The sequence below is a fragment of the Boleophthalmus pectinirostris genome, unplaced genomic scaffold (genome assembly GCF_026225935.1).
Source record: "Boleophthalmus pectinirostris isolate CB_2022bp ecotype Guang Dong unplaced genomic scaffold, ASM2622593v1 HiC_scaffold_6, whole genome shotgun sequence".
NCBI classification, from domain to species: Eukaryota; Metazoa; Chordata; class Actinopteri; order Gobiiformes; family Gobiidae; genus Boleophthalmus; species Boleophthalmus pectinirostris.
Window position 1 is genome coordinate 10,124,468 of NW_026571447.1, and position 60,948 is coordinate 10,185,415.

The 60,948-nt window shown below is 38.3% G+C and overlaps 2 protein-coding genes across 2 annotated transcripts; one reads left to right on the forward strand and one right to left on the reverse strand.

Annotated features, from left to right (window-relative positions):
- Nucleotides 1-1,466: 1,466 nt before the first annotated feature.
- Nucleotides 1,467-25,532, forward strand: gramd1a (GRAM domain containing 1A; the record flags this gene model as incomplete). Its single annotated transcript, XM_055163437.1, has 18 exons — nucleotides 1,467-1,751; nucleotides 1,908-1,928; nucleotides 2,009-2,093; nucleotides 2,542-2,645; nucleotides 2,927-3,022; nucleotides 4,820-4,900; nucleotides 5,815-5,933; nucleotides 7,689-7,989; nucleotides 9,633-9,786; nucleotides 12,166-12,312; nucleotides 13,565-13,686; nucleotides 14,388-14,530; nucleotides 15,369-15,472; nucleotides 17,093-17,323; nucleotides 18,220-18,301; nucleotides 20,133-20,240; nucleotides 21,472-21,592; nucleotides 23,080-25,532. Coding segments are annotated over 18 exons (2,391 nt in total), but the record flags the coding sequence as incomplete, so codon positions are not given.
- A 7,368-nt stretch (nucleotides 25,533-32,900) lies between these two features.
- Nucleotides 32,901-40,496, reverse strand: scn1ba (sodium channel, voltage-gated, type I, beta a; the record flags this gene model as incomplete). The annotated part of the gene is made up of 5 exons (XM_055163438.1): nucleotides 32,901-32,967; nucleotides 33,218-33,359; nucleotides 33,704-33,941; nucleotides 36,958-37,124; nucleotides 40,469-40,496. Coding segments are annotated over 5 exons (642 nt in total), but the record flags the coding sequence as incomplete, so codon positions are not given.
- Between the last annotated feature and the right edge of the window lie 20,452 nt (nucleotides 40,497-60,948).

The following is a 60,948-nucleotide window of genomic DNA, read 5'->3' on the forward strand; positions in this document are numbered from 1 at the left end:
GTCTTAGGGTCTGAACGCTGTCATACTGGTGAGAACAGCGTGTGCAGGTAAAATACAGCTGCAGATGACGTAAACAAAGCTCTAGTGGGCTGCAGAGAAGCATGGAGGTGAACTGGGGTAATGATGCATCTCTGACACATCTTCTGAACAAATCATCAACACACACAAGAGCCAGAAAAGCATTGTGATAGAAGCCATGGAGTTTAAACAAAGCAATGCTAAAATTAACAGCGGTTTCGGTTTGCTAATGTGATGTTTTGGAGTTTAAAGGTGTATTGTGTAACGTTTTTGGTGGATGGTCCGTTTCTATGGAGATGTTATTGCTTTGTCTGGAATGTTTCTCAGTATGCTTGTATCTTTCTGTCTTTATGGAGACCAAACCAGAGCAAGTTGCTGGTCAGACCTGGGGAAAGGTAACCCCACTCAGTCAGAATTCCTGCTTTTCTAAGTATTTTTGAGTTATTAAATCACCAGTAATTTAATAAATGTAAGGTAGAGCTGTCGTACTGTGGAATATTCCAGGCAGAGCAGTGACAAACAAGCAGGTGACAAATCCCCAAACACAAAAATACATACATAGTGCACCTTTTAAACGTACAAATGAAAAGATAGCGGTGTCCCAAATGTGTCCACAGTCCTCCTCTGTCCTTTGTATAGTAAGATCAGAATACAACCATTGCTCCATACAGTGTGCACTGTCCTTCATGAGCTTCGTATGAAGTTGAGCTGCACAGGGAGTTTGGAAATAATTTGGAACATCTTAAAATCGTAGGAAATTTCATAGTGTAACCCCAGCTTTAGTCAAATTACAACTTTCTTGTTTAACCCTTGAGAGAGTAAGAATGTACCAGTTCAGCTGAGTCGAACTTACTTAGCCTTTTTTTAGTCAGCAGTTTGAATGGAGATGCCCGTAGTCTCTTTTACGCTGTTACATTAAAGGGCTCCTATTAGGCTTTTGCAAGATCTATGTTATAATGTTGTTTCCTCATCACAAACATACCTGGAGTTGTGTTTTGTTTCATTCACATATGTTTAGCACACAAACCCTGCATATTTAGGCTGAGTTCTCCTCTCCAACAGAAAACACTCTGTTCCACGGTGTGATGTCATGTGGTAATACAGGGCATGCTCTACTGTATTTTTAAACTCCATTCACCTTCGCTAGAATTATTTGGATCATTTCTGCTCCTGAAGTGCCAGTCTCTAATGAACAAAAGGCGAAAGGTAGCCCTTGACATGGAAATTACCGCTTCATGACATCACAACGTGGAACGGAGCATTTTGAGCTTTGGAGATGCAGACAGACTAATAATAAAGGGTGACTCAGGCATGTGGGAATGAAACAAAACAACTCTAGGTATGCTTCTAATGCAAAAATATTATAACATAACTTAAACCTCACATGAGTCAATTTTGCGTAATAATATAGGACCTTTAAAGCCTGTACACTCAGCGTTTGACCCTGACACGTAAAAAACATTGTGCATTCCACCTGGAGGCTAACTTTTCTCTCTGTCTTCTCTTGTTTCTGTAGCACGGCCAGTAACTCTCCGCGCAGCACCCCCGGGAGCTCCCCTTCCTTGCGCAGAAGGGTCCTGGGGGGAGGCAGAGCGAGTGAGGGTGAAGGAGGAGGAGAGAGGACCAATGGAGGAGGAGGAGGTGCGGACAGTCCTTTGCCCTCCGCCGCATCTGCCTCTTCCCTCTCTTCTGCGTACCCCATTGCTTCAAGACATTTCTCACGCAATGCCAAGGTACCTACGCTACCTACAACGAACCAAAAGTTACACAGTGCACCTTTTAACTGTATTTCAACCTGCTCAACAGTTTTACAAATTAATGTTATTGTGTTAGGGAATGCACGCAGCAGTTTTTAATATTACATTATATTTTTACTTGTCCTTTTACAGAAAATGCAGAGCTGGTATAATGTAAGTATTTATTACCCAAAATATCTACATACTGTTTATTTAGCAGCTCACAACTTTTAACATGCCTTTCTTCCTCTTAGGTTTTAAGTCCCACATATAAACAAAGAAATGAAGATTTTCGCAAAATTTTCAAAAAGCTTCCTGATACTGAGCGGCTAATAGTGGGTAAGTTCTCCTCCCCGGTAGTTGATTTATTTATTTCACCTTTTCGTATTACATTTTTGCTCCAAATTTTTTGTTTTACATTTAGTAGTTTTAGATTTTGGGATAGATTAAAGGATAGATTTGATGTTTAATTAGTGATTCTGATCCAGTGAATAAAAACACTATTTATTTAGACAATAGAAAGTGATTTTAAACATTAAATAATAGTTACCACATGGTCTCACATTTGTGTGTTATCCCTCAGTCGTACAGGTAGGTTCCATAGTGGTCCATGGGTGTATACAGCTCAAAATCATTCTGTTCAGCTGTTCAGGACTTTTTTTTTCTGTATCGGTACCTGCTCAAATTAGTGTCTAGTTGCAATATTAGTTTTATTATTGATTACATTTTCGATACTTTGGATAATCCTACTCCAAGGTTACTATTTTTTTGTCTTTTTTTCTTTCAGACTATTCGTGCGCTTTGCAGAAGGACATTTTACTTCAGGGCCGTCTGTATTTGTCAGAGAACTGGCTGTGTTTCTACAGCAACATCTTCCGCTGGGAAACCACTGTAAGATGTGTCTGCTCTTTGTACACGCACATACACACACACTCTCACTCGCATATATGCATAGACAGACACACACTTTCACACACATGTGCTCAAAGAGACACACATACACACACTGTTCAAACATCCACCTGCTGCAAGGTGCTCAATGTCACGCCTCCAGTCCGATAAGGCTCAGTGCACAGTGTTTGCAGATCAATATAGATAAGAGCACAGACCCACACAGAGATAAGTCTGTTGAATTATGATAGAGTGACGCTGCTTTCTCCTTTTTTGCGCAGATCACTATCCTGCTGAAAGACGTCACCTCACTCACCAAGGAAAAGACTGCCAAGCTCATCCCCAACGCCATTCAGATCAGCACTGACAATGAGAAGGTCAGTTACTCCATTTTCCATCTAGGCCTGTCACAGTCATTACAATATTGACTTGTCGTTCAGTATATGAATGCTGTAACAATATATTTTGGGGTCAGTATTCATCATGTGTAGAATTTCTTTGCACTACTGGGAAATTTTGGGTTATTTTTTTATTTTTACATTTTTTTCATTCTGTTGTTTATATACTGCAGCTCATGATTTTTAACAATTACCAATAACAACAATTGTAGATAACAACAATAACAATAACAACAATATTGTATATTTAGATGAGTTTTTTGTGGTTTAAATCTGCTCTTGGTCAGCTTTATGTCAGTGACTTAAATTAGTTTCACTATTGTCGTTAATTGTTTTACTTCAGCAATATATTGTACTTCAAAATGTGTTATTATGACAGGCCTAGCTCCAGTAGTTACTTAGTTACTCCAATTACTTTAGGCCTGTTTGCTTTAAATCATGCACATCAGCTTCAAGGCCTTGGAGATAAATCAATGACATTGCAAACACTCCTGACATGCTATTGATTTTATGCTAATATCGTTTGTTGTGAAGTCGATCTATGAGTGGCAGTGGCTAATGGTCTTGTTGCTCAGACTACATTGGGACTAATAAATAAAACAACAGATGCAACTTTACCAATAAGTTGTATTCAAAACATTAGAGGATGAAGTCATAATTTCAAATGGAGGGCATTGGTTTATAAACAGTAACTCTATGGCCGATTCATTGTTTCTAAATGAGATGCCCAAAACCTTAAAATGTAAAACCTTATCAAGTTTGTGGACCTAATCCTTAAGAAATAAGTCATTTCACATTTTGAAGCTAATGTGAACAAAATCACCATAGTGACTGATGGAAAAGATATGGGACCCAGTAATTACCAATATATTACCCTTAAATCATGTTGTCAAAAAATCTGTGTTTTGACAGTTAAAAGACCATTTAATTTTTACTACAGACATTCTAGACAGTTATGTCAAATGAACCAAACCTTTTCTTTTGCCAGAATTCAGTCCATAAACACAATTTAAATGTACACATTTTGAAAAACAATCCTCGTTGACAATTAATCAGGTTGAATAAAAAAAATAAATTTTATTTATATCGCATTTTTCAAAACCCTCAAAGACGCAGTTCAGAATTCTGTTGTTTTGAGTGTGAAAAAGTCAAACCAAAGCTAATTTTTGCTCTCAAATTCTATTGCAGATCTCAGTACCTCAGATTTTGTCCAGTCAGTTCCTTAACACAAGTCCACAAACTTGCCATATTTATTCTGTGGCTTAGAGTCCTTTCACATTAAACAAACAAAACAAAAAAAAAGTGGAATTGTGGAAAAAGATCACCATAGATAATTTGTGCTGACAGAAAAGAAGTTGAACTTTGTCAATAGAGCCAGTAAATACAGATATATTAACTATAAATCAGGTCAAAACATCTGTATTTTGACAGTCAAAAAAAACAAAATCTAATTCTTACTATAGACATTCTAGCGTAAACTAGACATAAACCCTTTCTAAATTGACATCTTTTAAACATTCCTTGCTGACAGTTGAATTCAGTTTGTTTTGAGTGTGAGAAAGGCTAACCTAAGCAAATTTCAACACTCAAATCCTATTGCAGATCTCAGTAGCTCAGTTTTTGCCCAGTCAGTCCCTTAACATCCTCTGGGTTCTTGTATGGGGATAAAAACAAGCTGATTCACACTTTTTTTACCTTGACATTGGAAAGAAATTACATTGACCGGTCCAACTTTACTTATCTTCTGTCCTTCCTATTTTCCTCTCTCTCTCTCAGCACTTCTTCACCTCTTTTGGAGCCAGGGACCGAAGCTTCATGATGATTTTCAGACTGTGGCAAAACGCTTTGATGGACAAGGTAATGACTAAACCCCTGCGGATTTGCCCCTCTTTAGCAATGACACAGGCTAATATTTAAACTCCCAAGATTGGACTCAAAGATGGTTTTCAGTACAAGGCCACAAGAACATTGCAATAACTGTTATTTGTGTGTTTTAAATGCAGACAGTAATTTGGCTGTCAGTGGTACAGAGACGAAGCTGTTAGCAGAGCAGAGAATTGTGGGATTGCATGTTCAGTTAGATGATATTGATTTCTTGCTAGCGTCTCACTGTGTTTGTCAATTTTCATCAACGATTAGTCCACAATTTATTCTTTTGTTAACATGAATATGAGCCCACAGCTGTTAAGGGTGTGCTCACTAAGACTGTAGATCTGTAGTTGTTTAGTCGATTAATCGGTTTATGATGTCTTAGTTGACCAAAAAAGTTATTAGCAAAGTAATTTTTCTGGTGATTATTTCAATTTGGGAGTGAGTTGTGGGTTTGTTCTGCATTTTTTGTTTTGTTTTGTTTTTACTATTACTTTTCTGTATAAATTGTGATTTTATATGTGAAATTATGCATGTCTATGGGTTTTGGATAGGGATCCAACTTTTTCAGTTCAGTTCAGATGCCCATGTTGATACTATATTATCCGATATCCGATATTTTAAATGATACGAGTGAAGAGATTGAAAAATTATTCTCAAAACACTGTTAACTCATTACAAAATGTATCCAGTTGTGTTACATAACTGTTATTTATCCTGAAAGTGACTACAGCTTTATATGAATTAGTCTCATATAAAGCATTAGTAAATAGTCTCACTGCATCCAGTTAAATGACTAACCAGAATATCAACTGAACCAATATCACCGAGCCAATATTCATAGTGTAGCCATTTCAACATGTACCAAACATTTCTAAGCTGTTGTGTGTGCTGTTTTACAGTCTCTGTCGCCTAAGGAGCTCTGGCACATTGTACATCAGTGTTATGGTACAGAGCTGGGTCTCACAAGTGAAGATGATGACTATGTCTCCCCCACCGGTGAACACATGAATGGCCTACTGTAAGTACACATAGGAATGTAGAGCTTGACTGTTGCATTCTTGAAAACTTTGTGAATAGTTTGCTTATTTACTTTATGCATTTAGTGTATATAACAAACAATGAACTGTTCTCTAAAAAACACTTAATGGTGGATAATTATAATATTAAAATTTGCTGTTCCTAATTTGTACCATCATTTGAGAACAGTTTTTCCAAGTTATTCCTCACTTACCTTACGATTCTGAGCATCTGAATTATTCATCACAATGAACACATACACTTCTTAATTCTCCAACAACAAAAATTCTTTATTATTAGATGCGTATAGTACACAGCTGACTTATTTTGACTTCCAAAAGCTACTTATACAATAAATCTGTACCTGGGCAAATTTTGCTCAAATACATATAAAACAAATCTGATACAAGCCCTTTAAATGTGTGTGTTATGTAACTATTCTAGTGGAGTGCCTCCCACTGGAAAGGTTAAGGATAATGTTTAACCTGACTTTGTGGTAGTAATTATACAGTTGCAATGGTTATTAAGCTTTAAATACAACATTCACCGTTTTTAAGCCTTTGCTACTCTGATTCTCACCCATTGTGGAGACATATAGCTTTCACAAACTAACTGAAAGCACTACTCTGTTAGAAGTTTTAGACTTTAATCCGAGTCTTATTTTAACACTGTCTGACCATAAAGAACGGAATTGGCTGAAATTACAATAGTGAGATGATTTGTGCGCTTAAACAAGTCTCTGTTTTTCACTTAGTCACTCTCACCGGTTTGTTGAAAATCAAGCTCCTAAACAGGACCATAAATGCTCATAATGATCACAGGTTCCTGAAAATATGTTGTTTTTTCTTACACGTTTTTTTTTTTTTTTACTGTGTTTGCAATTGGTGCTTTGTGTCACCATGGTAACTTGTGAACATTATGCCATTAGAGATACATGTAGAACACCCCCAGTGTGATGTCACTGCAAAGTATCAATACATCCAATATTACATTGTGTTTTCAACTGAACCATGTGTATTAGGGCTGGTTATCATTGAGAAATTACCAATACAATACATACTTCAATACAAAAAACACGATACGATACATATCTTGATACAGTGCACTTTTGATACGATATATTTCAAATCGATTTGATACGGTTCAATAAAAAATAAAAGCTAAATCATGGCTGTGATACTAAAAGTCATTGTTAAATCACTTCTTGTGCAAAGTTAATATGAAACACGCATTTTAATAATCAAAACTCTGAAAATGTCAAATGTTCTGCATGAGTTTCCTTCCTATAAAACAAGCAAGAAAAGTGTAGCACTGTAACAAAATAATTTAGTAAAATATATCAAGGAATACTCTTGGTGATATATCGATACAGCAGGCCATGGTATCAATACTGTATCACATTAAACAATACAATATATTGATATTTCAATACTTTTGCACACTCCTAGTTAATACTGTAATATTCTTGTTTTATAAATGACCTATTACAAGTCAGAGCAAAGCAAGTTGTGTTCAGAAAATTGCATGCATTATTTGTGGTTGGTGGTGGATGCAGCATGATGCACATCCTCAACAAGTACGTGCTATTGGGCTTTTGTGCAGATTCGTTCATTTTTACCAGCATGAAAATCAATTATTACACTTAATTTGTTTAATGGTCCAGTCCTTTTTTCATTTGCCAAGGCTTACTGGAACACGCATTTCTGTCAGTATCCTTCACATTGTAGTCATTTCTTCTCCTCTCACACTTTTCTAGGCCAGGGGAAGAGTCTGTCTCCGTCACAGACTTGTTGGACCTGAGCTCTGTGACTTCTTCTGGCAGCTCTCCTCCTCTTCCTCCTCTGGTCTCTCCTCTCCTCTCTCCATCTTCCACCAGCCTGGGAGGATCTGCTTCTCCCTCCGCCACCTCCTGTCCGCCTATAGAGGTGCCTTCTTCGTCATCGGCACCCAGACTGAGCAGTGATCCACCTGACCCCAGCCCGCCCACGCCACAGAGCTCCACTACAGCCACCTCCACGCCCGCCACCTCTGCCCCAGCCTCGGCGACTACCTCGTTTGTGAGTTTTTGAGCTTGTGTTGACAGCTTTTCCCACACAAATACCGATCTGATGGCATTACAGGTGATTATGATTGTAAGCAGCTTAGAGTCTCTCACTTTCTGGTAAAATGCACTTGCTAAATTGAAAATGTGTAAACTTGAGAAATGTGTTCTCTAGTGTGTTGTAATATATATTTAAAAATGAGCTGTAGTAGGTCTGGTTCTTCAGCATTAAAGAAAATATTAAGGAAAGACATATATTTTCATGTCGTATATTGCTAACTATTAAATACTGACTATATTGTGCAAAATTGACTCTTTTGAGTCTTTAGTCATGTTATAATGTTGTTACCTCATCAAAAACATACCTGAAGTTGTGTTTTGTTGCATTCACACATGTTTGAGTAACCCTTTATTATTAGTCTGTCAAGATCTCCAGCGCTCAAAATGGTCTGTTCCACCTTGTGATGTTGGAAAGTGGTAGTTTACAAGTCAGCAGATAGTAGAGATGGGCAATTACAAGGTTGAAATTATCCAGATGATTCTACTGAAAGTGTATGGAGTTTAAAAATACTGTAGATCAATTTCTGTATTACTACATGACATCAGAAGTTGTAACTGGGTGTTTTCAGGTTCCGAGAAGAACACAGCGTAAATCTGCAGGATTTGTGTGTTAAACATGTATAGAGGTATGTTTTTGATGAGGAAACAACATTGTAACATAGATCAGAATGCAGCATAGCAGCAGTTTGGACCCTTTTAATGTGACTACCTCAAAAAAAATGTAAAAAAAAAAAAAATGAGAGTAAATATTTCTCTCTTGGGCAATACATGTTGGTGTAGTGGCTTAGGCATTACACATATTTACTTCTCACCCTTGACCGAATACCGAATGTTTCTACCCTCTCTCTCACCATTTCATGCTACAGCTGTCTAATAAAACCAGACCAGAAAAAAACCTGTAACACTTTGTAGCAACAAGGTAATTAAACAACAAGGTAATTAAGGGTTTCTGTTGCTCAAAAGTACACAGGAAAACATGCATTTTTACTGTGAGCGTGGTCACCTCTCCACAGAGCTGACCTATTCTTCTTGTTGGAGCATAACCCGCTTGTCTCCACAAAAATGTATACATTTAATGTTATACTGTGGAGCATTCCCAACAAAGCAATAACATCTCCATAGAAACACACAGGTGGCTAACCCTCCTCCAGAAAAGTTACGTAGTGCACCTTCTCTGTGAATTGAATTGAGATTTGAAGGCAGTGAGTTCTCCCATTAAACTTGAAATCACATAGTCTTTCGTAATTATGTTTCCTTTTAACTCAAACTGGGGGGAAATGAGAATTAGGCGCAAAAAAGTCAAATGATCTTGTCATGATTATTGAGTTATATTGGGTTACCAGCTGCTAAACCCATCTCAGTAGCTCCCTTCTCTATTAAAAACCAGATCAAATCCTGCAGTGAATGATGAGTCTGTGTGAGACTCTAGAGCAGGGTCACATTCACTTCACCGTGGCCACAGCGGTATGTCTGCTCACACTGCGTCAACATGAGGCCAGACTCAGCTCCACTCTACACAGTCATATGACAATGGTCTGATGCTCTAACTAGCCTCTTCTAACCGCCCTTGGGCTCTCTGTCTTTCTGTCTCTATCTCAGTATCTGGAGGAGGGTGGGGACAGTCTGTCAGAATCCACTAATCAGATGCAGCCCGCTCACACCACCAGCCTGGGAAACCTTTCCTCACTGGACATTACCAATGATGAAGACCTGCCCACAGACCCCAGCAACTCCTCTGACACACAGGAAGAGAGTAAGTACTTGTGTATGGGGACTGTGATAATTGGGGTTAGTCTACTATTTAAATGAGCAGAGATGTGTTTTGATTATCATTATCTGGACAATTATACAGACTGTAAAATGCTAAAAGACATTTTATTATAGCTGCATTATTTATGAAAATGTATTTAAATAAAATCAAATCTTCATGAGAAATTCACTGTTCCAGATTTTTCATTTCCAATACAGATACTATGGCTTTAATTATTTGTTGATATCTGCTATTAACCAATACCAGTGCAGGGACTACACATAGACTTTATTTTCCTAAAAACTAAAAATATTGTGTGACAGAATGGATTATGTAGCTCTTATGTATCTATCAAGTAACTTTTCAGTAGTAACTTACTGATGCACTCACTCTTAATTTGGTTAAAAGTGTATTTTTTAAAAATCTCTATCCTGGAATTTGATAAGGGTGCAAAAATATTACTAATGATATGATTTGTTTTATCAAGCTTTGCGGAGTATTTTGTTGACTTAGCAATCAGGTAGAACAGCAACAGAATAGCTGCAATTCCACATGTTATACTACTGATAAGTAGTTTTTTTTTTGTTTTGGTAACACTTTATATAACTACATCTTAAATTAGTCTTAATAAAGAATGAACAAAGACTTGATGCATAACTGACAAATAGTTTATAAAAACTGATTCAAGGTTAGTAACTACTTAATTAAGGTTCAGGGTTTAGAGTTAGGGTAATGATAAGTAGTTACTAAGACCTCATTATTTCTTAAAATATTTGTTATAAATTAAGTCTTTTCTTATGCATTATTTAATTTAGGCTGTAAATAGTGTTAGTCCAGTGAGGTTTGTTTTCATACCTGACAGTTTCGACTGCTCACTAGTGGTCTTCCTCCGAGTGGTCATGTGATGTTGCTGTGATGTGTGCGGTCAGCTGATATATACAGGTTTTGGCACTGACAGAGCCATCTGCAGTCCGACTTCCTCGGGACAGTATCCCAGGTGTGTGAGAGTAAAAAAGCCCCCTCGTCCCGGTTTATAGTCTTGTGGGCACATTTCCTGATTTTAATTGCCTCTTTAATCCAGCAAAGATATTTGTTGTTCTCTGTCCCAATGTTTGCTCCCTCCCAGTCCATAATGTGGTTCTCTCTCTCTCTGTTAACCAGAAAAACAAAAATAAATCTGAGCAGAAAAGGTGCTGAGGGCAATTAGAAAACACAGTATCAATACACCAGTGAAACCGTACCGAAAACTGAAAACCGAAACTAGCCGAAGATGTCGAAAAATGTCATTTTTTGCCAAGGCAATTACTCACTCACCCAAAAGATATTTTGCAATGTCATATACAAAATACCCTGCATGTCCTGCATTAAGACATTCATCAGAGAATTGTGGAAAGTTTTACACAAAAAAAGAAACATAGGACAGAATGCAGTAAGGAAACAGCGAGAAGGTGTGCACATGAGCAAAAAAACACAAAGCAGTACAGGAACAACTCAAATTGACCAGCTCTGACCACTGTAAAAGACAGAACCATATTATGGTCTGGGATGGAGCAAACATCATTGGGACTGAGGACAACAAACACTGTCGCTGAATTAAAGAGGCAATCGAGATACAGAAACGTGTCCACGGGACTGTAAACCGGGACGAGGTTTTTTTTTACTCTCACACAACTGGGATACTGTCCTGAGGAAGTCGGACTGCAGATGGGGCTATCATCCTGCCTCCACTAAAGGACCAACAGAACACTTGACACAGATGAGTCAGTCCAATATCCTGCTGGTGAAGGTGTTGATACAAAGAAGAAAGAAAAGGCCCTAACATGTCTAAAATGTATACATAGCCTTAAAATGTGTGTGTTAATTAGTATTGATATTTGCATAACAATATCGATACCCACTTTTGTACTTAATCTTTATCGATATATAAATACTTGTATACCGATACTCCCATCCATAGTCCATCCAGCAAGTGTAGCCTGTTCATTTAATTAATATAAGTCAGATTTCTTTCTCTAGCCATTCATAAGATAGAAACAGACTGGCTGGGCCTTTATTTGGATGTAATAAGACAGATAAGATAAGACAGATTTTGGCCTGGAACATCTCATATTGTTTGAACTTTTATTCATACAAAACTGTTTACTAGTGATTTGAAGGATAAATAGTTGCAGTTACAGAACACTATAGGGTCTCACGTGCAATAAATTAACTGTGCTTTAAGGAAATTAATGCCATTTTCTGTCCCTACAAAGGTATTGGTTAACAACAGTTATGGCAGTTGCTTAAAGTCAAAGTATTAATATTGGAACTGAAAAAGCTGGGTTGGTCCATCCCTAATCAAACACAAATATCCGTTCTTAGAAACTTGCTTATTTGTTGCAGGTGAAGTAGAGTCTTTCTGTGCCAACCTGGGCGGGCGGTTGCACATAAACTCTGTGGTTGGCATGAGCGTGGACAAACTTCACGATCTCCTCTTCTCTGCGGACACACATTTCATACAGCACCTCTTTTCCCAGAGGCACTTCACTGGTACGTCAACCATTAACTAGGCTAACTGACACTATAAAGTTCTATGGAGTATTTTTAGTGCTTTCTCTGACCTGCCCTTAATCTATTTACCTTCTATGATGCACTCTGAGAACTTGTATTAACTTGTTACAGCATGAAAGGAAGAACACAAGTTTTTCCTGTTAAGTAATGTGCAGTTATAGGTATGTTGTGAACTCCTTTTGAACTGACTGTGTTTTCAAGGCTATGTTGTATTGTCAAATGTACTAGTATAATATGTAATGTATACAGACAATGTGTGTGGCACACCAATGAAAATAGTCATCATATTGCAACCACCACCTTTATTTGGTTGACAATGTAATTAAGTTACCATCTGCAAGTTTATTTGTTTTCTTTTACCAGTTGATGACAGTTATCCTACTTGTAATGCGATGAGTGCTCGTGTACTCTTGTGGGCAGACTGCGTTGTGCCAGGCTGATCTCCGCTGTTGCACAGACATCGCTCATTTACTTCAGTTGCTGTTGACAGTGTTCTTTGGACCATAGCAATGAGGACAGACTGTCTCCATCCTATAGTTGGGGATAATTAATAAACACGGTGCTTCCTCGTTGGCTTTGGCAGTGTCATGGCTTCAGAAAACCACTTACATTAAGTGTCCAGTGAAATCTGTCTTCTCTAGTACCTCCTGTTTTGCCTCCTCATGACATCACAAGGAGAACTAATTATGCAGGGCTTGAGTATTAAACATGTGGGAAAGAAAAAACAAAAAATGACAACACAGCATACATACAATAGGTATGTGAAACACCATGATAACATAGATCAGAAAATAGTATAATATGGGCCCTTTTTTTGTTCAGTGGATCACCCATAATAATATAGGCCTCTCTTTGCATCCATCTTTTAAACTCTACCATGGAATATTCTAGACAAAGCAATAACATCTCCAGAAAAGTTGTGTAACGCACCTTTAAATCTATACATTTGTATGTCTGTCAGCTTCTGTATTTAGAAGTTGCCTGAATGGAAGTCTGGTGTGTGGGCTGTCCGTCCCCACAGAGAGGCCCTGCAAGGATGGGGACAATGTGTTTCTCTAATTAAGGAATTTTTTCACGCAGCAGACCCACACTTTCACTCTTCTCTCAGCTTCTGCTTCACTTCGCCATTTTTGCATGTAGATGTCTTTATACAGTGCAGTACTACTGTAATATTTCTACATTCTTCTTTTTTGTTTGTTGTCATGTGATATTTTTATTGATTTTTGTGCAGATTTAACAGTGGGTGAGTGGCAGCAGGATGGCACCACAGGGAACACCAGTCGAGTACTGAGCTACACCATCTCCCTGAACAACCCCCTTGGTCCCAAAACTGCCCCTGTGGTGGAGACGCAGGTCAGTACTGTCTACATATGTACACCAAGTTCAGCTTTTGTGCTAAGTGAGTATTATCACTGGATATGAATGTGATGGATAATCTTTTTACTAGATGTGACTCATTTGTACTTAGTCCTGTGATCAACTCCCTAAAATCTAATTGTTCAAAATGTTAGGTAACCTAAAATTTTTTTTTTTTTTTTTTTTTACAGTCTGTCTAAAAAAGAGAACTTGGATGTAGACAGTACCCAGCAGCCTTAATTTGACCTCAAGAGCTTCTTATACCATATATCTGAACTGGGCCATTTTGCTCAAACACATGAGAAAAAAATCTTTAATAAATTTTAGGCAATATATGATTACACTCTCTGTATTTTACTAGTGTCAGTGTTGCTGAAACAACTGAATACATGTACTGAGAATACTAATTTTGAGTACCTGTATTCAGGTACTCAAAGTTGAGTTACTTTTTCATTTGGTGATATTGAAAAAACTGTTTTAAATTCAAAGGAATATATGGTGGTATTTAATCATGTCATTTATGCTTCAAACTGTGAGAAAAATAGAAAACACTGCTATGTTGTTTGTGATTTTTCCTTCTTCAATTAGTGATGGACATGCAGAAGTCATGGTGAAACAAATATAAAGCTGTTTTCAAAGTATTTTTCCCATTACTGCATAGAACACTGATAACCTGTGTTTTTGTGTTGTGTTTTCAGACACTGCATAAGAGCAGTGTTCGAGGTGAGTGTTTTGTGGTGGACTCTGAAGTCATCACCTCAGGCATCCCGTACCAGGACTACTTCTACACTGTCCACCGCTACTGCCTCACCTCCGTCAGCAAACAGAAGAGTCGCCTACGGTAATAAAACCTCTTTAAATTATTTCAATCAGGCTACAAATAGTCACAGTCAGAATACCTGTTTTTCAAAGTATTTTTGAGCTATAAATCCACCTGTAATTGAATAAATGTAAGGTAAAGCTGTTTAATGTCATACTGTGGAACATTCCAGGCAGAGCAATGACATATCCATAGAAACGAAAAAGTTACACAGAGCACCTTTAACATCAATTTATTACAATCTGTCGAGACATATTCCATATTAGAGATGCACTGAGTCAACTACTCCAGTCAAATGAAGCTCATGAGGCTAGCAGTTATGGGAGCGAAGTTGGAGGCGATTTACATATTAGGAATAAGAATGTATTTATATACATAGTAGCAAAATAAAAACACCTGGATCTAATCGAGAGAGTTAATATGAACATTTTACAACCAAAATGAGGAGGCTCAATGTAGCAGTTATAGAGAGAGGAGTGACAAGTTTTAATATAAAATCAATTGGAAACAGGAAATGAAACTGGCGCTCCATTGACTATTTGGAACGCAACGGCAAGTTGGTTAGCTACATCCATTTATATACAGTTTATACAGTCTATGGTTTCAGCCTTTCAGTATTCATCATGTATTGTGCTATTTCAGCAAATCATGTGCTTATCTTGTTTATATTTATCAAACTTGATGAGATGCTTATTTTATTGCAATTTCAGGAAGAAATTAGAAAAAATAGCTGTTCACGTCAAACAAAACAATACATAATGAAAGAATAAAACAAGAATAATGTAACTTTAATATGAAGCATTTACAGTATTCAATTTCCTGTGTTTAAACTTGCTCTGTGTGCTTATCCGCTGCACAGGGTTTCCTCTGACATCTGCTACAGGAAGCAGCCGTGGAGCCTGGTCAAAGCCCTGATTGAAAAGAACACCTGGAGCGGCATTGAAGAGTATTATAGACACATGGGTAAGTCACATGACACCCCCGCTCACTGTACTGCTGCTGGCGTACAGGCTGTAAGTGGATTCGTTTTCTCAGACACACAATCTAGAACAATACAGGCAGCAGGGTTTAGCTTTCCTGCCTTTTGATGTGTTACAATGAGAAGTTCTGTTGTGGATCATTTGCATCTGTCACTGCTGGTGTTTGTAGGCCTGTTTTCAAGTATGTTGATGAAAATATACAAGATAATTGATTATATTGAAACCAAACCATAAAGCAAAATTATTATTCCCAAAACAGTATTCTAAATGTACAAAATTGTATAAATAAATAAATAAATAACAGAATGCAGCACTTAAGGGTGCATTGTTGGCATTACTGCTTCTTCTGGAAGGTTTCACAGTATGATATTAAAACTTTCTTCTTGGAGACCAAACCAGGCCAAATCAGAGCTGTGGAGAGGCGATCCTGCTCACAGTCAGAATGCCTGTTTTATTTGGTATTTATGAGCTATAAATATATAATCTGTAATTGAATAAATGTGAAGTGAAGCTGTTTAATGTCATACTGTGGAACATTCCAGGCAGAGCAATGACATATCCACAAAAACAAGCAGGTGACTGACTCTCTACCAGAAAAGTTACACAAAAGCTGGTCCATCTGCTCTTAAACTTCTAAAATGGAACTTAAAGGATGGATGTTATGCTATTTTCTGATCTATGTTATAAGTTTGTTTCCTCATTACAAATATACTTGGGAGTTTTGTTTTGTTTCATTCACATGTTTAACACAAATGCTGCATATGTAGGCTGAGCTCTTCTCTCAAACTGAAAACCCTCTGTTCCATCTGGTGATGTCATGTGGTTGTACAGGAAGTGCTCCACTGTGTTTTTAACTCCATACTCCTTCACTAGAATAATTTGGTTAATTTCACCCCTGGAATTGTGAATTTTTTTTGTTTAAAAGTTTTAGTTTTGCTAAACTACAAGTAGCAACAAAATGGCTGTTAACTTGAAAACTGCAACTACATCACAAGGTGGAACAGAGCTTTTTGAGCTTTGGAGATGATAACAGACGAGGGTTACTCAGCAAGTTTTTGATGTGGTAACAACATTATAATATGGCTTAGAGCTCACAAGAGTCAGTGTTGCATAATATATGACCTTAAAGTGTGTGTGCGTGTGTGTGTATGTTTACATTTATTACAGCTCAAGTTTTAACAATAGTGTATTGTTAGTCAATTGTTTACCAAGATTATTATGCTTTAGAGTTATTGTGTCAGTGTCAAAAAATAGCTACAATATTATCCTTTCTTTTTTTTCTTTATGTTTAGTGCTTTCTGCATTTAATATGCATAGAGAAGAAAGTAGTCAAAATAAAGAAAAAAAACACTGAATGTGTGAAAGTACGAAAAACACACACGAATACAGTGAAATCTGGCCTGTAACTTGGCCTGGAGGCATTGCAGGCTGTCTCCATGAAAATAGATAAACTTAATGCTATACGGTGGGACATTCTAGACAAAGCAATAACATTTCCCTGATGACGAAGGAGGTGGTGAAAGTTAGACTGTGCACCTTTTAAGTAACATGTTTTTACCTTTGTTTGCCTTCTATCCTCTTACTCATGCCTTTGTTTTTGTAGAGAGTGAGGTGTGTAAACTGGAGACTCTGCTCCAGTCTGAGGTGTCTGTGGTGACGACAGGTGAACCAGTGGGCCCTGACACCGCCAAGACTCCCCCATCTCTACGGCGACGGAAACGCACATGCTCCAGGCGGCAGGGCGACCGGGACAGAGAGAGGGAGGGAGTGGGCCTGGGGGCCGGAGGGGCGGGGGACAGGGGCGTGGGAGAGGACCGCGACAGGAGAGAAGCCAGTGAGTCTCATAACGTCATTTTACTAACCTTAATCCTCAAACCAGGAAGACATTATTTAGAAATGCATCACATGACAGAAATGTGCATCGGTAATGGAGCTCAACAGTGACGCCCGCTCCACAGATCCAAAACTAAATTTCACAGTCATTTTTCTCATAGACTTAGAAATAAATAAATAAATTAAAAACTGTCCCTTGGTCTGGGATAATCAGCTATGTGGTAACTAATGACCACAGGACCTATAATTTTATTTTATTCAGACATTTAGCAGAACCTTGCATTGTAAATGTGCTTTTTGGTGTGCTTAAAACTACCGCGTTAGTTGTGTGATGTCTACAGACAGACTCTTAGTATTTGAATTTTTAGAAAAGTTTATGGGGAAAAAATAATGGAAAATTTACTTCAGGAACTGGAGCATTCGGTCACTCCATAGGGAGGGGATAAGATAGAAGGTTTGGTCCATGAGATAACATAGCTTTTTTGTCCAATTTACATGGAAATAAAAATCATACAAGATCATTTTCCTCATGTCTGCACAATCTTGCACTTTTGCAACAGCAAAAATGTTTGTCGAAGTTCTCCCCTAATACTGGAGCTGCTTTCATACTTGCGCAAACAACCAAAATTGTCTGCAAACTGTTAATAATACTGGAACTATACCTGAACTAGATCTGTACTAAACCAGGACTGTGCAGGACCAATGCAAATCTGCATCAGAACTAAACTACAGTAACTCTTGACTCTTTTGAGAAACCTAATATCAGAATACACAAGTTTCAGAAAAAAATACTTTTTTTTTTTTTAAATATATGAAACAAATTCATGGAACAATCCAGAAGCTTTTTTCACTGTAATACCTTGATAACGCTAGATTTGAAATTCATTGTTTTTGCAGCTTCCCAATTTATGAAACTTGGAGAGCGGCCTCGAGGTGGAGGACAAAACATATCCACTATCCTCCTCATAGTCAGCTTCATGTAAGTTTACTATAAAACAACTTTCTATTTATTTATTTTATGCATTTATTTTTATGTTTTTGCTTTTTCGTTTTGAATATTCTCCACTAGTAGCCGCATACTCGCATGTTTGTGTTTCCGCATGCAGTACTGTCATCTATTTAGCGCACGTAGCATTTTGGTTCACTCACATCTTCCTTGTTAAAAACGCTTACTCCAGCCTGTGCCACTGGATATTTACTGCGCTCTGTATTTAGCTCTCAGTCCCCACGCCTAATTAACACAGTGAACCCTGTTGTGTTGATGTTAGCATTTAGCTCTGCACAACTGCTAGCATGGCGATATTGATCCCCGGGCTAAATGTTTTCCCATTGAGAGCTGCCGGTGTATTGATCCAGTCTGAACTAACAGCCTCACAATGCCTCTCTCGCTCTTCTCTTTCTCTCTGCTCTGCTATTCTTGTGCTTAGGATCTGTATCAGGTAAAGTATGAGAGGCCTTCTTTCCATAGTATAAAATAATGCTAAATGTGCACTAGTTTTAGGCTGTAGGGTTGTATTTTTCCATTGCCATAGAATCTGTTTGTCTGTGTGGGTGAAGTGTGATAGAGTGTTTTCTGACTTGTGTATGTGTAATTCACTGGAATGTTTGTTGACTTTAGTGCATTTACCATCTTAGAGTGTTCAGACGTCCCTATTTACCCAGAACAGTCCCAGTGTTGAGCCCTGTATCCCATGTCCCAGCAGATTTATCCAAAACCAGTGATTTTGTTCCGTTTTATACAAAAAAATGTTCCAGATGTCCCTGCCAATAGTAAAGAGAGGCATAAATTGTCATTTGTTTAGATAAAATACAGAAAAGCTGCGTAAAAAAATGACCAAAACACAAAGAAAATATGACTGTACTGACTCACATTAGTGCCGAGTGCATAATAATTCTTCTTAATTTGCACTGATTTCACAATTTTATTATTACCAACCAACCCAAACCAGGGATCTCCCAGTTTTTTTATTTTGAAAATCTGGTCACCCTGCCCTCATAGGCTCTTTAGTATTTTTTCTGGAGTTCTAAAAACTTATCATGCAGTATTTCCTATTGTCCCAAGTGTCTGTATTTTTTTACCAGTCTGATACCTGCCAACAATAAAGACAGACATACATTTGTTTAGGTAAAATACAGAAAATCTGCTTAAAAACGACCCAACCACAAAGAAAATATGACTATACTGACTCACATTAGTCATAAATGGTCTCTGCATTATTATTTTCCTCAATTACACACTTGTGTCACAGATATATTATTACCAACCACCAACAAAACGGGGAGTTCCCAGTTTTTTTTATTCTGGTCACCCTATACCATCAACATGGTCTATTTTTTTCTTGAAATAAGAAGCACATAAAAACAGGAGATAATTTTATTAGAAAATATATATATAACACCACACAGAGGTGGGCAATGCAATGTCCAAGCTAATTTCTGAAACAACAAAAGTATATAAAAACTGTCCAAAAGCAGCAAAAGATCTGATGTGGAAAAAACTTGCGGTTCAATCTTTCCAAAAAAAAAAAGACCAATTACAGGCATATTTCATCATATTTCCTATGGATTATAAAAACACCTGTTGGAATAAAATGTAAAAAACAAATCTAAAATGCAGGAAATTAAATATATTGGGAAGAACCCTATGCCATTTTTTATTACCTGAGGATCTTGATGTGTATCTTTGGTCCATCTTTGGTAGAAAAAAGAGGGTAGTGTATTTGTCCATGCTGTGATCACATACTTGAAAAAATCCTCTTAAAAATGACAGACCTGATCCTGAGCATGTTCTGATCTGCTGTGTTCCTCAGCCTGGTGGTCCTGGTGGCCCTGAACATGCTGCTCTTCTATAAACTCTACGGTCTGGAGAGAGCCGCTCACACGCTGGAGACCTGGCACTCTTACTCCCTCTCAGACAGGTACAGCACCAACCACCGGTGCCCTCTCTTCACCCACAGAAAACACCATCCACACGGTACCTAACTCTTCACCCACAGGGGCCAGGCTCTTCATTAATTGTTATTTTGGGCTGACCTCAGGGATTTGATGCAACTCGATTTCTCCGTGTTGTTGTTTTGGAAATTACATCTTATCTCACTTTAGGAACAGCTCGAACATTGCTAACATCTGAGTAAACTTGGTCTATCTAAAAATGTTTGATATGGTGCATGCAGATAAAGCAGCTCTTTGTACTTTTACTTAAACACATTTAACGCTCCAGTATGTAACCTTTTAAACAAACAGTAGAGCAAACTGAAAGCTTTTTTTTTTCTTCTTCTTGGTCGATTTTATTGCACAGAAAAGCACGCATTCTTACTCTGAGCATGTTTGCATCTCTGTAAACTTGACTCTCATTTGACCTCCTCCTGCTTGTTTCCATGGATATAATGTTCCTTTGGCTATAATCTTCAGCAATATGTTATAAAACTTTAAAAAACTCAATGGGGAATGTTGCGTAATGTGGTTGTAACTTTGTATCTCCATCGAATCATACAGGTGACATGCCATCTCCAGAAAGTTACATGCTGTATCTTTAATAACATACTGTATTTTCCCTATGGATGTATTATATAACTGTTCAGTACTGCTCCCTTTGGGCATTAATAATTTGGTTGTTGCTGGAGGTCGAATCATTATTAACGTTTACAAGCTTCTCACGATAGAGCACTGTACTATGCGTTTGGTTACACTGCCCCCTAGTGGTGTGTGTAGGAGTACCACCAGGTTCAAGGTATTGTAATATCATGAAAGTATATTACTGAAGAAAATGGACAATAAACTACAATACTGAAACTAATTTATGCCACTGACACAATAACCCTGAAGCAAGATTATACCCCAAAATATTCTAAATGTGCAAAATGTTTAAAGCTGTTTTTTGTGTAAATTTTCTGGTGGAGGGTCCATCAAATACTTTTCTCCATACTCCATGGAAATGTTATTGAACAAGTTACAGGTCAGATCTGTATTTCTGAGCTTTAAAACCACATGTAATTAAATAAATGTAATGTAGTGCTGTTTAATGTCATACTGTGGATTATTCCAGGCAGAGTAATGACATATTCACAGAAACAAGCAGGTGACGGACCCCCAACCTTAGAAATTACATAGTGCAACTTGATAGTGATTGTCTTTTCTTTGTGTCTCCAGCCCTCTCCCTCAGACGGCTGCAGAGTGGGCCCAGGTTCTCCAGCTACAAAGACAGTTCCACCAGGCTCAGCTCAACAAGTGGCAGCAAATCCTACAGTCTTCTGTGGCTCTACTCGACCAGGTACACAGGTTTACAGGATGTTTACAGATGTTACAGAAACTGACATTTGAACAACATCTGAAAAGCAGGTCACTGAAGCTTTCTGTTTGCTTTATTTTTTTTCTGTTCACTTAAAGAGCCCATATGTGTTTTGTTTCATTCTCACATATTTAACACTCAAACATTTAGGCTGAGTTCTTCAAACTCAAGACATTCTGTTCCATCTTGTGATGTTATGTGGTAATACAGGAAGTGCTCCACTGTGTTTTTAAATGCCATGCACCTTTACTATAATCTTTTAGATAATTTCTGCCCTGGAATTGCCAATTTCTACTAAACAAAAAGAAAAAAAAAAAAAAAAAAAACTACCACTTCACAAGGTTGAACAGAGCATTTTGAAATTTGATAAAGGATAAAGGATTACTCAAACGTGTGAATGAAACAAACACAACTCCAGGTATGTTTTTGAGGAGGTAACAATATTATAACATCATTTTATAATGACAGTGAATCCATGTATCATTTGTTCATTTGTTTTTCAATATAAAACCAAAAATAAGACAAACAAAAAAACAACTATTTTCTTCATTATTTGTCTCCAAAACCAAAATGAAAAAATATATCATGATTCGTTTTTTCAGTTTTCGATTTTGTGTTTAAATGAATAATGAAAAAAACGGATAACGTCCGCTTCTTGTTTCCGTGACTTAAACTGCGATGCCCGACTTTTGCGCTGCATACGGACTAAACTAGGACTAAAAAAGGTCGGAACCAGACCGGGACTGAGACCAGTACTTAGACCAGGACCGAGACTGAGATCGGGACTAGGACTGAGATTGGGACCAGACCAGGACTGAAAACCGTTTAGTCCTGTTTTTTTCCTTTTTCAGTCCTGATTCAGTCCTGGATTCAGTCCTGGTTCAGTCCTGGTTCAGTCCTGGTTCAGTCCTGGTTCAGTCAGTTTTGTGGTGCAAAAGTCTGGCATCGCAGTCACAGAAACAGGAAACGTTATCCAATTTTTCCATTATTCATTTAAACACAAAATCAAAAACTGTAAAAACAAATCCTTATCCATTTTTTCATTTTGGTTTTGGAGACAAATAATGAAGAAAATTGTTTTTTTTTGTTTTTTTTTTCGTTTTCTTATTTTTGGTTTTATATTGAAAAACGAATGATACACGGATTACAGTGTTATTATTAAATCAAAAGGGCTTTATTTCGTGGATAAACCTTCACCACCAGGCACCATACTTCACTTTATTTGGTTATGAATGTATTTGAAAAATCAGTAATGTTCAATAGAATCATTTGACTTGTTGACTACTTAAATAACAGCTCTGTTCCATAGCATAAAGATAGTAAAAACATGCCCCTGGTTGGTATGTGTGCTTTAGTCTATTTTCATGGCTGGCCCGCGGCAGTTACATGCTGTTGTGGATCTTCTTATATCACATGAGTCTTATGTAACCCACCTTCCCTTTAACATTTGTCCTTTTGTCTTTGCTCAGATGAAGCAGTCGTTGGAGAAGCTGCATCGGGGCATTGTATTGCCAGAGGTGCAACAGGAGGGACCAGACGACCCGCCCGACCCCTGACCTCTGACCCCTCCCGTCTCCTCACAGAACGGAAACACAGAGACTACATTACCCACAACCCCCTTTTGTCCTGACTCACTTGAAAACGGCGTTGTTCGACCTCAGCCAACTTTTAATCAAACTGTTTAGCGACAGAAAGCTACAAGGACCACAGCAATAAAACCTTCACTTTTCAGAATTTTTCCATTTCACAATCCTCACAGTTCCACAATCTGATGCAAACTCTTCAAAAGGCATTTCAAGAAGGGACGAGTTTGCTCTTTGGAGAATATTTTCCTCAAAGCCTGCTGAATCGACGGAGGAAATCACGAACACTGTATTCTAGCGTTTTTTTCCATTCTATTTTTAGATGTCAACACAAAATAATCCAACTCCATCTGGATTTGTAACTTGTGTGAAAACGGTGCAGAAATTTGTATATCGGACCATTCAGTATTTATTCTGATAATCTGATCGTCATGTCTATCTATGGTCATGGTATCTTGTGATTTTCGAAGTGTGGACCAAGCTTCGTGAACACTGTCGAGCAATAATGAAAACAGATCTTTTTGAATGTTTGAAAAAAAGTAGTGTATTATAATATTAATAATATTGAATTGCGTGGACTTGGGGAGAATTGTTTGGCGGAATCTTGTTACATACATTTCATATTTCATTCTTTTTAACGTAGACCACGAGAGTTCAAGATTAGCAAAGAGTCTGCCTAGCCTGAAAATGTACGGTGAACATGGACCAACCAACATTGTAGTTAAAAGGGAATTCAGTATTTTTTCTTTTTTTGTCAAAATCGTTTGATTTCACATGTTTGTTGCTGTCTTATTGCGTCACTTAAATGGTCCTATATTACACACATTTTTTTTTTTTAATCTGTGTTGTGTTTGTGTTGTGTGTTCTCATCAAAAACATACCTGGAGTTGTGTTTGTGTTGCGTTTAGGGTTTTCAAAACTATTGAAAATCGGATGCTAATCGATACTGAAACTAGTATCGACAGTGGATTCTCATTTGAGCTGGTATTGATACTAAAAAAAGCCCTGAATAGGAGAGCACATAGACTAGTATATGCCCATGGACCACTATGGAACCTACCTGGACCACTAAGGGGTTTTAGTATCATCGTAATACTATTTCATTCACACATATTTAACACAAATCTTGGATATTTAGGCTGTGTTTTTCTCTTAAACTGAAAACACTTGTGATTGTTATGTCATCTAGTGGTAATACAGGAATAAACTCCATACATCTTCACTAGAATCATTTGAATAATTTGCAGCCCTATTGCCAGTTTATGAAGCATAAGTTCTGTGTAATGTCAGAACTATTGTAGCCTTTTCTGTTGCAATCACAACTGAGCAAAAGGTAAAACAAAAATAATAAAAAGGCAATAACTTATGGATATTCTAGGGTTGCGTAAATCAGTTCAAGTGAGACTAAAAATAGCTGTGTAACTTTTCTTGTAGAGGGTTCGCCACCTGCTTAACTCCATGTTGTTTTTTTCGTGAAATGTTCTACAGTATGGTATTTAATTTAAGTATCTCCATGGAGACCAGCAGGCCACATCACCATGCCAAGTTACAGGTCAGATCTGTTGAGAAGTGGGCCAGCTCAAGGTAGTGGTGCATGGTTTTGCTGTAGGTTTGAGAAATTAAAACCCCTGTAATGGAGTAAATACAAGATATTTGTGTATTGCTGCTCTGGAACATTCCAGGCAAAGCAATAATGGCAGACCCTCCACCAGAAAAGTTATACAGTGCAACTCTAACTTCAAAACTACCACTTGATGACTTCACAAGGTTGAACAGAGCATTTTGAGCTTTAGAGGTGTTACCTTACAGTACAGGATTATACTCGAACATGTGTGAATGAATCAAAACACAACTCCAGGTATGTTTTTGATGAGGTAACAACATTATAACATGGCTAAAAGATAACAGTAAATTTTGTGTAATACAGGACTTTTCATTTCAACCTCTGTGATGTGAAATAATCCTCCACTTTCGTACGCCACATTTACTCCATTCTCCAGTCTTTAGTCTCTCTCTATCTCTCTCTCTGCGTCTCACCAAAAACTAGAGCGGATGTGTACAGAATCGCCTGGGCCCTGCTGTGCGCGGCCGGCGTTTGAATAGGAAAAAGAAAAAAGACAATATTTATTAAATGGATAGAAGAAGAGGAGGAGGGAGGGAGGGAGGGAGGGGTGCTGGCTCGACCAAGGGAGAGAAGCAGAAGAGAGTGAGAATATACTGTAAAGATGTGATTGTACAAAAAAATGGAGGAAAATGAACATGTCTAAAACACGCACAGCTGTCTCTGTCTTTATTTTGTCTGTTTGTTTCCTGTGTTTTTTCTTCTACTTTCATGAAAGCAGCTACTGGGGCGGTAAAAGGTGCATTGTGTAACTTTTGTTGTGTAGGGTTCATCAAATGCTTGTCTCTATGGAGATGTTATTGTTCTGTCTGGAGCATTTAACAGTGTTTCACAGTATCTTATTAAACCTTTCTATCTTCATGGAGACCAAACCAGACCAGGTTACAGGTCAGACCTCCTCCTTGTCAAAGCCTAATCTCTGAAGCCAAACAGGGCTGGACCTGGTTAGTACTTGGATGGGAGACAGGTCCCACAGTGAGGCACCAGTGGCAAAATCGTCATGTCCTTAGTCAAGACACTTCACCCACATTGCCTAGTTTGAAAGCAGTGTGTGATGGTGGTGGTCACAGGGGTCGATGGATTGCAACTGAGCAAAGGGTGAAACAAAAAGGTATTAAAAAGGTAACAACATATGATTATTTTAGGGTTGAGTAAATTTACTTCTTGGTTCTTTTTAAAGACAATTCAGTAAAGCAGGGGTGTCCAAACTTTTTTCATCAAGTGCCACATATCTAAACACAGACAAGGCAGAGGGCCGATCGAGGGCCGTAGACTGGAGCTCAGTACAGTGAATAACTGAAATATGTGCATGTTTAACACGTTAGAATGAGCCATCAGTCTTTATTCATGCTAAGATCCTTAAAACCACACACTAAATCTTCAATATTTGCTTTATCAAGCTAGATTTAAAAAAAAAAAACTTGCAGTAGAAAATAAATTTTTAATTGATGCAAGGCAATATGGGTCATTTCACCGAAGCCTGAGGGCCAAGAAAAATTTGTCTAAGGGCTGTATTTGGCCCCCGGGCCATAGTTTGGGCATGCCTGCAGTAAAGTGTATTTACCTTGTTGACATGTTTCGGCTGCTGCTGCATCTTCAGAACTGTCCCCGGAATTGGTGGTGATGTGTCGTGTATCATCTGTGGTTACTTCCTGTAGACATGGTCAGCCTGATGGACCTGGAAGGTCGCTCAGACTCACCACACCTCCTGTTGCCCAGTGTTCTCTGGAGGAGGGTGTCCCAGGTGTGTGAAAGGAGGAACGCTCCATCATCCCGGTTAATGCTGTCCATGCCTCGTTTCCTGATTTGAGTGGTCTCTCTGATCCAGTGTTTGAACTTGTTGTTTTACGATCCAATGACCCAAAATGACCCAAAAAACCCAAGAAGTTAAAGTACATAAGAAGAAAAAATGAACATCTTTGGGTTGAGTAAATCAGTTTTCAAAGGTACACTGTGTAACTTTTCTGGTAGAGGGGCCACCACCTGCTTAACTCTGCTGTTTTTTTTCCTGAAATGTTCTACAGTATAGCATTCAATATAACTATCTTGATGGAGACAAACAGGGCACATCAGGAGGCCAATTTACTGATCAGATCTGTGGAGAAGGTGGCCAGCTCAAGGTAGCGATGCATGATTTTTTTGGTAGATTTAAGAAACAAAAACACAGCTAATTACAGAGATAGAAGAAGATATTTGTTTAATGCTGCTGTAGAACATTCAAGGCAAAGCAATAATAGCAAACTCTCTACCAGAAAAGTTATACAGTGCATCTTTAACTTTAAAATTGCCACTTAGTGATGTCACAAGGTTGGACACCAGTGGTGCAGAATGGGGGCCTCACTACAGACAAATGTTGGCAAGCACATCAGAAGTAGCGATATAGTTTGTTTTTAAAAATGCTGTGCTTTTTTGGGAGTATAACCTCTGCAGATTATTATTTTGTGTTCAGTTTGCCACAGAACTGAATGTCTTCCTAGAGACATTTCAAGTAGCTGATTTTCATTTTCCTCATAATCAGCCCTTTCTGAATAATCACAAGTATGTATGGAGAAGTGGGCGGAGATGGGGGTAAGGTTTTTGTCAACACAAGCCTCCCACTCAGGATAGTAGTGGATTACTTAAAGATGCATCAACACTGAAAGCTCATGATAGTCAACGTCATGTTATTTTAGAGCACACTCCATCACAATAAGTTTCTATCCAAATAAAACGCAACAACTTAATACTTCTATACATTTTATTTTTTATATCGTTTGGCTAGCAACATTTGCACAGCATGTGAAATGACAATTGGAGATTTGTTTCCATGGACACGAGCACAAGCAGGGCCAGTTAATGGTACAGAAGATTTCATTAAGAAGCATCCCATAATATCTGCCCTTATTCATTTACACTAAAATCCCATTTGTAGCTCACATGCAGTTAAAAATGATTGATACCTTGCAGTGACATCGCTCTGGGGGGTAGGGGTACTGCATGTATGTCTATGGCAGTTCAGTAGTTCCCATGGTGACACAAAAGGAAATACTGCCTGATAAGTTTTTAGAACTCAAGGAAAAATACAAAAGAGCCTGTGAGGGTAGGGTGACCAGGTTTTCAAAATAAAAAAACCTGGGACATCCCTGGTTTGGGCTGGTTGGTAATAATAAAATGGTGAAACGAGTGCTAATTAAGTTGAATTATTATGCACTCAGCACTAATGTGAGTCAGTATAGTCACATTTTCTTTGTGTTTTGGTTATTTTTTAAGCAGCTTTTCTGTATTTTACCTATACAAATGACAATTTTTGCCTCTCTTTACTATTGGCAGGGACATCTGGAACATTTCTTGTATAAAACTGGGACAAATCACTGGTTTTGGATGAGGAGACAGGGCTCAAAACTGGGACTGTTCTAGGTAAATAGGGACGTCTGGTCATGCTATGTGAAGGAGGCTGGATTTTCAAAAAAAAAGGTGAGTGTGACAAACTGAAATCTGTCGGATAATGCGGATAGTAGATAGTGAGGGTAGGCTGACCAAATTTTCAAAGTAAAAAACTGGGACATCCCTGGTTTGGGTTGATTGATAATGACAAAACTGTGAAACGAGTGCTAATTAAGTTGAATTATTATGCACTTGGCACTAATGTGAGTCAGTATAGTCACATTTTCTTTGCGTTTTGGTCATTTTTTTAAAAGCAGCTTTTCTGTATTTTACCTAAACAAATGACAATTCATGCCTCTCTTTAGTATTGGCAGGGACATCTGGAACATTTCTTGTATAAAACTGGGACAAATCACTGGTTTTGGATAAATCTGCTGGGACAGAGGAGACAGGACTCAACACTGGGACTGTCCAGGGTAAATATGGACGTCTGGTCACCTAAAAATGGTGAGTGTGACAAACTGAAAACTGGACAATGGTAGCCAGCTTGTAACTCTAATGTAATGGGAGAGGGACTTGTTTAACAGCACGAATCAACTCTCTTGTAGTTTCAACCGAGTCATTTATGGTCAGATTGATCTTAAACAAAGTTCAGATTAAAGTCTAACTGGAGTAACAGCGCTTCAGACAGAGCAGTGCCTCTAGTTAGCTCCACTCCCCACAGGGAATGTTGACAACGTCAGCCGCAAAGTATCAATTTCAAAGTGTATCAAACTGGTGGCGGTACAAAATCATGCAAAACAGCTGTGGTCGGCTGCTGTCTTGTGGTCGCCGTAGAAGCTTTCACGAGGCTTGTCTTTCCCTTTTATTTGGTTTCGTCTCTTGTGTTCACTTCGGGAGGCACGCTGGAGATTTTTAGTGGAACTTTTGCCCACGGCAGTTTGACATTAGCAAATTAGCCAAAGCCCTTGAATTACTACAAAAACATTAAGACATTGGTGTGAGAGTATGTTAAATATATAATAGAAAAAGTATTGTGTTTCACTGAGGCAGTAGTGGATGAAGTACTCGATTTTGTTACTTAAGTAAAAGTACAAATACAAGGACAAGACGTTACCCAAGTAAAAGTAAAAGTATCACATGAAAAAATCTACATATGTATACTTGAAGAGTAAAGTTTTGTTGTAAAGAATTGTTTTGTTTTATTGTGTTGGAATGGAAACTCAAATTAAATGTGCTAAAAAATATTTTTTAAAAGCCATTTCAGCAGCATGTAATGGAATAGAAAGTACAGATACCTGCTCTCAAATGTAGTGAAGTAAAAGTAAAAAAGTATCCACTCTAAAATTTACTTAAAGTGCAGATATCTAAAATTTGTACTTAAGTATTGTACTTTTACTTTTGTACTTCTTGTACCTTCCACCACAGATCCAGTTGAAATTGACATCAGGCTTTGGAGTAGGTCTCAAAAGATGATTTTCGAACAAGATACAGAATTCATCTCGAGCGTTTGAGTGGGCAGAAGTCTCCATATATTTCTAAGCAATGTTATCAGCTAATGGATTATGCAGTAGATTTCCTTAAAAGTGTTGATTGGTGGATGGGCATTATTTAAACATACACTACGTAACCTTTAAGATGGACAGTCTGCTACCTGCTTGTCTCCATGCACATTATAGCAACTTATGTATTTTGTGTTTATTTGAGTGCAAGTGTTTTTATTGCTCAAAAATACCTCAAAAGACATGTATTCAGACAGTTAGCGCCGTCATGCCTCTCCACAGATCTGACCAATACCTTACCATACCTATCATACAATAACACTTCATGCAGACAAGCAGATGACAGACCCTCCAACCACAAAAGTTTCATATTGCATCTTTAAATGCTCATATTTTTAGTTGGCTAGAAAGAACTCAGCTTTTGGCAGTTTCTTAGCAGGTTAAATTGTGCATCATTGTCCTCCAGAGTTTTTTTTACGGCAAGCCATTAGGGACAAACTTGATATGATTATACATTCAGTAAAATGATGATAGCATTGTGAACAGAACACTAAAAACAAAAGACCTGTTCTACACTCCAGTGGGCAGTGGCGGGCTTCCCTGTTCAGATGAGTCGGCAGTACTTTACACAGTGAAATCCTAAACAGTCTTTGCCAACCTTTGAGCTCAACATGTGAAATGGCAGTTATTATTAGAGGATGACGATATGTAGTTTTTTGGGGGTTTCTTTCATGGCTGATACCAGTTCCCAGATTCGAAAGCGACACTGTTCGATACTGATTACCGATACTTTAGTGGCTGATACGGATGCAGGTTTCTATCGTTTTCACCAAATTCTGTGCTATAAAGTTATATGAAGTTAATGTCTTTGTGTATTCTCATAATCAGATTGCTGAGGATGATATCTGTGTATTTTTCATACAGAGGGAGGTCCCTCCATCCTCGAGCCACATTCAGAGAGACGTTTGTGAAGCCAAAGAGCTCATTGGTCACTCATCATTTTGAACAAACTTTCTGACATTTCATTGATCCTGCATAAATCTGGGCTGGATGATATGGCCAAAAAAATCAAATTTAGATTTTTTTTTTTTTTGAAATTAAAAACTTGATTGAAATGAATTTGATTAATTTGATTCATTGCCCACCCCTATCCCTGTGATTTTTTCCCCTCTTTTTTTTCTTTCTTTTAATTCTGATAGGCACAGGCCAGAGAGTCAATGATTGGCTAATCCACCTATCAATCACACCCACCTAAACTCAGCTGGTCGACGAAAATACGCCTATACTTAAGACAACAGCCAATATTCTTTAAAAAAAAAAAAAGCATTGGCTCATTCATGTACTGTGTTCATAATACACATAGAAAACACTGACTACTGGAAATTGCTCATTTAACTAATTTGAGACGAAAAAGGTGCATTGCGTAACTTTTCTATTGGAGTGTACACTACCTGCTGTCTCCATGGTGATCTCACTGCTCTTGTGCTTTGTTTGGAAGCATTAAACTTTTTTTTTCAGCATTTATTTCATCACAGGCCTTTTTATTGCTCCAAAATACCTTAAAAAAAAAAAGTCCATTCTTTTTACTGTCCACAGATCTGACCTGCTGATCTGCTCGTCTCATTGGAGCTGGATGTGTTTAATGTCAAATTTTGTTACTTAAAGGTGCAGGTGCAACTTTTCTGGTGGAGGGTCCACCAAATGCTTTTCTCCATGGAGATGTTATTGGTTTGTCTTTCACAGTATGGTATATCTATCTTCATGAAGATCAAACCAGACCAAGTTACAGGTCAGATCTGTGGAAGGGCAAGCCTGCTAACAGTCAGAATGCATGTTTTTCTAATTATTTTTTGAGCTATAAAACCACTTGTTTGTTGAATAAATGTAAGATAGCGCTGTTTAAAAAGTCATACTGTGGAACATATCAGGCAGAGCAGTGATGTATCCATAGAAACCAGCAGGTGATGCACCCATAACCTAAAAGTTACACGGTTCACCTTTAAAGGAATTCAAATACAATTTTCAGTCTCTGCTCTTGTATCGGCGAATATATGAAGCTATAGTATCGAAATCAGTGTCGAAACTGAAAAAACTGGATCAGTGCATCTCTATTTGAAACCCATATTTTGAAATTTCATAATATTAGTGACAGTTGAATGTAGAGACCACCAGTAGCATGTAATGTTTTCAAAGCTTTTTCATGCAGGACTACACAGTGAGTGCCTATCAGATCCTGTATATATAATGTACATGAGTCCTTTGTGTTTACACATATGTACAAGTCTCCAGTGCCCCGTGGGCCCAGTCCTTATCCAGGCTGAATCCGCAGCTCGTGGCCCAGTCCGGGTGTGCCGTGTGGGGCCTTGTCACGTGGAGAGGTGGTGGTGATGGTGGTGGTGGAACATCTCAAGAGCCCATGAAAAATGCATGAATGTAGCTCACCTCACCGAAACTCTTCTTGAATTCCTCCTAGATCTGAAAGTAAAAGTGGAACATGAGGTATTATGTTTTAATAGTCGTGCAGTGGTTTGTTGGAAGATTTTAAAGCTGCATTTTGTAACTTTTCTGGTGGGGGATCCATCAAATCCACGCTCACAATCTGTATGCCTGTTTTTAAGTATTTTTGAGCTATATAACCACCTGTAATTTAATAATATAAGTAGAGTTGTTTAACGTCACACTGTGGAACATTCCAGGCTGAGTAATGTCATATCCATAGAAACAAGCAGGTGATGGACCCCAACCAAAAAGTTACACAGTGCACTTTTAAAGGTACTTGTTCTACTCTATAACTTAAAATGTGCACTATTTCATTTTTGTGGTGCTGGTCTGCATGGAGATTTTATTGTCTAACCTGGAATGTACCACAGTATGGCATTAAACTTTTCTAACTACAGAGAGATAAGCAGAAGATCCCACCAAGTGAAGTTACAGATTGGATCTTTGGAGTAAATGGTGCATGGTCACATTTTTATATAGTGCTTTTCCACCTTCAAGGCACTCAAAGAGCTTTACATCAAGGAACCAGCTGAGCTACACATTTTTATGTTTCTGCCCAATACCATACTGTGGAACTTTTCAGACAGAGCATTCACATCTCCATGGATTTTCAAACAAGGGTGAAAAATGAAAGAATGACTGAAAATAAAAATATCATAAGACAGCATAGAGCGCATGTGAAAATGGTAATATGAAATTAGAAGTCTCACATCTTACCATTGCTATTCTGCCTCCTGCTCCCCTGCACAGTTATCCTTACTTTCCGACGCAATAGCTAAATACTCAGCCCTGAGGAAGAGAAGAAAAGAGAGGAGAGAAGAGAGGAGGGGAGAGGAGAAGGTCAGGAGAGACAGCCAAGACAAGTTCAGTTTTTGGAAGAAAGAAGATGTCATTCTGTCCATGCACAGGCAGAGATGAGTAGTACTCATAAAATGTTCTTGAGTAACTTTTTAAAGAAATTGCAGTACTCTTTGGACTACGTACTTTTACTCCTATTTGAGTAATTTATTTATTTTTTTTCAAGTAACTCTGTACTCACGCGCTCTCTCTCAGGGCCTCCTCTCCAGCGGCGGCGATCTTCCGGTAACAGTAGATCATCTCCACCAAGAGCCAGAACTGCAGCCCAATGATGGACACGTACATCATGACCTCGGACAAGATGGACGCCATTCCTCTGGTCACTGCGGCAACAGAGCACAGGACGTACAGGGAGAGGTTTGATGATGATCATTTGAACTGAACTTGAACTTCCTGTTTTTTTATGTGTATAATTATAGTAATTATGAGATGTTAAACCACAGTATGTAACTTTTTGGCCAAAAAGTAGAAAATAAAAATAAGAGTGCCTGAAACTGAAAAACATCTGTTCTACTCTGAGCAGGCTTGCATCTCCACAAACCTGAATCCTACTTGGCTTGGAGGAAGGCCTCCTCCTGCTTGTTTCCATGTAACTGCTGTTCTTTTGGCTATAATTTTCTGCAGTATGGCATAAAACTGATCTACCTCTATGAAGAACTCCACTTACATTTGTGCACCACGTGCAGGTGTACAGTCTTGCTGGCGTTGGCCTGGTGCTCGTGGTTGGGGTAGATCAGAGTCCTCTGGAACACACAGCGGTATGTGCCTGTGTCATTGTAGGTCACGTTGACGATGTAAATGGAGCCGTCCTGAAGGTCAAGAGTGTCTTTGCTTCCGTACCACTCCAGACGATCATAGAACCTCTGGTCAATGACCATGCCCATTTTTGACTCATACGAATACAACTGTAAGGTAAACAGTAATTTTTTATTTTTATTTTGTTTTAAAGCTGGTAATAAAGTGTAAAGAGAAGTGTGATCTCAAAGTTATGGCTCCAATGATTCAATTGAATAATTGTGGTTAGTTGACTATAAAAAATAATCATAGTTGTATTTTAACCATCAAAATCATTACCTGGACTATGAACTAAACTAGACAATACTAGTAAATAAAAAGTTTGTAGAAGAGTTTATAGTCCAAATGCCTGTAAGTGTACAAGTGACAAAAGCTTGGTAATATGAAATGATCTGAACATTTGTGTTTCTTGAACTGCTCCTTCAAATATGAACACATATCTAAAATTCTGCATATTTAGGCTGAGTTCTCTCAAACTGAAAACTGTCAAGTGTCATATGGTAAAACAGAAGTGCTACACTGTGTTTTTAAACTCCATACCCCTCCTCTAAAACCATTTGTATAGTTTCAGTCCTGGAGATTGTCATTCTCTACTGAACAAAAGTATTAGCTGTTAAACTGAAAGCTGGAGCATATGAGTTTTGGAGATTAAGACTAATAAATCAGGGTTACTCAGACATGAGTGAATGAAACAAAACACAACTCCAGGTCTGTTTTTGATGAGATAACAGCATTATAACGTATCTTAAAGCTCAGAAAAATCCATTGTGTGTAATCTAGGAGCTTTAAGGACTTTTCTTTCTTAGTAAAAGTTGATCACATGATTCTATAATTGCTGAAATGTCCACATCTGTCATGTAGCTCTCTCTCCATTAGGTGTCAGTGTACATTATCTGAATTGGAGGAAAAGCCCATTTGTCTCCACGGGAGCACTTTGCACTATCTGCTTTTGCACTGGGACCTCTGGCCTCCTGGAGAATTAGCTTAGCGCGCGCACACTTTTATAATGGGAAGCTAATAGTGTCTTTGGGCTAATGGTCCATGCGCGGCGGAGGAGGACTGCTTAGGTATGCCAGAGCTGCAGACACAAACGCTAAAACCACGTCATGAAATATGCACAAGAGCTTTCAGTGGTGAGAAACTGCAGCCTGACTGAGAACATGTTATATAACACTGTGTCTCGTGTTATTTACATTACAGGTCCTATAGTACGCAAATATGACTTTTAAACCGTGTTAAATGCTCTTACCTCAACAAAAACATACCTGGAGTTGTATTTTGTTTCATTCACATACCTTTATTATTAGTCTCTCTACATTTCCATCTCATCATTCTACATCTCTTCCACCTTTGATGTTATGAAGTAGTAGTTTTCAAATTAACAGCTCCTTTTACCTTTTGTTTTGTAAAGATGGGAAATTCCAGGGCTGACATTATCCAAATGATTTTAGTGAAGGTGTATGGAGTTTAAAACACAACGGAGCACTTCCTGTATTACCACATGACATCGCAAAGTGGATGTTTTCCATTTGAGAAAAAACACAGCCAAGATATGCAGGATTTGTGTGTTAAATTTTTATTTAGCATCTTCTCATTTGCAAAATTTCAGTGTCACTCTGGTGGAGAGGGCTATCAGTGATTTTTGAAAAGTTCTATATCCAACCATTATATTTTGGTGTGATGGTCTTTTCTGACTTTCAGCGGTATAACAGTTATTAGCCTTGGAAGTGTACAAACCAGGTGTGAAAAATGTACTTCCTTATCTCCTTTCTCATTTTGGCATATGCGTTTTTCATAAGTGGAGCTCATACAGGCAGTCTGGGAGGATTTCCTTAATCATACAGCCTAGTGTCATTAATGCTTTCTATTTTTCAATCAGTCAAATAACTTAATGTATCCTTTATACTGCAGGCAGTTCAACATGTATACAGAGGATCAACAGTCTGGACACCACTTCCTCTCTCAGGTCAAACTCAAACAGCTGTGCTTGCTCGTCTTACTGACCACACAATGAATTGTTAAAGGTCCTCTATTACACAAAAAAAATTTCTTGTGAGCCTGAAGCCATGTTATAATGTTGTTACCTCCTCAAAAACATACCTAGCTGTGTTTTGTTCACACATGTTTCAGTAATCCTCTGTCTACATCTCCAGCACTCAAAATGCTCTTGTTATGTCAAGTTAACAGCTACCTTTTACCTTTTTTCAGTAGAAATGGGCAATTCCAGGGCTGAAATCATTCAAATGATTCTAGTGAACGTGCATGGAGTTTTTGTTTGTTTGTTTGTTTGTTTTTTTGTACATATATAACTTATATAAATATATATAGCATATATAAAAAAAGCACACTGGATGAAATGTAGGGGCTGGAAGAGGCAAAAAACTCCCAAAAGGGCTTATATTAAAGCCTCCACCTTATGAATACATTAAAATTGAACATTATAGCTCTGCATTACTAAACTACTTTTTCACACCTTTTTCACACCTCAGATCAGGCCCAGGGGCCAAATTTGGCCTGCAATATAATTATATTTGGCCTGCGAGATCATATTAAGTATGTATTAGAGCTGGTCCACCGGCTACAGACATTATTTATTTAAAATGTTGTTATTATTTTATATTATGCTTGTTCTGGATTCAATGCTTAAGCAAAACTATTATTAAACATTTATTTTAATAAGAAAAGGTTTAACATTACATATCTCAAAAGAAGAGAAAAAATGCAGTAAATATTTAGTTTGACCCACAACTTAAACCCAGTTTTTAATTTTGGCCCTCTGTGAATTTGAATTTCACACCCCTGCCTTAGATTAAATACAGTCGATTCAAACATAGATAAAAATACAATGAAACATCCCACAATTTAATGATTATCAAAAGTATTCATGAAAATATTTATTACCATCACAAGATGGAACAGAGGGTTTTCTGTTTGAGAGAAGAACTTTAAATATGCAGGATTTGTGTGTTAAACACGTGTATGAAACAAAACACAACTCCAGGTATGTTTGTGATGAGGAAACAACATTATTACATAGATCAGAAAATAGCATAAAATGGACCTCTTAATCACTGTAAATTTACTTCTACTGTATATACTATAGGACAATATATACTTTGTACTTACCAGGGAGTATTCTGTCTCGTCTTTTGCCATGAAGTACCAGTCCACAGAGGCCACAGCGGGCACCTCCCCTCTCACCTTACAGGAGATACAGCCCAGTTTAAAGCCCTCATGGGCGACCGCTTCTGTGTCCGAATCCACCTCCACGCACGCCCCATGGCACTTCCACACTACACAAAAATCAAACACACAAGATTAGACACATAATTCATCCTGAGATACTTCCCCCATCCGTTTTGATTCAAAGGATGGTCGCTTAGCTCTGGTGATGTTTTTTTTTTTTTTTTTTGCATTCAGCATTTGCAGGCAATCGTCCGCTAATAGTCGACCACACTGGCGTTAATGTTGCGTGCGTTCTAGTATTGCTCGTTACATGCAAGTTTATTTCCGCTCGTAATTTCAATTGTTTTGTTGGTTGAGTTCGGATTTAGTTTTTGGTGATACAGTAGGTTGCGTTCACTGCATTCTAGGATTTAATGTTAGAATTTCAGGTGGAGGGCAGGGGACAGAACATACTCAAATGTTAAAACGAATCGATTTTGTTTTGATGCACAATTGTACCACTGTTTTTTGAAAAATAGAACCACTTTTTAGAAATATGTTTTTAGTTTTATGTGTATATACCATAGACTGTATATATAATGGGCATAGCTGGCCCGCAAGTCACCTTGTTCCAAATAGGAAGTGAGCACGGGCGCCATTTAGCTCCATCGACTCTGGCTCCCATTCTCTTTCTACTGAAAAAACACCACTTTTCTCTCTGTAACTGCTGCTTTGAGCTTCGTCATTTTGATCTTAAAATGTTCATATTAACCTTCTCTACATGATCCTTGTGTTTTTATTTCACTGTTTTGTTCATAAATCAAGATATGAACGTTAATAACAGACGGCTTTTTTCCCAGAAGTTGCCCCCATGAGGACTAGCAACAGGTTTGATTGACAGCGTTACTAAGCTAAGAGAATGGGCATGTGTTTTCAGCACACTCAACTCGCTCTGGATTGGTGTTTTGGTTGCTATGATGCACACGCTTGCATTTTAAATATGGATTTTGGCTCCAAATTAGTCACTATAACTGCTTGCTTCAATTAGCTTCATTTGGCTGGAACTATTCTCTCTTACGTCACAAACAAGGAAGACGTTCGGAAACATGCAATGAAAACTTCCGGTTCTGTTCGTGGTAGTAAGTCTGACAAAATCTGGGAAAAATTAGAAAATGACCCAGGTTTCTTCAGTCTCCATGTCAATGTAGCATTCCATTATGTTCGGCTAATCAACTATTACTACTATACTTCACTTTTCATAATTTCCCCACTGACGCACAACTCTGAGTGCACTGGGTACATGTGAATAGAAGAGATGAGGCGCCAAATTCAAGATGATTCCAAACAGCTCATACGTATGCACTCTTCAATGGGTTTTATCACAGTTGGTAGTTGAGCACAATGTTGGTAACTACACTACACTACATTTTATTTTATTTTTTTTTTTGTGAAATATGTTTTTGCGAGGTTGTTCACATTTCCAATTAAATACGACTTGTATGTGATCTCCAGTGTGAACTTTAAATGCCCCAAAAGTGTTGAAGGACACAACGAAGTCACACACAGAGAGCGTGCTTGGTGTTTACGGAAGTCGCCTAAACTCTGTGCTTGTCTCCCAAAACACGGTCCAGTTCTTGGTAAAATGGACAGGTTACACGTCCACTCCCGCTTTGTTTGTTTGAGTCTTTAGCCTCCTTGTATTTGGCTCGGAGGCTCTTTATTTTTTGTTGATATTGGAGCCAGGACCGCCTGTAGCCGCTCTCGGCCATTTCTTTGGCAATCATTTCAAAAACTGCCCGGTTCCGATAAAACCCCTCCAACTTGGCCTGAATACAGTGATCCCCCAAAATATTAATTAACTCGCTAACCTCATGTTCACTCCAATGACGCGACTCAGAGTCCGACGTGTAGGTGGGATGAACGCGACCTGGCCGTTCAGACTGAAGTCGCAAGTCAAAAGATCGGATATGTATCAGTTTTAGGAGCACATATCCAAGTGGCCTGGGTCTCATTTAAAAAAATCTGATCTGTGTCATTCAGATTGTCTTTAAAAGATCAGATACAGGTCGCATAGGGGCGAAAAATGGGATTTGGATCATTTCAGGCTGCAGTCTGAACGTAGCCTTATTAAAGCTGTCTCGAGTTGAACTAGTGGCCACTCATTGGTACTACAACAACAACAAAAAAATCCCTCTTGCCAGAAAGATTAACATTTTTTTTTTTTTTTTTACCATAGAGAGCAGTTTAATCACAAACGGCCTGTGTATGGTTGACAGGGTAACTATAGTTTTTTTTTTTTTTTTTACGTATTAGAACAACTTTTTCTCAGCTCAAAATCCTTCAATTGTCTTAAAAACTGCTTTTTAATCTGCTACTTTCACTCTGATTCACTTCTTTATACAGTCTATGGATATTACCCATACACTTGGTCAAAACATTAAAATTGCAAATAAAATCACCTGACCTCCAGCTCAATTTGGAATTCTTGACTCTTGAATGTCACGTGAACACAACCTAAAGTGAGTTTGGCAGTTGTTGAAATCGAGCAGAAATAAAGAGGTTGCAGTGAGCAGTTAATCTACATTGTATTTCATCTTAGTTGCATTCTGAATTTTTTGGTTTCCAAGATTTCAATTCATATATAGAACCGTGACTCTATATATGCCATCATGACATACAGGTATCGCAGTGGGCGAAGTCACACACCTCAACATGGGTGTGTCCAATGGGCGGTCTCAGCCAATCATAGTCAACTGGGAGAGTTTTGAATTGTATGGAGGAGGGGAGAGAAGACAGACATACACAATTGTTTTTCACACCGTTATTGGACTACTACTGCTGATTCCAGTGCAGTAATTCAAATACTGGGTTACACAGAGAAAGACAAATATAGAAGGAGTCAAATTAGATTGAATAAAGAAGGGATGATGCTGCAACAGAGAAAGAGGGAGAGGCAGAGAAGAGAGGGGGAGAGGAAAAGGTTAACTGTGCAAGAAATATCACTATAGGCAAGTACTGCATACATACAATACAAAAACATGCATTCAGGAGGATTCAAAACGAGACAGAGCAAAACAAAAGGCAGTGACACAGGATGACATTTAAAAACGCTAACATATTCCGTGTTCATAATGTATTGAATTCAAGCACTCAAAGCAGTTTTTACTTTGCATAATTCAGATGGAAGTTAGAGTCGTCAGCTGTTATGTAAAATGTTACATCTTTAATACCAAATGAAAAAAGTCTTGCCTATAACAACTAAATATGACTAAATTATAACTAAATTTTTATATAGTAACGGTGCCTTGTGTAACTTTTTGGATGGGGGTCTGTAGGGATGTAACAATAACTGAAATATCTTGATATCGTATTGTCAAAACTCTCACAATAATATTGTGGACTGGTCACAAGGTTTTTCACTTAAAAGTATTTTTAAAAAAAAAAAGGAACTGCATAGGCCATGATCCTTTACATAATTTACTACATAATAAAATGACTATTATTCAGTACTTTTAAGTCTTATTTCTTTGGAATAAAGAAATGATTCACACTAGAGGCCAGAGGTGGGACCAAGTCGTTGTCTATCAAATCTCAAGTAAGTCTTAAGTCTTTGACCTCAAGTCTGAGTCAAGTCCCAAGTCAAAGACAGGCAAGTCCAAGTCGAGTCTCGAGTAACTGGCCCTTAAGTCCAAGTCAAGTCCAAGTCATCTGCTTTGAGCTTCAAGTCATTTCAAGTCTTTAAACCAAAAGAGTACCAAATATAGTTTAGATTTTTGCAATTTATATGACTTTCAAGATCAACTGTCAATGGGACAATAAATTGTCCCACTGAGATTAAGAGTCTCATTTTCAAGAAAGATCTGACCAAGGTATAATCACATATAAAACATATACCGTATAATGTTGCCAGATTTTAAAAAGAGCCAGTTAAAATACATATTTCACCATCACAATTACTTAAAAATATGTTTAATAAGGTAAAAATGTTATACAGTTCTCCTTTAATTTCAACACACAAACATAGCTATAATCATCTGTCAGTTTAGTCTGGGTTCAGTCCGTATGCGGCGCAAAAGTCCGGAATCACAGTTTAAGTCACGAAACAAGAAAAGGCCGTTATTTGTTTTTTCCATTATTCATTCCATTCCATTTTCTTCCGCTTATCCGGGGCCGGGTTGCGGAGGCAGCAGTCTAAGCAGGGACTCATTTAAACACAAAATCGAAAACTGAAAAAAACAAATCATCCCGTTTTTTTCAAATAATGAAGAAAATAGTAGTTTTTTTGTTTTCTTATTTTTGGTTTTATTTTTGAAAAACAAATGAACAAATGAGACACGGATTAACCATGTGGAGTTTTTAACAATTTGTTGTGTTAAATGGCAATGATTAAAAGTCTGCAAGAAATCTATATATTGAAATGCATTTTATTTGATTTTAAAAGTTTAAAATTGTAAGTGATCAATATGAGGATATATGTGATTCATTTTACTGACTGCACTCGATAATAGTCAAGACATCAGAGCAGCAATTCCACACTCCTCTATGCCTCCCCACAATATTCCCTCCAAAAATAGTGTAATATGGTGACTAGACGTTCCTATTGACCCAGGACAGTCCTAGTTTTAAGCCCTGTGTCCTCTTTCCAAGCAGATTAATCCAAAACAATTCATTTGTCCTGGTTTTATACAAGTACGAACAGTAAAGAGGGGATTATATTGTCATTTGTTTAACTAAAATACAAAAAACGTGCTTGAAAATGACCATAATGCAAAAAAAACCCCAAAAAAACAATGCACAGACTGATCCACTGAACAATGTTACATGCTCTTTTCACTATTTTATTTTTACCAACCCGGTGTCCCAGTTCTGAGTTTTGAATTTGGTCACCCTATACTGTACCCTAGATTTGAATACAGCTTCTACCTTTTTAAAATTTAGCTTTGGTTTTCTTCTGGCTTGGTTTCCCTTCTTTTAAGCCACCACAAGGACCTATAGCTTGAGGCAACATCATTTCCATGTGAGGAGGTGCAATCAGCCTCTAAATAAAGCCCTGATCATTGAGTGTGCAGCTGCAGCGTCTGTAATTGGCCTGTTGGTGTCTCTTATCGATGTGAGTGCGTGTTTGAGCTAATGGCAGGATGCAGCTGTCAGCGCTAATCCACACGCGAACAGAGGTCAATCAAAGTCAGACAGAGACACATTCGGACAAACTGTAAGATTAGCAACACCAGCACCAGACCAAACAGTCTGTGCAGCCGTGAGGTTAGGTAAGAGATTGTCTCGGGTCAAGCGAGAGGTCATTTAAAATAACAATGACAGAAAACAGAAACAGTAAATCTAAGTAAGACTCACTGTGTTTTTGACTTTGAAGTGGATTGGGAGGATTTAGGATTTAAAAAGGCTTAATCTAGTTTTAAATCTTCAGTTAGATGTAATAGACTTGTATCTGAGTTTCTAGCATTGCTGCTTCATAGCAATATGGTTGGGGATTTACCGTATGTGAGGAGTTTGCATGTTCTCTCCATGTCTGGGTGAGTTTCCTCCACACTGATTGGTTTCCCAATTAAACACTAAACTAAACTAAACAAGATCTGAGCTCAAGATCTGTCTAAAAGCCTCAAGTTCAGAGTTTATGGAGTTTCTATGTAAAGTGGTCTTTCTACGGCTCACATAGATCAGGCATGTCCAAACTACAGCCCGTGGGCCAAATACGGCCCTGAGACAAATTTTTCTTGGCCCTCAGGCCTCCAGGTGAATTGGCCCAAATTACCTTGCATCAATTAAAAATTAACTTTCTACTGCAAGTTTTTTGAAACCCTGCCTTGATAAAGTTAATATTTAATATTTAGTTTGTGGTTTTAAGGATCTTAGCATGAATAAAGACTGATGGCTCATTCTAACTTGTTAAACATGCACATATTTCAATTATTCACTGTACTGAGCACCAGTCTTCGGCCCTCGATCGGCCCTCTGCTTCGTCTGTGTTTACGTATGTGGCCCTTGATTAAAAAAAAAAAAAAAAAGTTTGGACATCTCTGACATAGATGGAGGTAAACGCTGCACAGCAAAATGGATTCTTGTGATATTTGAGTTCACAAATTCAGGCAAATCCACCTTGAGATACTTCCACTGTACAGTTTAGTGGACAAGTGCAGCAATCACAGAGCAGCTCTGAGGTTTGTCTAGAAGGCGAACAGCCCCAACAAACCAAAACAAACACGGTGGTGCTGACAGACAATTTTAGCATCAATACAGACTATTCTGTTTGTGAAAAATGTGCAGAAAGTAAGAGCTTTGTGTTTTTGTGGACAGGGAAGATGTCTGTGCTTTTCTTTCAACTGGAAGTAACTAAAGTTGGATTTTTTGGCTTTTCACTGTTGTGACCAATCAGATTCAAATAGTCACCATGACATTCCACATTCACACAAACGCTTTCAGTGAGAGCCATTCCAAATTGATATATGTGTCCCAAGGAAGATACAATAGTAGTTTACCATCACCAAGTATGGAGTGAATGAATAATGTATAGAATTGTAAAGTGACAGAGCATCTGGAAAAGTGCTATATAAGATGAATGGATTCTTATTATTATGAATACACACATCTTTATTTATTTTCTCTCAGTGTTGCCCAAATACAAGGAGCAAAGACACCTGTGATATAAATACAATGAGATAAGAGGCAGAGCCAGCAGCAGGAGGGACTGAAGCAGATTGCATCATCACACATAAACTGAGGGGGCAGCATCAGCACTAGGAGGACACTGCTGACACATGGTTAAACACAAGCTCAGATGGACAGAACAGGACAGCACAGACAGACAAAGACGACATGAGAGTGGACAGCACTGGGACTGCTCAACCCAAGACCGCCCCTGTCCCCTCTGACAAAATGCTAATCCACCATAATCTCTGTGGAGGGGTCAGGATTATGAAGCACGTAATCCAGACTGTCCAGGTTGTTGCGTTTTATTCGGACATATCAGTAATTAAAACAGGAAAGATGAGTGGAATAATGAGGATGAGTCTAGACTGTGCTCTACAATAGGGGAGGAGCAAATGTTCTTGAAATTATTTGTATCTTTGAGATTAAAAAAAAAAAAAAGACTAAAGATTTTAAAGATTTTAAAACTATGAATTAGATTAAATTCCACAAAATCTGAATATTATTTCATTCCATCTTGATTAAATTGTGGAATAGCTCATTTATAACTAGAAATATTGTACTAACACCAAAAAGTAATCAAATGCAAGCACTGAAGTTTCTATAAAATACTCAAGACAGATCTAATTTTCACAGTGTTCGATCAAGTTTGAATTGTTTTCCTGATAAATATTAAAAATAGTTAGTAAACGTGACAACATGGAGCAGATCTGAGTAAAGTGTGGCTGTAAAATTGTTTGTAGGCTGCTAATGCCTTAACCTGCAGATAGAGTTTTTCTCAGAGTATGGATAGACTCCAGAATTCCAGATTGGCTGCAAGTTCTGGGGTTTAGGAAGTGAGGATTCAGATCAGATAGAGTTCTTTTAGGTTCAAACCAACTGGATTTAGTAAAATTTGGCAACCCAAAGGACATACTTATGAGGCTTATTCTGCTTTCTGATTGGATAACTGTCTTGAGAACCAAAAACACACACACACACACACATACGATGGTGGCGTACACAACCTGGGGAAATGCCAAGCTTCTGTGACTTCTCCCTGGACACCACACAGAGTTTTTCCACTGTGCCTGGTCACACTCTGTTCTCTGCCAGCTCTGCCCGTTTGACTCTAGATCTACAGCCAAATTCATCAGACTCAATCCTCAAAGACAAGCTCATGCAATCCACTCTTAAATAAACAAGAAGAGGCGATTTCAGCACTGAATTCCATGACAATTCTGAATACTTTATGGGTGACTATGTTTCTTCAATTGGTCCTGTTATTCCAGTTGGAAATCCTTAAAGACAAGCTGTGTAGATTTTGGTTGGTGTTCCGTAACCTGCTTGTTTCTATAGATATGTTATTGCTCTGTCCAGAATGTTGCACAGGAGATTAAAAAGCTCTACCTTACATTTATTCAATCAATCACATGTGGTTTTATAGCTCAAAAATACCAAGAAAAACAGGCAATCTAGCAGCGAAGCAGGGTTTCCTCTCCACAGATCTGACCTATAACTTGGTCTGATTTGGTCTCCGTGAAGATAAAATCTAATACCATACTGTAAAACATTCCAGACCAAGCAATAACATCTTTGAGTTTGAATTATTCTGCATTGTCCTATGTTCGAGAAAATTTCAGTTTCTACTGTAAATCTGAATGTTCAAAGTAATTGAATAGATTAAGTTGTGTATACTCAAAGTTTTAAAAATAGTCATACTAACTTAATTATGTCAAGTTGATGTAACATGTTCTTCTTTTTGAGTAATTTTAACTTTAAAAAAAAAAAAAAAATTTTTTTTTTTAATTAAAGGGAACTATTGTAGGTATAAGTGAGTGTAACTGAAAAACATAGATGAGGTACAACTTAGTAGATTTAAGTAATTAAACACTGGGAATGATAAAGTTCTGTTATTGCTATTGTTTCAAATAGGGATGATTTAAAAATAAACTTAATATTTACAGGACAAGCTAAAATAAATTTCAAAGTGCTTCACCAATTAATTACTAAAATCTATCATAACAAACAAATTGCAATTACACAACATAATAATTTGATCGAGGCAAAAGTACGGTCTGAAATGCACATACGACTAAATTGATTTTTTAATTTTATGATTTTATTTTATATATTTATTTTACATTATTTTATTTTTAAATCATAATAATTGAAAATAACTGCGCTGCCTTAACAGAAAGCTATGAGTTATATTAACTGCAAATATGTAACTTTTAAGTTCTTCAACTTAAAATAATTGAGGCAATCGATTGCTTCAATTATTTTGAGTTCTGGTAATTTATTTGGGTTTACAGAGTACTACCTACAGTATGTTTATCTTAGTTTGCACTGAAATCGACAAAAATGACCAAAACATTATGCTATTCAAACATCATATACACAGTTTAGTAACATAAAAGCAGATTGAGTGTTTAGTCCCACTTTAAATCATCTTACAATGAACAAAATGTCAAATGATTATATAAGAGTGTGTTAAAAATCGTAATGTGTTTTTCAGTGTTTCAAAATCTAGTTAAAAAGCCATAAGAAAATGATCAGAAGAGCAGAGATGGCCTGAAGCCCGTGTCCAGCACATGTCTCCCACTGTTTTGTCTGTGTGAGCTCCTCCTGTTTAACTCCAGCACAGACTGTCACACAGACTCCAATATGTTTACAGTGCACCACTCTTAAACGGCTCAGAGGTACAGTATCAGGACTGGCCAAGTTATATTTATTTATATTATATTTATTGGGTTACTTCTTCTTTTGGATATTTACTGTAACACGAAACATATTGAGATCACTTTGTTACCTTTTATTGTTTTGAAAATGCTGTTTTCCCTGAAAACATCTAATTAATGTTTCCCTTTCATTTTTGATGCTTTGAGTCCTCTGACCTCTTTGCTCTCTGCACTAAGCCACTCCCCCTTCAGAGCGCTATCTCTCAGATTTTCTATGCCATATACTGTATATACTTTTGTAGTTTCAGTCCATCCACAAAATTTAGCAAAGAAATACAACCCTGTCCTCAGGCTCCTCAACAAATACTTTTTTCCTCAGCTAGAATGTACTTCAAGTGCACATCAGATTTAAATTTGATCACATTTCACTTATACTGAAACTGGATTATAAAATATTAGATTGGTTGACTGTTGAAGGGCTTTATTGTGACTTTTTACTACAGGATTACTTTACAATTTATAAGTTATAACATAAAAATAAAATAATGTGGTATAGGCCTATATGAATGAATGGAAAAATTACTCCAGATATGATGAATGGTATTATTAAAAAAAAACAATGAGATCCTCCTGTGAAATCTATAAACTGACACTTATCCAGCAGCATCTCTTCTCCCTGTTTGCCCTTGGTTGTCCTTGACTCTCTCTCTCTCTTTCTCTCTCTCTCTCTCTGCTTTTCTCACTCTCTTTATCACTTCTCTCTCATTTCTGTCTCTCCTCCTTACTTATCCTTCTCTATTTTCTTGCTCTTTTCTCCTCACTGTCTTTCTCTATTGCTTCTCTTTTTCCCTCTCTTGTCCTTGTCGATTTTCTCGCTTTCATCTCTCTTTCTTCTATTCCTCTGCACTTGTATCTATTGCTTTTCTCTGTCTCTCTCTCTCTCTTCTCTCTGCCCCTTTCTCATTCTTGTCTTCTCTCCCTTTTCTCTCTCTCTCTCTATCCCCTTCTCTTGTCTTTGTCTATTTTCGGGGGTGACAGTAGCTCACTTGGCAGAGTGTTTGTCCAGTGCAGTGCAATCCCAGCTCCCTCTGGTGAATGCTGTTATTGTGTCCTTGGGCAAGACACTTCCCCCACCTCACCCCCAGTGTCTGTGTGCACTGAATATGCGTGTGAATGGGTGAGTGGTTCTTTGATCCGATAAAATGTGACCATTTACCTCTTTTCTGTCTCTCTCCTCTCCCTCTTGCTCTTGTCTATTTTCTCTCACCCCCCTCACTTCATCACTCTTCTCTCTCTTCTCAGATTTTCTTTACTGCACACTATTCCTTGTGTGTTCTGTGATTGTTCCTTGGGGCCAGAGCCTGTGTCCTTCTGTCTCTCTTCATACTTTTGTGTTTGTGCGGCTTTTGTGATGTTTGAGCTGTAAATCCCACAGTAGTGAATAGGTGGTGCGCAAAGGACACACACCTGTGTTTGCACATGCCTCTGTCAGTGCTCCACTTTAAACACTTTTATTGACCTCTGTGCTGTTTACACAAGGATGCCTCTTTTACTGCAGTCATATTACACGACTAATAAGAATAACAGGGCAGGACTAAATGTATTTGTTTGATTCAAAACTATACCATATGAGCATGACAATTCGTAAAGCCACATTGTGTTAGCCTAATTCATCAGCCGGTTTCACTTCGTAGAAACCTCGCAGCCTGACCTCGCAGTATTAGAATTCGTTCTCTCGACAGTAAGCGGGTACTTTTTTTATTGAACCAAACACTGCTATTTGGTTGGGACGTATGTAATGCACCACTAACGGGGCTATATTAAGCTTTTCCCAAATCCCATAGGAAGATGGGCAATAATGTCTTTCCTCTTGATAAAATTCACCAAACATTCTCTTTGTTCTGGCTTTAAATCCTCGATCTTGGGAATCGTTGCCAACACAGAATGTATAGCTCTTTGCTGATTGGCTGGTGCCTGAACTTGCACTTCCGGGGTTCTTGCAGGCCGTCTAGTGTATTCCGATTCCTGACCTAGTCACTGGAGAGAAATGAAATGAGCGGAGGCACTAGGTGGCGCTAGCCTGGCTAAAACTGTGTAACTTCGAAACCAAAATTACTAAACAAAAATTATTATTATTATTATTATTATTATTATTATTATTATTATTATTATATTATTATTATTATTAATGCTGTATGTTTTTAATGCACTAAAAAACAAAGATAAAACATGCATCCTTGCTGTGAGCAGGCTTACATTTCTACAAACCTGCCTCTTATTTGGCCTGGCCTCATCCTGCTTGTTTCCATGGAAATGTTGTCCTTTTGGTTACAATGTTCTGTAATATGACATAAAAGTCATCTACCTCCATGGAGAAGTATCGTTTTAACTTTCTATTTCCATGGAATCATGCAGGTGACAAGCCACTTCCATTTGTTTTTCAGACTCTGTATAGCATTAGTTTGGCAAGGGACTCCTGAATTCCGTGTATTGTGCTAAATAAGTAAAATTTCAGTAATGTATGATGTAGATGCCTAAATGTGCACTACAGATAGGCAATGGTATATGTTTTATAGCCATCTAAGGCTTGTCATGGCTCTTATGTGTACTCAAGTTTTTGCAACTGCTAAAAGGAGTAGCTTTCGTTTTCATTTTGTAAAGGTAGTTTGCAGGGAGACCCCTGCTGTATAGAGCTGTGGAAGCTGTGGATGTGGAAACTAATAAACAAACAAAAGTGGATTGTGTCATCTTATCATTTTGACTTAGCCTATGTATAAACCTGTGGAAGTGATCAGATGATAAAGACTTCACTTCACACACTATGGGCCAGATCTTCCCCCGATCTTAGCATCAGTACTATTGTTAATGAGGGGGCATGTGTCCAGGTCAGGCTGTTCTTTGCTGCTGGAGGCTGGAGTGGGACAGTACAAGTACATATACGGTCATGACATCTCTACCAATCTGTGACTGCTGTAGCGTTTAAAAGCACTGTCCGTGTGGGTAATGTCTGCAATCTCTGCCTCATTACCAGGCAGCAAAGAGGGTGTGGGGAAAAATGATATATGAGTACAATAAGACAGCAGACAGTAATTGTCATTTTGCCAATAACCTTTTTATGTTTGTACTTACTGTAACTTGGGGAGGCCTTACAAAAAACTTATAATAATACAAAAATTACAAAAATAATATAATAATAATAATATATTTTAATGTTCCATCACTGTTTTTAAAAGGTCATGATCCACCTATTTGTATATATATGTCTATACACCCCAAAGCATTGTGGGATATCCTTGTGTCAAACAGTGGGACCATACAAGGCTCCACTGTGTCTCCATTAAAATACTGTGTGTACAATTAGGGCACGACACAGTGGGCTTCTATGATCCAGATTTGTAATAGCATCTGAAATAGAATCAAATCTGACACGAACGCACACACACACACACACACACACACAAATCAAATCAGGATGGACCAATCAGACGGCCTCATTTGTGTGCAGTGATGGAATGTAACAAAGTAAAAGTAGTAAAGTACTTAGGTAGAAATCTTCAGCATCTGTACATTTAAAAATTTTTACTTTTTACTTTACTACAATTGAGAGCAGGTAATTTTACTTTATATTTCTACTCATTTCTCAAATAGAAAACACTTGGTGACATAATGTGGTAACATAAAAGGTGCTCCACTGTGTTTTTAAACTCCATACACGTTCATTAGAATCATTTGCATAATTTCAGACCTGGAATTGCCAATCTCTAGAGAATTAAAGGTAAAAGGAAGCTGCTAATGTGAAAACTGCAGCTTCCTGACCTCACAAGGTGCATTTGAAGCTTTGGAGTTGTTGACAGCTTAATAAATGAATGAATGAATAAAACAAAACACAACTCCAGGTCTGTTTTTGATGAGGTAAAATGGATAACATGGCTCTCAATAATCAATTTTGCGTATTATAATAACTTTTAAGATCCATCTCACACCACACATGGACAATACTCCATACAAATATGACCATTTCAGCTAAAACATGTGACCATTTAGATATTTATGTTTGATTAAAAAATAATATACTTTTGTTGATTTCATTTTTTTTCTTGTTGTTTTTTGTTGATACGTCACATTTCACATTGCTTTGTTTCCTTCAAATTTGATTCCATTTGCTGGAAATTCCATTATTGACCTCTCTGTCTGCCAGTCAACCTTCCTGCTCCAGAGCTATTACAGCTATTATAGGAGCGCGCACTACAGCGGTCAGAATTGGTTTACGTCCTACCTTACCACTTAAAATGGCCTTCTCGTGACTAATGTGATTTCCATTGAGCTGCTGCAGGCTCTGTGATGGAGTGCACTTGTGGAGATGGTCTGAGTATCCTGTGGACTGAGCTGGGACCATTTGCAGACCTAAAGGCTCCTAGGACCTCTCTGCGCATGCATTAATTACACGTTCCCATAATGCACTGGGTTTATGCTTCTGTTCTGGTATGAGGAACAAACAAGGCTGTGAGGGACAATCATGACTCAGGACTCTCTTGAGAAGCTCTTGGAAGTATACTGGCTTAAGACGTATTTTATTTTTCACTATGTTATGAATATTTAAGGTACAAATTACTTTAGTTTCAAAAGAATTTTACTGAAAGACAGGGTATTATGCAAAATTGATTTTTGTTGAGCTTTCTCCCATGTGATAAAGTTGTCCCCTCATCAAAAATGTGCGGTTTTTGAGAGGTTTTAGATAATCCATACATGTTTCAGTAATCTATTGATCTCTCCTGGGCCCCATTCAAACCTTCCTTGCGGTTAGTTGTAAGAGTCTCTCCAATACATGCAGCTCAAATTTCGGACCTCCGGTCATCCCGCAATGCATACTCAGAAGGGTCCTCTGAAAAAGTGAGCATCAAACCGCCATGATTGTTTTCCCAGTGAGATGCGTCTATTGTCAAAGTCGATCTTTTCAAGTCTTTTGAACCATATCGCTTTTGTTTCTGGTTCTGATATTGTCATATTTTAGTTTTGTAATTCAGACATTGTAATTGTGTGGTTGTTGGATCCTAACAGCAGAAAACGAGTGAGTTTCAGAAGTTTCATGAGCTTCAGAAGTTTGAGAATTCCATAAATTCAAAAGGGAATCAGATCTGTGTGACTGCAAACCTCTGTTCAAACTGGTTCCCTTCCCAACGGAACTGAAAAATTGTGAATGGCGAAGGCGATGGGCAGTATTGATACACAGGAAGGACAAAAAAGGTAACCTTTGACTGCCTAAGAAATTATCCTGAATTTGCAGCAAACATTGTATGTGGAGAGCCAACAATGCAAAATCCCAATCCCTCGCTCAACCTTGGTTACGGATTTAAAAAGTCAATGCCAAAGCGAAAGGCACCAGCTGTTCGCCAAGAAACACCTTCCACTGCAAAGCAACCAAGACGTGATGTTGCTGTAAAGCCAGTCGAACAGGAAAGTGCGAGCTCGGCCTGTTTGTCTTCTGTTCCTCTCGCTTAATAAACAGGATTTTGCTTTGATGGCACTCCACATGCAAAATGTTTGCTACAAACTCGGGATGATTTCTTAGGCAGTCAAAGGTTTCCTTTTTGGTCCTTCCTGTGGATCAATACTGCCCATCACCTTTATCTTTTACGATTTTTAAATTTCGTTGGGAAGGGAAACAATTTGAACAGAGGTTTTCAGTCACACATATCTGATTCTCTTTTGCATTTATGGAGTTCACAAACTTCCAAATCTGTTTCTCAAGCCGTTTTCCACCGTTAGGACATCCAACAACCACACAATTATGATGTCCGAATCTCATAACTAAAATATGACAATATCAGAACCAGAAACAAAAGCAAAATAGTTCAAAAGACTTGAAAAGTTCAGCTTTGTCAATAGACGCATCCCACTGGGAAATCAAACATGGCAGTTTGATGCTCACTTTTTCGGAGGACCCTTCCCAGTATGTATTGTGCGATGAGTGGAAGTCCAAAATCCAGAATGCATGTATGCTCACAAGCCTACGACACTCATGTTCCCACACGACAATGCTCCACCAATATACAAAATACTAAAAAAATAAAAATTGTGTTGTGATAGTGGTCTGGAGAGGAAGTGACTTAGCACGAAGAGCAAAGAGGAGAGACTCAGAGCATAAAAAATGAACGTAAAACTTGGGCTCTCTTTGATTAAATGGTGACTCAAAATTTCATCTATCTGTGGCAGTTCCACACAGAAGAACAGACCACTTCTCAAGAATGAAGATAAACAAATGCAGATCTACACTTTCAAAATAAAACCCTGCTATTTTTACCATCTTTGTATTTTTTCCTTCCTGTTTTGGAGCTCTTTTGTGTCCTCGTCCAGATGCCTCCTCTCTGCTCTGCCTTCTGCTGCATTCTCCTTCTCACTTTTGTCTAATCTCAGAGCCTCCATTGACTTCTGTAGCCCCCTCTCAGAGATAAACGCCCTCTTCTAAATAAAAGCCACATGTGTTATTATGCCTGTTGTCCACACCAGATTGCAAGACAAAGAGCAGCTGGTGTATGGAGATAAGTGCTGTGTAAATCTACCTTTTATACATCTGATCCTTTTTGGTGGATTTTTTACCTAAACGAGTTCATCCGCAGCTGCAAAATCTCCTTAACTGTCAGTGGAAGTAAGAGTCACTGAATCGGAGCGAAATGTAATTTTAAAAAGCCTTTCGCAAAACAAACTAGCAGTGACAAAAATGGTAAGGCTATGCTAACCAGTGGCGAAAGAAGTATTCAATTTTGATACTTAAAAGCACACTACGCAACTTTTCTGGCGGAAGTCTGCTACCTGCTTGTCTCCACAGAGATGTTATTGCTCTGTCTAGAAATGTTCCACAGTAGAGATGAAACCTATCTATCTCAAAGGAGACAACTATAGACTACAGCTCAGATCTGTGGAAAAGCAGCCCTATTCACAGAGTAAACCATGGTATTTTTGAGCAACAGAAACACTGGTAATGACTAAATGCTAGATGGATATGTTTAATGTCATACCACGGAACATTTTAGGCAAAGCAATAACATCTCCATAGAGACAAGCAGGTGACAGACCCTCCACCAGAAAAGTTGTGCAATGCACCTTTAAGAAAAAGTACAGATACCAGAGCAAAAATAAAATACTTAAGTAAAAGTATCAGGTTAAATAATGTACTTAAGTAAAACTCAAGATGTGTGTAAAATCCCACAGTCGTCCAGGTAGAATCCATGACAAAAGGAGAAATTCAATTTAGTAATTGGACAAAGTTTATTTGGTTGAATATGTTTCATAGTTCATCTAAGCTGCTTCTTCAGTTCTGGTCAGACGCTGGTGGACACTTCTTCATTTCTGCCTGAAGGGAGGAGCTAACTACACTGAAACTACTCTGAAACTAACACATCTACTTGTTTACATTCGACATCTAAGGTTAAAGCGTAAATGATTTCTCTTCTCTGCTAAACTTTTATCCTTCTCCAGCTTTCTTACCACTCTATCGGTGGTTAGCTCGTAGTTGTTCTCATATAAACAAGTAGATGTGTTAGTTTCAGAGTAGTTTCGCTGTAGTTAGGTCCTCCCTCCAAGCCGATATGAGGAAGTGTCCACCAGCATCTGACCAGAACTGAAGAAGCAACTTGGATGAGCGATGAAATGTACTGGACCAAATTGTCTATTTGACAAATTGAATTTCTCCTTTTCCTACTTAAGTAAAAGTATTAAAGTACTGGGCGGCAGTAGCTCAGTTGGTAGAGCATTCGCCCACTGATCTGAAGGTCAGCGGTTCGAATCCAGCTCTCAACATAAACATCACAGGTTGAGCGGTCAGATCCACTGACCCACAGGTTCGCTGGTGTGATTCCAGCTCCCACAGATGAATGCTGTCGTTGTGTCCTTGGGCAAGACACTTAACCCACCTTGCCCACAGTGTCTGCGTACACTGGTGTGTGAATGGGTGAGTGGTTCCTAGTTGTAAAGCGCTTTGAGTGCCTTGAAGGTGGAAAAATGTGACCATTTACCCATTTAAAAATGTACTTAGAAAGTAAAAGTATTTGGGACATATTTTAAGTTCTTATAAGGTTTCAAATGTACCGACTATGATAAAGAATTGTGCAGAATTTTGTTCAGCAGACTAGAAACAGTACTTTACTACTTTTACTTTATTACTTTCCATCAGTGGTTGCAAATCAACAAATCACAGTGAAATGTAATTACAAAAACAGTTATCAAAACTGTAAAGCTATGCTAACTCAAACAATCTTATTCATTTATCCAAAACAACAGCAGAGCACATGAATCTGAATGGTGACTGAGCTCAGAAGAACATTGTGTTAGCAGCTTTGTACTTATGCTGCTTTCCACCTTATGCCAACCCACCCACTTTTACTTTGGACTGCTACTAGTCACACTGATACAAATAGCTGCATTTATAATACAAGCTACTCAAGTAAAGTCACGGTACCTGATTTTTATCATCTTAAAAACATGAAAACAGAATTAGTTCACGGTTTGCAGTGATCTAAAGTTATTCCTCACTTGCCCTATGCATTCCAAGCCACCTAATTATTCACCACGATGGGTTTATAAGTGCTTTTCACAACTTTCAGAGACCAGAGCAGAGTTTTGTTGTAACAACTAGAAAGCAGACACCTCCTGATTATTAGACACCAAATTGCTTTCTAGATGCAGACAGAACGCCGCAGATCTATTTTAACCTTAAGAGCCGCTTATACGATATATCTGTAGTCATGAAAGACACATTTTGCTCAGATGTTTAAATTATAGCAATTTGAACCTGACTGACAGAGACCATCTCTCTTCAGACCGCGGCCCACAGGAGCAGTCACACCGGGACTTTGGACCAAACCAAACAGGATGCAGACCGATGCAATTGAAAGCACCGCAAGTATTGAACCTTTCTGTATCCTGCACAGACTTTATAATATGTTAAAACTCTACTCCAAGTATGTTTTTGATGAGGAAACAACATTATATAGATCAGAAAATAGTGTAATAGTGAAAATAGCCCTTTAAAGGTACTCTTATAATTTGCATATCTATCAGTGTGTCAGGAAACTTGTGGTTTGCAGGCCTGTAGCTGAGAATAACGTCATAACTTCTCTAACCCCAGTTCCATCAGTAGAACAGACATGTCAAGGGCTGTGCGTGCATAAGGAGGATCAGAGCAGTGCATTATGGGAGGACTGCCCTGGCCTTGGCGAGCATGATGGACACATATACAGTATGAGGAGACAAATACAAGGACAGGTCAATAACTACTTTACATGACACCGCATAAAGTTACACTGGTGTCACAAACGCTTACATTAAAGGTCCTATTTTACACTACATTAACTTTTGTGAGCTTTAACCCTTGTGCACTCCTTTAAAATAACCATACCTGTGGTCCTTCGTGACAAAAATGTACACCGGAAAAGGATACCACAAAATTTTTATGCAGTACAGATTTTTGTCCAATGTTTTTATATCAGTGTCTTCATTTACTTCTGCCCTAGTCATACATACCAAATATTATATAATATTTTTGAAATTTTTGACAGCAAAAGTCTCAAATTATGTGTATAAAAAAAATATTAGATTTTTTTGTATGTCTTTCAAGAAATTTTAATTTGTTTGGGCTCCTCTAGAACACATCCATATCATTTTAACCTCAAATATCTGTCTCTGGCTTTCAGTGTGGACTAATATGTACTAATGTCTTGCTATTGATATAATCTCGTAATGGAAGATACGCAGTAAAAAGAAAAATATAAAAACATTCAAAAAGACACTAAACAAAAAAATGAAAGGTTTTCAACACCAAAAAAAATATAAAAATAAATAAAATAAATAAATAAATAAATAAATAAAGACTATACCTGCAAAGTTATGCCAGTAAAAAAGCATTTTTGAATGGAAGTCAATGGGACAAAAATGTACAGAAGGACCATAGGTGTGAGTATTTTGATTATAGGCTGTTCAATTAATGTGGTCTTGAAAAAAAAACATAGAAATGAAAAATACACCACAAAACAACACACAAACTGGCCAATTTTGGTGCTATTTGGTGCCATATAGCCAAAGTTATGCAAAAAAGAAAAGTTGAGATGTACAAAAATGTACCTAGGGGTGTAGGAGGGTTAAGCCATGTTATAATGTTGTTACCTTCTCAAAAACAAACCTGGAGTTGTATCTTGTTTCATTCCAGCATGTTTGAGTAATTCTTTATTATTCATCTCAAATCCTCTGTTTCACCTTGTGATGTCATGAAGTGATAGTTTTCAAGTCAACAGCTACTTTTTACCTTTTGTTCAGTAGAAATTGACGATTCCAGTGCTGAAACCATCCAAATGATTCTAGTGAAGGTGCATGGTGTGGAAAGGAGTGTTTTCAGTTTGAGAGAAGAACTCAGCCTAAACATGCAGGATTTATGTTTTAAATGTGTGAATATTGCTGAAAACGTTTACCAGTATCATTTGATTTACACAAAGTCCATGTTGATGCTAGAATATGCAAATAGATACATACAAGTAGCCTGTATATCACCTAAACTGGCTGCAGAGAGGCTAGCACACTTCAGCCTTGTTTAAAACTGAACTTTTAGCTTCATGTATTAAATATAGTAGGCCTATTTGTAAATCAAATATACATAAATTCATCTCTTCTGGGTCTCTGAAGCAGCTGTACTTTGTTCCCCATTGGCAAATATAATATGTTTTATGCATCTCTTGACATTATACATGCAACTCTACTTTGCCTGGAGCCATTTCTCAGAGGCCCATCTAATGTATCACACTATAGTCCAGCCTGATATGAGCTGACAGCACACTACATAGAACATATGGGCGGCTTCATTATTTATGGCCAATCCTTTCTGTGCTACCCATAGGGTCAAGGAGGAGCAGTTAGCAGTTCCAACAGACAAAACAAACAAAACTAAACTGTCCTGTATTTTCATGGTTGAAGGACCTTATGTAATTAAACTAAACCTGGATTAGACTGGAAGCAGAGAGCAGGATTAAACCAAGTCTACATCAGGACTGAACTGGTCTCGGCTCAAACCAGGACCAAACAAGTATCAAGTATAAAATTAAAGCCGCAAGCGGCGTCGAACGGCCCTCGCCCGCCGCGCCCGCAAACACCGCGCCAACAAATGGTGCGCCCCGCCAACACCATACCCTAAACGCCGTGTCTGCAAACTCTGTGCCTGCAAACAGCAAAATGACATAGTACGCCTTTAGATGTTCTTTGCGCCCCCTGCTGGCCAACCTTGAAAAATTCCCATGTCAGTAATATATGTTTTTTCTTGTAGTCATTAATAGAATTGAATTCCCAAATTTGGTACAAATCCGACAATGTTGATGTTTCATGTCTATGGTAGGGGGCGCTATAGTGTTTTTTCATATGTTTTATAGTGTATTATATTCAGACTGAGATCACACATTAGTGATTGAAATTTCAGCACGATCGGACTAAGTCTGTGCGAACAGGAGCAAATAATGTCACCTTGAAATTAGGCAAAATTTTGATCAAAATTTGTGGCTTTGCCGCGCGTAAACCGTGACAGTTATCAAAAAAAATCAGCTAACTTTAGATGTTCCACTTGTCTAGATGATGTACGGTGATTTTCAGGCCTGTGGGTGAAGCGCCTTCAGAGGAGTTCGTTCAAATGCAACGTCAGCGAAAACGCGGACTGAAATTTCAATCCAAGATGGCCGCCTTCTGGTTTGTCAGGGGGCGTGGCCATAATAACATTTTTTGTTTGTCTTCACATGATGAATGTGTGTACCGAATTTCATGGCTCTACGACAAAGTTGACCGGGACGTCTCCCATAGACGCCAAAATTGTTGAGTCTTTGCGCCCCTGCTGGCCAACAGTGAAAATTTTATCATGGCCATAATATACTTTTTTACTCGTAATCATATACAGAATTTAATTGCCAAATTTGGTTGCAGATCCGACAATGTTGACATTTCATGTATACGGTAGGGGGCGCTATAGTGTTCACTTTTCATATGTTTTATAGTGTATTATATTCAGACTGAGATCACACATTAGTGATTCAAATTTCAGCACGATCGGACTAAGTCTGTGCGAACAGGAGCAAATAATGTCACCTTGAAATTCGGCAAAATTTTGACCAAATTTTGCGGCTTCGCCGCACGTAAACCGTGACAGTTATCAAAAAAAATCAGCTAACTTTAGATGTTCCACTTGTCTAGATGATGTACGGTGATTTTCAGCCCTGTGGGTGAAGCGCCTTCAGAGGAGTTCGTTCAAACGCAACGTCAGCGATAATGCGGACTCAAACTTCAATCCAAGATGGCCGCCTTCTGGTTTGTCAGGGGGCGTGGCCATAATAACATTTTTTGTTTGTCTTGACATGACGAATGTGTGTACCGAATTTCGTGGCTCTACGACAAAGTTGACGTCGGGACGTCTCCCATAGGCGCAATGTATTTTGACTTTTCGAGGTGGCGCTGTGTCGCCATTTTTTTATGCCCGTGCAGCAAACCTATATTTTATCGAATTTTTCGCCACTTCTGAATTTTGGGCAAAGTTTGGTGAGTTTTTGAACGTGTTTAGGGGGTCAAATTAGGGTTTAAAGAGCAGAAGAATAATAATTAAAGCCGCAAGCGGCGTCGAACGGCCCTCGCCCGCCGCGCCCGCCGCACCCGCTGCGCCCGCAAACACCGCGCCAACAAATGGTGCGCCCCGCCAACACCATACCCTAAACGCCGTGTCCGCAAAGTCTGTGCCTGCAAACAGCAAAATGACATAGTACGCCTTTAGATGTTCTTTGCACCCCCTACTGGCCAACCTTGAAAAATTCCCATGTCAGTAATATATGTTTTTTCTTGTAGTCATTAATAGAATTTAATTCCCAAATTTGGTACAAATCCGACAATGTTGAGGTTTCATGTCTATGGTAGGGGGCGCTATAGTGTTCACTTTTCATATGTTTTATAGTGTATTATATTCAGACTGAGATCACACATTAGTGATTCAAATTTCAGCACGATCGGACTAAGTCTGTGCGAACAGGAGCAAATAATGTCACCTTGAAATTAGGCAAAATTTTGATCGAAATTTGTGGCTTCGCCGCGCGTAAACCGTGACAGTTATCAAAAAAAATCAGCTAACTTTAGATGTTCCACTTCTCTAGATGATGTACGGTGATTTTCAGCCCTGTGGGTGAAGCGCCTTCAGAGGAGTTCGTTCAAATGCAACGTCAGCGAAAATGCGGACTGAAATTTCAATCCAAGATGGCCGCCTTCTGGTTTGTCAGGGGGCGTGGCCATAATAACATTTTTTGTTTGTCTTCACATGATGAATGTGTGTACCGAATTTCATGGCTCTACGACAAAGTTGACCGGGACGTCTCCCATAGGCGCAAAATTGTTGAGTCTTTGCGCCCCTGCTGGCCAACAGTGAAAATTTTAACATGGCCATAATATACTTTTTTACTCGTAATCATATATAGAATTTAATTGCCAAATTTGGTGCAGATCCGACAATGTTGACATTTCATGTCTATGGTAGGGGGCGCTATAGTGTTCACTTTTCATATGTTTTATAGTGTATTATATTCAGACTGAGATCACACATTAGTGATTCAAATTTCAGCACGATCGGACTAAGTCTGTGTGAACAGGAGCAAATAATGTCACCTTGAAATTAGGCAAAATTTTGACCAAATTTTGCGGCTTCGCCGCACGTAAACCGTGACAGTTATCAAAAAAAATCAGCTAACTTTAGATGTTCCACTTGTCTAGATGATGTACGGTGATTTTCAGGCCTGTGGGTGAAGCGCCTTCAGAGGAGTTCGTTCAAACGCAACGTCAGCGAAAATGCGGACTCAAACTTCAATCCAAGATGGCCGCCTTCTGGTTTGTCAGGGGGCGTGGCCATAATAACATTTTTTGTTTGTCTTGACATGACGAATGTGTGTACCGAATTTCGTGGCTCTACGACAAAGTTGACGTCGGGACGTCTCCCATAGGCGCAATGTATTTTGACTTTTCGAGGTGGCGCTGTGTCGCCATTTTTTTATGCCCGTGCACGAAACCTATATTTTATCGAATTTTTCGCCACTTCTGAATTTTGGGCAAAGTTTGGTGAGTTTTTGAACGTGTTTAGGGGGTCAAATTAGGGTTTAAAGAGCAGAAGAATAATAATTAAAGCCGCAAGCGGCGTCGAACGGCCCTCGCCCGCCGCGCCCGCGAACGCCGCGCCCGCGAACGCCGCGCCCGCGAACACCGTGCCCGCAAATAGTGTGCCCCGCCAACACCATACCGTAAACGCCGTGTCCGCAAACTCTGTGCCTGCAAATGGCAAAATGACATAGTGCGCCTTTAGATGTTCTTTGCACCCCTACTGGCCAACCTTGAAAAATTCCCATGTCAGCAATATATGTTTTTTTCTTCTAGTCATTAATAGAATTTAATTCCCAAATTTGGTGCAGATCCGACAATGTTGATGTTTCATGTCTATGGTAGGGGGCGCTATAGTGTTTTTTCATATGTTTTATAGTGTATTATATTCAGACTGAGATCACACATTAGTGATTCAAATTTCAACACGATCGGACTAAGTCTGTGGGAACAGGAGCAAATAATGTCACCTTGAAATTCG